This window comes from Patella vulgata, chromosome 4 (assembly GCF_932274485.2).
Source record: "Patella vulgata chromosome 4, xgPatVulg1.2, whole genome shotgun sequence".
NCBI classification, from domain to species: domain Eukaryota; kingdom Metazoa; phylum Mollusca; class Gastropoda; family Patellidae; genus Patella; species Patella vulgata.
The window spans coordinates 35,185,376-35,257,464 of NC_065882.2; the positions used below are offsets into that span (position 1 = coordinate 35,185,376).

The following is a 72,089-nucleotide window of genomic DNA, read 5'->3' on the forward strand; positions in this document are numbered from 1 at the left end:
TGAAGTTCAACTTTTAATTCAAAAGTACAGCCCTTTAGCTATTTCTTTACAGGAAACATTCTTGCGCAATTTTGACACTTTGTCTTTTAGATATTTTGTTAGTTACCATCAATACTCAGCGAATGATGGTAGAGCTCATGGGGGTGTTTCTATTATTCTTAATGGAGATATCCCTCAGAGTCAAGTCACCCTCAACTCGCCTTTACAGGCAGTTGCAGTTAGGGTTACTTTGCATATTCCTATAACGCTCTGCTCTGTATATCTTCCACCATGTTTACATCTTAATCCCGGAGATCTTGATGACCTTGCTGCACAACCTCCTCTCCCGTTTATAATTACGTGAGATTTCAATGGTCATCATTCACTCTGGGGTAGTCCATATGATAACAACAGAGGTAAACAAATAGCGGACTTCATTAACCTTAATAATTTGTGTTTATTAAATGATGACTCGTCTACTTATCTACACCTTGCCACAGCTTATCCCCCCCCCTTTGTTCCCACCATTTGCTCCCCGGTCCTGTTTCAGGATTTTACATGAAGTGTAAATGAAGATCTGTGTAGTAGTGACCACGTTCCTATCTTAATTGATCAGAATGGTCCCTCTCCGGTCGAAAGACCTCAGAGGTGGAAGTTGCATAAGACTGATTGGGCTCTTTTTGATTCTTTGTGTTTCTAGAAGATGCAGATGAGCCCATGGCCTTATTCACTTTAATTCTACAAGATGTAGCTGATCAGGCGATTCCAAAAACCACGACTAAACCAAAACGTTTTAATAAACCATGGTATAATGACGATTGCAAATCCGCTTTGAAAGAGAGTGATCGTGTTTTGAGAATATTGCGGTATACCAAATGGTCCGAGCGAAGGCTCGTAGAACCATATGTTAAGCAAATAAATCTTCATGGCAAGGTTACATCTCAGTTGCCGTACCACATATAAGTCGGTATGGGATAGTATTCGTAGGATTAAATGTAAAAGTAGTGCTTTATCAGTTAACCATCGTAGGATTAAATGTAAAAGTAGTGCTTTATCGCGAGACTGATCGTGTTTTGAGACGACTAAAGTATCACCCTTCCATGGAGAATATTGTGGCATACCAAATGCGAAGGCTCGTAGAACCATATGTTAAGCAAATAAATTTTCATGGCAAGGTCACATCTCAGTACCCGTACCACATACAAGTCGGTATGGCTAGAGACCCAGAACCAGTTTAGAATCATTTCGTACATCTCCAGTGGATAGTTTATAAGTTAAGTCGAGGCACACGAGCCCTCATTGCACAACCGACGTGATAAAAACTGGCCCTGCAGTATGCTACGAAAATCTTTACCAAATCATATTCCGCTCAACACCATATTTAGACCCTATCATGAGCATTTATATCTGCTCAAGACTAAAGTTGTTACACCTTTCGGTATTCGCATACAACCCTTTTTTCGGAGGCTGGTATCAGCCTTTTTTGTGTAAACAATATTTTTTTCAGAAATTTATGAAAAGGGATCAGGGAACAGGCAAAGCCTATATTACCCCTCTACTCATACAAGGAATATAAAACATATAATATACAGATCTTCTATATACATATTATAACATAATGGTGAAAATCATATAAATTAAATAACTCATATACATACTATTTAAAACAAATGAAAAAAAAGAGGAAGTGCTGTTTTATAACATGATAAAGGGGGTTCTATAAATAGAATCAGATATTGAAGCGTCTGGTAACATCGAAGTATTCATGAACTATTTTAAAGATGTTATTAGATGTAGTCTGATTTTCTATGCCAAAAAGATTTTGGCTGGATTAGATTCCTATATGCCGCTAACGGCCATTGATAATTAAATCAAAAAAAGTGGATAATCGAGACTGCTGTTTATATTAATGATTTTAGTAATGATGACCGAGACTATGCAAAAATTTCACCCGCTTCTTTCTCGGCTCATAGTGGATCAATTTGACTGAAATTTTCAGCAAATCACCTTTACACTATCTAGTTTTTAACTATTATAGCGAGAACTGCCATCTCTTTATCTTATCTCCCATAATGTATCTTTAAGTCAAAGAGATTAATTGCGTTATGTATAAAAGTATTGTGTTAAAACATTCATATCGATATTAAAATCACCTAAGATAAAACATTTATTGGTATCATCATACATTGATCAAGTAATTGATTCGGTAATCTTATTGTTAACATCAGTGGTAGAGTTAGGGGCTCTGTAAAAAGTTCCTATAAGTAATTTGGTATTATTTGAATTGATTTCTAGCCACATGCACTCTGTACTGTCGATTTCTAGATCTAATCTTCGTTTAAAACTTAAATTTCTTCGGATATAGACTAAAACTCCACCCCCCTGTCTGTCTGTCCTGTCTTTTGTGATGGGGTCGTGAAAAGACGGAATAATTAGCATATTAATATTTATCGTTTCGTCAAGCCATGTATCACTTAGCGATATTATATCAAAATTATTCGAGAGTTCTGCTATAATTATGTCAATTTTATTTCGAAGGCTTCTTACATTCAGATGCACGAGAGATAATGTATCAGATGGACCGGGATTTACTTCGATGTCACCAGAAAGGAATAATGCCAACTGTGAAATATTCGGTTGATTAACGATTTGTTTTTTATCGATGTTACAATTATTTTTTAAGTTCGGTGTGTATGTCAAGTACATTGGGTAATGTGATATAGAATAATTAGAGCATGTTATATAGCACAACAAAAGGTAAAAAAAATATTTACAAGTAAAGAGTAGAGCAACATTAAGACGGTCTATAGTACATAAAAAAATGAATATAATATGTACATTTCTTGTAGACATGAAACAATATGACTGCGGGTATGGTTTAAAACATCAAGATATCGGAGCAGATTATGTTTTAAAATTACATATAGTAGTTTATATTTATATCTACAAAATGTAGAAAGTAAAATTATCTAATTGAAAGGGGAGCTATTTCATGTAACAGATGCGAATAATAAAACATGGAAAAGGTTTGGAAGACTGGACAACAGGAGACATCTTTGCACTCACAACAGAAGGGTCTATCAATCGAGACTATCACGTGAAGCCGCGTGTAAACAGATCAAGTATGGATTCGTGACTACGCCGTTAGAATAGGTGAGTAAATAGCAGTTGTTTTTATTAAATGATTTCTGTACTTACATATAATTAGTATGGAAATTGCCAGGGCTATATGAACAAATATGGGTACATGTTATGTCACAGTAGTGCTTCGATAAGCCCCATTCAACATAATTTGTGATGGTTCTGGTTTACCATTATTACTATTATACTATTCAAAAAAAGTAGGGGATATTTGATTTTGGGGGCATAATACTAAAATATGCAAATGACTACGAAAAAAGTCACTATAGAACCTAACAGAAGAAACATTTCCAGTTACATGTGACGCCCAAACGCACCAATAGCTACCGCATGGAATGCAGGTGATGCTTGGGATCATCATGGGGGTCCAACCCAAGATTTGCACGACTCTGACTTTGAATGTTACAGTCATTGTGGTATTGAATTCCAGGGTGGAAACATCAGTTTAATTGTTTTAGTGACCAGAAAACAAATTTTGATATGCGTCGGCTTACCCAAAATGAAAGGTTACGTGCCCTTGGCATGCTACAGATCGGCACAACACAGGCGGTTGTGGCGCGGACGATGAATGTTTCTCAGTCTGTCATAAGCAGGCTATGGTCCAGGTACCGTGATACACAATCTGTACAGGACAGACCACGCTCAGGTCGACCAAGGGCGACAACTCAAGCCCAGGATCGATTTATCCGTACCTTGGTCTTGAGAAATCGTGTCATCACAGCAAATCAGATCAGCGCTCGTCTTCAAACAGACACTGGTGTGAGAGTGAGTGGCCAGACGATTCGGAATCGACTGCATAGGGGTCACCTTCGCGCCCGACATCCTCGCGTGATCCCTTGTTTGAGAGATCATCACATTCAGGCAAGACGTCTTTGGTGTAGGGATCGTCAACACTGGGATAATCGACGCTGGAGCAATGTGATGTTTTCAGATGAGTCAAGGTTCACTGTTGATTTTTTGGACAGACGTAGGAGGGTGTGGCGTCGTCGAAACGAGCGCTTCCAAGACGTTAACGTCATCAGACATGATCGATTTGGGGGTGGTTCTGTTATGGTGTGGGGAGGCATCACTGTTGCTGGAAGAACGGCTTTACATGTTGTTGCAGGGCGTGTTACAGGCCAGTACTACCGGGACAACATCTTGGCAGTTCATGTTGTGCCGTTCGCACGACGTCATGGCCGCCGTTTCATCTTCCAGGATGACAACGCAAGATGTCACAGGGCCAGGATCGTTACAGGTTACCTCCAACAACAGAACATCACCACATTACCTTGGCCAGCACTGAGTCCCGACCTCTCCCCCATCGAGCATGTCTGGGACATGCTTGGACAGAGGTAACGTCAACGTCAACAACGTCCTGCCAATGTCCAAGAACTTGCTGCTGCGTTGCAACAGGAATGGGACAATCTGGACCAAAATGACCATAGACGTCTCATTAGGAGTATGCCACGTCGGATCAATGCTTGTTTGGCAAACAGAGGAGGATTTACCCGTTACTGACTTGGTTGTGATGCTGTGGTAACTTTGCTGTTTGACCCCGGGTATCATTTTACCCTTATAATGGTCAGTCTTTGCCTTACTTAGTCTAACGATCATTTGGAATAAATCGATGAATGTGAACTTCATTTCATTTTGTCATTTGTTTCTTCGTCAGTTTCATTAGGTGACTTTAATAACACTTAAAAATCAAATATCCCCTACTTTTTTTGAATAGTATATAATAGTATTATAATATTAGTAGGGCTATTATTATTGTTTAGCTAAGGTCCAGGGAATACTTACTTCTTGTTCAAATGCACACTAGGTTCTGGCATTTCATTATTAATATTTTCATGTATATTATAGATCATTATTTTCAGATAGATGGTGTGTAAATATTATGAAGATGTTTTTTTAATTTAGATGTTAAAGGCTTACTAACAGTATAGGTACTACTACTAGACTTGCATTGGTAAGTACTGATTTTATAATATAATTATCCACATTTAGTAGTACCATTGCTCTGCTCCAGCTTGGAAAATGTATTTAATGCTTTATACCCTAATTAGAATAATGTTGGTAAGAGTTGTCTACAGTTAGTGCATGTTAATTTACACCTTTAGCCTCCAGCATATAAAAAAAAAAAAAAAAAAAACAAACAAAAAAACATTGAGTCCATTACAGGTGATGCTTTCATGAGCCTGAATTCCCTATAAGACTTGAGTTATACATAATTGGATGTAATACACATCATACATGCTTTGCATTTTCACTTTCTTAGAGGGTTAATAGATTTGATGGTTGTCATATTATATACTTTGGTTAGTGACATATTAATTTTGAGCTATTCTATCAGACAAGTACATGTATATTGGTTACATTCATATATTTATATATTACTTTATTGATAAGGCCCACATATATTCATTCGTCAAAGTATTGATTAAAATACATACTTATTGATACATTACTATGTAAGTTGATAAGGTACATACATATATGATATATTTAGTATACTAATGAAGTGCATACATATTTTTATATTGCTATATTTATAAAGTATATACATATTGATATGATTCTATAGCGATGAAGGTCATACATATTGAAGTATTATTATAATGATAAAGTACCAGTACATACATAATGGAAGTTACATACATATATGGAGTATGGAAATGTATGTATATACACAGTTCAGACATAAACTCAAGCGGGGTCACAAGCGAGTAACATGGTGTGTGGGGTCCCATAGCTAAGACAAATAATGATCACAGTAGGTTTTGGTTCTTGCTATTAATGTGAGGGAAGTAGATTCTTGAAAGATGCATTTTCGAACTTACTTGAACTATTAGGTCCTTGCCTGCTAAACCAGGCTATTGACAGAGAAGATTGGGAGTCTTACTATTAGTGTGAGGGATCTCTGCAGAAGAAATGAAAAATGAGGGATCTCTGCAGAAGAAATGAAAAAGGCAGTTTTCAGACTTTCTTGAACTATTAGAGACAATCACATATGCAATACATTTAATGCTGTTTGTGCTGTTTAAAGGTCTTCAGTGATTTGTAGAGACAAGTCTCTAATAGAGAGCCAGTTAACATTAGATCTTGTATAATTAGATATTTAGCCTTAGCAAGCTAACAGGTTAGAAACTATTTTACCAGTTTGAAGACCATGCTTATTTATCAAGATGTTATATGGTGGCATATAATTTATGATACTGGTTAATTTCCCCTTTTTCTTTGGGGAAAGAAAAACAGTCCCAAAAAATACAGTGTAACAACATACTGTCAGTGCAACTTTCAACTAAAATCAGTGATATATTTATCATGTCTGATCAGGGCAAAGTACAAACTTTTCACCCTGTTTGATTAAGAGGGCTGATCTCAATTTTTATTATTATCAGGTTGTTTTAACATTAACTTATGCATATATATCTGTACAGGTAATTTAAAAGGTAAAGCAGACTTATCTGATTTTTATACACATCATTTACAATCAATATCTTTATATTATACACAATATGAGAATATCTGATTCAGAAAATAGAGGCGTCATAGCATATGATATAAATGTTACATTAATACAATCAGAAACTACAACATAAGATAATTCATATTAGTATAGGATCTTAATAAGTTAATGACTGTTATTTCTGACTCATCGAAACTAATTTTGTTGTCCAGTCTCCGAAGACACAACAAGCTAGATTTTGCAATAATCGTTTAGTCATTTAGCAAAATACCTGTCTTGCTGGGCCTAAATTCATGGTATTGTTTATGGGCTACACGGTTATAATACTTGGTAATAGATTTTGCAGTACCTACTCATTCTAAATAGATATGCTTTAAATGCTACAGTGAGTTATTTACATCTTTGGTCATATTTTTTATTCATAATATTTATAATGTATTTTATTAAAGGATACAATGGTTACTGGTGAAAATAATTAGCTGGTAATGCCAAGTTCATACTCTCGAAGTTCACTTGCTGACGGTACATATCCAGGTAAGTCTATTAATCTTCTTAGGAGCATTATCTTGCCTTGGACTTCTTCATTAGCTGGGAATAGGCAGATGAAAAGCTTACCATCAATAGTCCAGCACCCCTTAATATGTTTATCTTTGAAGGAGTTCCTGGCTTGTTTAAACATATATGCTCTGTGTTTTCTTAGGTCTTCATTTATGTAAATGTTTCCTGGAGATTGGTTTACCACCTTTTTGTTTATCATAATTCTTTTTTTGGTTTTGTAGGAGCTTAGCCTTGCTATGATCTGGCGGGGGAAAATTGATGATTTGGGACCTACTCTGTGACAGTTTTCAATATTGACAGATGTTAATCTGGAATGACATTTTCCAAGACTTGCAAGGTTAGTTGTTCAATATTTTCACCCGGTTTTTCTATTATCCCTCCAATCCTTATGCAATTTCTTCTTCCATATCATCACATTTTTCTTTTATTTCATAATGGAGTTGGAGTGTTGTAGCTGCAAGGTCATCCTTTAGTTTGTTGATTTCATTTTTCAGGGGATCAACAATTGTTTTAAGTTGTTGGCACAGGATATCCTGTATAATAGCAGACAACATATTTTGAATTTGGGGAAGGGTAAAGGCCTGTGCAATTTTGTCTGATAACCCAGATATTGATTTTTCAAGACAATCGCTGATGATATTTTCATGGAAATTTTGAGTTGATTCCTTTGATTGAGTCATGTCAGTATTGAAGGGGTCTGGCGGCGGGGGAGTACAGGGGAGGGTATCTATACTCCCTTCGTTACTGTCTTCAGCTAATGGTTGTTTACTGAAGAATGAGGAAAGGTCAACTTGTTTTGTCTTTTTTAGTAATTCTCCCGTAGTTGTTTCATATGACATATATTCCTTTTGAAGGTCTGAAGGAGACTGACTATTCATTCTTTTGTTCCTGGCTTTCTGGACAACAGCTTGGGTGATGGTGGGTCTGTGTTAGTGTTGTGGTCGGCCATTGTTGTTGACAGTATTGTAAAGAGTGATTTTAAAAATGTTCTTTTGTTTCTTACCAGAATGAATGAAGAAATGAGTCTGCAGTATGAACAGTATCTCCACTGCTCTCGTTGTTGGCAGATTTCTGTTGTCGGGTGAAACTAGCCGTACAGCTCAAAATAAAATGACGTCACAGCAGTGATAATTGTATGTTTTGTTGTTTTTTCACACAGAGTCGACACCAGTTCGTTTATTACAATCCCAGAAAAACAAATTTCCTCGCTCGATCAACAAGTAAACCCACTCTTATCAACTGATATGTTTAATACTACAGGGGATTGTACATTTATGTAGATATACTTATTTTACTAAGAGCTCCGATAACTGTGTCTACCTGCCTGTCGCCATTTTGATGTTTCGGAGGCTGGTATCAGCCTTGACATTATTGCGAATATCCCTTTCTTTAGGACTCCACCGTGGGCTTTATCTCTCAATCTCTATTTAGAGAGATGAGATCTAAGTATGGTGATTATGCTCATATTTACACAGATGGTTCTAAGGATGGTGATCGGGTAACTTAGGCTACCGTGACGCCATCTGAGACCATTTCTGTGTGTCTTCCACCTGCTGCTTCAATATTTACAGCAGAGCTCCAGGTCATTCTCCAGGCCTTGGAGTTCATTCAATCATCGCATCTACTACAGTACATCATTTTTACCGATTCTCTGTCCTCGCTGCAAGCAATAAACAATAAACAGCCTGAACACCCATTAGTAGCAGATTTTTATTGTCTGCTACTATCTTACGAGTTAACAGCAAAGACATCGTCTTTTGCTGGCTCCCCAGTCACGTTGATCTAAGGGGGGATGATCATGCAGATTTTGCTGCCAAAGCTGCTTTATATCTCCCCCAATCACCCTTTTTAATACCATATAAGGATTTGAAGCTCCAACAAACAATTTCATATATGGCCGTTGGCAACGATCTCGGGATCTTGCAGGCACTAACAAACTTCATCATATTAAGCCTCTCTTGGGAGATTGGCCAAACTGCTAAAGAACCAACAGGAGAGATGAGGTTGTTTTGTGTCGCTCTCGTATAGGTCAAACATTTTTAACTCACATTTTCATCTTAAAGCGAGTGCAAGTTTCTTAAGGACATCAGATCGGAGCATTACCGTTGCCAATCGTTAAATCAATTATTTGCCCAACCGTGTCTATACTAGACTTTTTAAAGGAGACAAATGTTTATAATATTTTTAATTCTAAATATATATACTATTCAAAAAAAGTAGGGGATATTTGATTTTTAAGTGTTATTAAAGTCACCTAATGAAACTGACGAAGAAACAAATGACAAAATGAAATGAAGTTCACATTCATCGATTTATTCCAAATGATCGTTAGACTAAGTAAGGCACAGACTGACCATTATAAGGGTAAAATGATACCCGGGGTCAAACAGCAAAGTTACCACAGCATCACAACCAAGTCAGTAACGGGTAAATCCTCCTCTGTTTGCCAAACAAGCATTTATCCGACGTGGCATACTCCTAATGAGACCTCTAAGGTCATTTTGGTCCAGATTGTCCCATTCCTGTTGCAACGCAGCAGCAAGTTCTTGGACATTGGCAGGACGTTGTTGACGTTGACGTAACCTCTGTCCAAGCATGTCCCAGACATGCTCGATGGGGGAGAGGTCGGGACTCAGTGCCTCCCCACACCATAACAGAACCACCCCCAAATCGATCATGTCTGATGACGTTAACGTCTTGGAAGCGCTCGTTTCGACGACGCCACACCCTCCTACGTCTGTCCAAAAAATCAACAGTGAACCTTGACTCATCTGAAAACATCACATTGCTCCAGCGTCGATTATCCCAGTGTTGACGATCCCTACACCAACGACGTCTTGCCTGAATGTGATGATCTCTCAAACAAGGGATCACGCGAGGACGTCGAGCGCGAAGGTGACCCCTATGCAGTCGATTCCGAATCGTCTGGCCACTCACTCTCACACCAGTGTCTGTTTGAAGACGAGCGCTGATCTGATTTGCTGTGATGACACGATTTCTCAAGGCCAAGGTACGGATAAATCGATCCTGGGCTTGAGTTGTCGCCCTTGGTCGACCTGAGCGTGGTCTGTCCTGTACAGATTGTGTATCACGGTATCTGGACCATAGCCTGCTTATGACAGACTGAGAAACATTCATCGTCCGCGCCACAACCGCCTGTGTTGTGCCGATCTGTAGCATGCCAAGGGCACGTAACCTTTCATTTTGGGTAAGCCGACGCATATCAAAATTTGTTTTCTGGTCACTAAAACAATTAAACTGATGTTTCCACCCTGGAATTCAATGCCACAATGACTGTAACATTCAAAGTCAGAGTCGTGCAAATCTTGGGTTGGACCCCCATGATGATCCCAAGCATCAACTGCATTCCACGCGGTAGCTATTGGTGCGTTTGGGCGTCACATGTAACTGGAAATGTTTCTTCTGTTAGGTTCTATAGTGACTTTTTTCGTAGTCATTTGCATATTTTAGTATTATGCCCCCAAAATCAAATATCCCCTACTTTTTTTGAATAGTATATATATCATCTTATTTTTCATTTTTCAATATTAGTGTACATGAAGTTGTGATTTTTATTTTTATTTGTTTAATATACTGTGACATTTGCTTTTATTTGTGTACATGAATTCTTTGTATTTCTCCAAGCGTTTTAGATTAATATATTACAATTTATATCGATTTCTTGTAATTTTATGACTTAATAATTCTATATATATATTTGATTTTCGAAATCACGAGGCAAATTTAACTAAACACCAGCTGTGTAGCACGTGACTGTTCAACGCATTGAACCAAATATGTCGTCTGCTACAGGCCACTAAACAAAAACCATCGGTTGCATCAATAGCCAAGCGGTCAAACAACTGGACCTAAAATAGACATATTATTTATATTTTCATAGCAACAGACGTTCAAGCAATAATCACCAAGTGCCCACAAAAGATCAAAATATCCATTTCAAACAATAGAAATAAACACCCACGGACACAATAGAGCAAAGACACTTCACATAATAGAAAACAATTATCATAAAATGCCCTAAATAGAAACACAGACGAAAGAAATAAAGTAGCCTCACAACTACTGTTGTCTTTGTCAGGCCCTCCGTCCTGCATCACTGACAAGGGAAAAGAAAAACGATCAAAGTCGGGTGGGAATATTTAAAGTAATCATACATGTACCTATCTTAATACGAATTCTAGATATCATGTTACGTATCACTAAAGAACTGGGCCCTGTTTCACGAAATTTTAACTAAGATAAAATCCAAATTTTAGTAGATACTTCAATTTTGATTGGCTAAGCACTAAAATCAATCTAATATTATCCAATCAAATTACTAAAATTTGGATTTTATCTTAGTTAAAATTTCGTGAAACAGGCCCCAGGTTCATGTTTCTTTTCAATTATTTAAATAATTTTCTGGCATTTCGGCGCAGAACAGTAGGACGTTAAACCCCATTTCATTTCATTTCATTTCATTTACGTGCACGATAAAGTATACACAGGACATCGGTTTTTCGTCACATCCAAACGACTAGACAGCTGTCCTTGTCAGGCCCTCTTTCCTGCACCACTGACAAGGTGAAACCACGTGGAAAAACAACGATATACTTTCTCGGCCAATGCAAGGATCGAATACGCGACCTACAGGCCATCCTCGGTTACCCAGTGTACTCATTCCGTTCTACTCCACTATACCCTGGCTTAATCCATAGGGTTTTCACGATTTCAAATTATCTGCCCTGGCCTAGAATATAGCTACAGTCTTCGAACCAATCAGAAAACAGTTTACAAACCAATCGTTCCGCCTTCCTTTTATAAGGGTAGATAACCATATTCATGTCCATTTACTGAATGATTTATGTAAATAATGTATATATGTATAATTTATTTATATTTAATTATATTATCAAAATCTGTAGTATGTGTTGTTGATTTCAAAGAACATCTATATGTTTGACTTTTGTTATTATTATTACTATTCGTATTTTGTCTGAAATATGTCATTCTGTTATGTTTATTATTATTGAACTTTTACTTGGCAATTTGATTCACAAGAACTTGTCTACGATATCACGTGGACATAAATTTCCGGGAACGACCGAAGGATTCTAAATAAAACTAATGACCCTACATTATTATATGAACGTCTGGTCTTCATTAACATAACATATAATTGGTTGTTAATAATTACGCATTTAAAATAGGCCAACTCCTAACATTGTCAGATGAGAGTTACTTCCCTTTGCAAACTTCCTTTTCAAATAACAATTTATGGGATTGGTCGATAAAAATAGCACAATCATCAAGGGCGGATAACTTCAAAACGTGTCTCCCCCATAGATTAACCCAGGGTATAGTGTAGTAGAACGGAATGAGTACACTGGGTAACCGAGGATGCCTACAGGCTAGCGAGCCAGCGTCTTCCCTACTTGCCCTACTTTGAAAAAAGGATAAGAAGATTAATGTTGAATTGAAGGCGAGGGGGGCGGGGGGTCGAAGGCTCGGATTAGCCATACCGAGCGCATGATTTCACAGACGTCATGGTCATCCAGCTAATTCGCTCTTATGGCATGGTTAGTCGACTCATTGTATGCCAGCTTGATCTCTGTCCATTGACCTTGTAGATTGATCGCCCAAATTATTAATTTCCGTCCTAGTCCGGCGGACTTTTTTCTATATGCAAATTAGTTTCGTCGTAGATCCCATATAAGGTATATGTTCCAATATGCTAAGTTCTATTATGCATTTTGTCTATTATGCATAATGCAGAATGGAGAAGTGTAATGTGCAAAATAACTATTATACTGTATTCAGTATAATTGTGAAACATACGTATTTTGAACTGATAGCATATGTAATTTGTACAGTGAACAGTGAAATAATATTGGCAACATAAATACGAACACACCCTGACAAGGACAAAGTCCACACGTATTGAAAAGCTTTAATATACTACAGTCGTCACATATAATTAAAATGGATGCTGAAGATTCAAATAGTATATTAACGATTCAGATAGTATACTAAACTCTTTTATAGATGAAGAATCGCTAAATAAGATCGTAGATAAAGCTGTTAAATCGGCTGTCAAAGATATGAAGAATGGTCTTGTAAAACTGATCAGTGACCGTCTAAATTGTATCACCGATAGGGTAACTGAAGTTGAACTTACACAAAATAACGGGGGGTTGGATATCGGAATGGTTAGCACGTGCGCGCTGTATCATACAGTCTGTCATTGAGTCAACTGGCGTTGTTTCGATTCCCCGGTTGTACGGGGTCGCCTGTCAAACCTCGATTACCATATTTGGCTTTCTTAAACTTAAATCAACCTGGTACGACCCCCTTAAATATCACACAACAAATTATATCAGTATTCATATATGTATGCATTTTGTACATTGTTGAATACCAAATAGAAAACAAAATCGGTTAGGTAAATGTCTATTTTGTAAATGTTGTTATTACACTGACAAAATGCTTTCGAATCACAAATCTAGGTCTCACTTAACCAATAACATAAAAAATAATAACGTCCTCCATTACACTTATTACTAGAAACTTATAACGCTGGAGCCTATAAGAATCCTAATAACAACAATATACATTTTCTTTTAAATATTACTCATTAGTCATAATATCCATATAGTTTACACATGTTTTCCTATTTTTGCTGTTTACTTGGGTCATTTCTTTTTGTTGGCTTAATTTGTTTTTTAGTTTACTTTTGTTTTCCTTTATAAATCGACATGAACTACAGTATTGATTTATTTGTACATATTTATTGTTTAATATTTACGTTTACGTTAATTTCCTTTGTCCCCTCTTCGATATCCATTAAAGGTTATCAACATCTAACGCACTACACGTATTACATGACCATCCTGCTACCAATTCTCACCACTTTTCATAGTGCAGTCACTTAAATATTTTGTACAAAAATATGGTGTAAGTGGTAGAACTTATATTCTCGTAGTTGTCTACCTTAATTTTATTGAAAACCGCACCCCGCTTCATATACTTATTTCTTTCCAGCATTTATTACTGGTATGTGGAGATATTCATTCAAATCCAGGACCAAGAAAAAATATTTACTAAATTCATTTAATAACCAGAAGTCTTAAACACAAGTTAGATCAAATATCCTGTGAACCAAACGGACATGATATTCTAACTTTCTTAGAAACGTAGTTCGATGCTCCAACCTCACCCTCGGACGTTAGTATAAGTGGCTGTCATCCCCCTTTGTTTGTGAATAGGGAAGGTTGTAGAGGTGGGGATCTGGCAGTGTACGCCAAGGCCTCATAATTAACAAACTTGAAGCTGTGTGGATCGAATTCATACTCAACAGTAATACGTTTCTTGTGGGTATATTCTATCGCCCTCCTGCACCAAAGACTGGGTATTAGAATCTAATTGGAGATAGTTGTATCTCTGTCTCCGACCTTAATACTAGGTGAATTTAATCAAGATTTCCTTCCATCATCAAAGATAAGTAAGGTACATGGAATAATACATAGATCCCACTCGCATTCAGCCAAATTCTTCATCATTAATTGACCTGGCTATTGTTAGTTACCCTGACGACATAAAAGAAGTTCATGTTTTGGAATCTGGTATCAGCCACCACTGCCCTATAGTTTTCCAGTTATATGTCAGTAAACCTCATTCAAACTGTTTTCTGAGATATGAAGAAATAAATGCCGTGGACTTCAACAATTTCATTGTGTCCTAGGTCTGGAATTCTTTATTCGAGACTGAATCATGTCTCCACAAGCAAACGGAAAAAGTGACTGAGGTTATCTTATCTGGAGTTCATCAATTTGTGCCAAACATAGTCGTAACAGTAAGACAAAACGATCCCAAATGGATGAATGGAAATATTCGTCGACTTATTCGTTGTCGTAACAGGGTCCATAAAAAAACTTAAATATCAAATCTTCCATACGATGGGCTTGATTTTTGAAAAAAAAGAAACCACGTGAAATACGAAAATCTAAAAGTCAGTATTACTCAAAGCTTGATGATAAGATAAACGAAAATAAATTTGGTGATTCCAATTGGTGGTCTTCGGTAAAAAAAAAAATATTTCTTTCAAGAGAGGTAACTCATCCACGGAAATTCCTCAATTAAATTCGAATGATACGATATATTTTGAAAATGCAGAGAAAACGAATGGTCTAAATGATTATTTCATCTCGCTGTGTACTGACACGTTTAGCCCACTCCTTGCCAAATTTATCTGGAAGGAAATTTGCAATTTGCTGATATCGAAGGGAAGGTACATGTCTTTCAATTAATAGTAAAAAATCAATTGGGCCGGGCAACATTAACAATTTTATTCTGTAATATATAGCCCTTTCTTTGAAATATCCTCTTCATCGACTGTTTCAAACACTGTTTGATGCATCTATATATCCGGATTGCTGGAAAAGAGACAGTATTGCCCCCATCTACAAAGATAGCTTGCCAGGCAACGAAACATACGCCCACAACAGCTAAGTCGTCCGAGGAGTCAAAATAATGCATTTGATATTCAGATAAGTTGATATACAATAATTATTAGAATTGGCCAAACCATGGCAACCTAACAACAACACACACAGATGTTTATAGGTGCTTTTATGTAATATTCTTTAAAATATGTGAAACTATCTACTAAAAGTCGGTAACCATATAATGTATACTTCTGTGAATACCTAGTAAATATATAACGAAGATCGGGAAAGGCCAAACCATGGCAACCTAATAACAACACACACAGATGTGTATAGGTGCTTTTATGTAATATCTACTATCTACTAAAAGTCGGTAACCATATAATATATACTTCTGTGAATACCTAGTAAATATATAACGAAGATCGGTAAAGGCGTTAGCTTGTACGTGAGTTATGTTTTATAAATTAAAGATGTTGACCTATTTATAGACTGACAAGCATAGTATATTGTTATAGTATCGTGTGACTGTATAACTAGCCTGGGAGTTAAAGTGACACACGCGTTTAAAATAAAAACCTTAAGAGAACTCATACTACTACAAAAATAATGTCTTCTGGCACTAGGGGATCGTCTAAGAAAGTATATACTGATCAAAGACGACAAAGCCTAACTACTGGAGAAATGACAGATATGAATAATAAACTCACAATAATGAAAAATAATATGTTAACAAAGGATGATATCAAAACAATAGTCAGTGATATTACTAGTTCTGTCTTGCTAAGCTTCAAACAAGAATTTAATGCAATTCACGAAAAGCTTGATACTACACTAAAAGAAAATGAACTTCTAAGGAAGGAAAATGATAAACCAAGGGCTGACTTTAACGAATTGAAGGAAACGAGCGAAACTGAGCGACAGAGAATAAATGAGGCCATAAGAATGGCGAATTATAACGAACAATATTCTCGCAAAAACAATATCCGAGTATCAGGCATACATTTTCCTGACAGTGACGAATCTATGAAAGAAACATTCACGAATTTTGTTCACAAATATATTGGAGTTTCGGTACCACCCACAGACATAACGGCCATTCACCCCCTCCCTTCCAGAAGTTTTGATAAACCTGGTCTGATATTAGTTAAAATGTCAAATTCGGAATCAAAACGAAACTTAATGATGCACAAGAAAACGGTAGCTGAAAAAAACGTGAAATTTACTGACGATATTACTAAATCCAATCTGAGTTTGATGAATAGGGCTAATAACAGGGACTGTGTAGAAAGATCGTGGTATTACAATGGTCAGGTTTATGCGAAATCTAAAGGAAGGGTAAAAATTAAGATAACTTATTCGAAAATTTTCGAGTCAGCTCATGTCGGCCCCTTTTGATCAAAGAAAGCAGTCTATGGATCTTTAAAGCATGATATAAAAGTTATTGTTTACAGATGCATGCACGGACCCAAATCGGTTATCTGTAGACACTAATAACCAGGCAAATACATTGTTACGCTACGCTACGGACTGGAAATTAGGACTAAAATACAATTTATAAATACCAGTCACAGAATTAGTGATAATCACTCAACGAATATATTTAATTAAATGGGGGTTTTCCTATCGAGAAAGTCCGCGGGGGTGGAGGCGGTGAAGGAGTGACACCACAGACGCACCCCTTCACTACTCTTATTTGAATGAGCGAATATACAATAACGTTGGGAACCTGTTTTGAAGTTTATCTTTAAAAAATTATAATTACTATAAATAACTACGAACTATTATATTTATATCATTTATATATTTATATCATGCAATATTACATATCATTATCACTAGATAATGACTTAAAATAGGTATGCGCAATGGTATAATCAATACAAAATATAGATTGTTTTACTTATACTTATAGCGTAGAACACCTTGTGCACATCTCTCCAATTTAACAACCTAGGAGAATGAAGCCAATGCGAATTATAACAAACCAGTTTCAACAAGCACCATATAATATGCATACGTTAATATACAACCACTTAAACATCATTATTAAATGTATAACCATAAAAAACATCAATATTACCTTAAATAACATCTCGAAGATAATTTAAAAAATACAATATTGTCCGTTAAAATGGCAGGAATAAGGGCACTCTCACTAAATGTCAGGGGACTTCGTAATAAACACAAGAGAGAAAAAGTATACCTATGGCTAAGAGAGCAAAGGGGTCAAATAATATTCTTACAAGAAACTCACAGTACAAGGGAAGATGAAGACTTTTGGCAGGGAGAATGGGGTGGGACAATTTACTACTCTTATGGTTCAACAAATTCAGCTGGAACCTCAATATTATTGAATTATATTTTAAACCAAAAGTCATTAAAAGTATATCAAATGAAAATGGATATACTATAAGTTGATGAAAAAATTACAGTTCTTGTAAATACATACAGTCCAACATCAGACAGTGATCAAAATATTTATTTTAATAAATTACGAAATTACACTAACAAAAACTCTTGCTAACCAAGAATATGATATAATATTTGTGGGGGGAGACTTCAATAATGTGTTAGATACAAACTTAGACAGAAGTGGGGGTAATTACAGAGTAAAATCCAAGGGATTAGCAGCTTTAAAGGAATTTATTAATGAATATGAATTGGTAGATATATTCAGAATACGAAAACCAAAACTGCGGCAATTTACATGGCGACAAAACCAACCACTTATACAGAGTACAAGTGATTTTTGGTTGACATCGGATAGTACTCAAAATTATGTAACATCTTGCTTTATTATACGTAATACAGTCAGCGATCACTCCGCAATCTTTCTTGAATGCGTTATCGTGAATGAAAAAAGAGGTCCAGGTTTATGGATTTATAATAATGACTTAAACAATGATAATAATTACTATAACTTATTGAATAAGTCGATAAAAGAATGGTGTAGTTCATATCATGATCAAGATGATAAGGGAGGGTTATGGGATTTTCTCAAATTTAAAATTAAAAATGAAACAATATTGTACTGCAAACGTAAGCAAACTATCAAACGAAAATTATTGTAATTGTAATTGTTTATTACCAAATACATAGTATATAGGTTTTACAAAACAATAGTTCACATTAAAGTAGTGATGGCAGAGGCGTGCAATTATGTAGGACATCTCTATAACCGAGATTTCAGCGCAAAATGTACAAATTTTCCTAAATTATTTAACAATATACAATTATCATTATTCAGCAGTTCTATAAATTTAAACATTGATGGTTTTTCCAATAGTATGTGTCTATATACTTTTCTCTTAAAGTTGTGTGGGATTTACAGACTAGGACAAAATGATATTCATCTTCTATTTCTAAATCATTACAGAATGTACAAAGTCTATCATTTCTCTCTATATTGTAATATCTCCCTGTCTCAATTTTTAGGCAATGTGAGCTTACTCTAAGTTTACAAATATCATTCTTATAATGTATAGGATGTTTTAAATAAAACTGTAATTTAAAATCTACATTCAAACTTCTATAAAGAAGACATTTTGAAGACGTTTCAAAGTATTCTGACAAAGACTGAATATAAACATCTTTAATTCTCTGATAAAATTCGCTCAAAAATATCTTATCGTCAAATACAGATTGTGTTTCCGATATGTAACCAAAGCCATAAGTTTCTAAACAACTCTTAACAAAATTTATCCAAGGGCTATAACTCTTACTGAACGTATGTAATGCTAGCATATCCTTGTAGCAAGAATGGAGAACAACGTTGTTGGTATTCAGTAACTTAAGCCAATATTTAATAATTCTATATTTTCTTATTAAAGATAGAGGTAATCTACCTAGTTCATAATAAATGAGTGCATTAGTTGTAGACAGTTTTACCCCAAGTATTCTTTTACAATATTTAGTATGGACTTTTTCAATATCATTTCCAGGGTGGTATCCCCATGTTTCACAGCCATAGTTTAATATGGAACCAATATATGTATCAAATAATGAAAGGCTTGTTTTTATATTGTAACTGTTTTCTTTTATTACTTTGTGCAATCTGAAACATGCTTTATTACCCTGAGATGCTATTGTTTGTTAAGTAAGATTTGGTTTACAATTATAATTAAAGTTAACACCTAGGTAATTAAAGTTTTTAACAATTTCAATATTACAATCTTTAAATGTCCATGAATGTGTTTTAAAATTCGTCCCCTTCCTAAATACAACAATTTTTGTCTTCATCTCATTAACTTTAAGATGATTTGACTCACAATAAAATTCTACCACATCTAACATACTCCGTAAATTCTCGGGCGTTTCACTTAAAAGGACAGTATCATCTGCATACATTATTAAGTACAAGTTTATATCATTTAATGTTAGTGACTGACAGCCATTTTCCAGTAATTCGTTTTCAATATCATTTACATAAAATGAGTAAAGAATTGGAGACAGAGACTCTCCTTGCATTAAACCTGTATGACAATTAAAATATTCTGATATTTCACCTTTAAACTTTACATTAGATATTAACTTTGAGTACATGGATTTCAGGATTTTGAGAAAATTGCCAGTAAACACCCAATTCTATCAGTTTTTGCCAGAGTCTTACTGGAACGATCCGGTCGAATGCCGAAGAGTAGTCTAGGAAACAAGCATATAGGCATTTATTTTTCGCTAAGTACTTATGTATAACATTTTGTAGAACGAATATTGCATCAACAGTCCCATGTCCTGATTTAAATCCGAAAAATGACTCTGATAAGATTTTCACATCTTCATTCAACTTGCATATCCGATGATTGAGGACTGATGTGAAAAGTTTACCCAAATGACTAATCAAGGTAATGCCACGATAGTTGCCAGTAACATGTGGGTCGCCTTTCTTAAAGATTGGAATTATATTACCAGTAGCCCATGAAATAGGAAAATCACCACTAGAATAAACATAGTTGAATAGGTCACATAACCATGGGACAAAATATGGACGAAATTCCTTAAAATATTCATTGATTATTTCATCTTCACCACAACTCTTGTTCCGTTTAGAATTTTTAATTACATCATCAACCTCCTTTTCACTGATCTTCCTTTCTAACAAATCGATGTCACAATTTGGTACTTCAAACGAGTCATTTACGTCATTGGCTTCACCCAGTAATCCTTTAAACGATTTCTGAAAATTATCACTGGTTAGTTTGGTGGGTGGATTTAGTTTGTGTTTCCTTTAACTTTTTGTAGAAATATTTAGGATTTTTGCGTCGAAGTAATTCTAGCATATCCCCCTCATGGTTCACATAGTCCCTTTTCAGTGGTCTCTCTAAACACTTGTAATCGTTTTTTATTTTACTTAAAGTTATTCTATTTGCTCGACTTCTATTATTATTAAAATTAAACAGTGATTTTTTTATAAATTCTATAAAGTTTATGACATTCTTCGTTAAACCATGGTTTGTGGTTTTTTGTTTTCCTTTTTGGCGAACAGGATTCACACTTATTATAAAACACATTTCCTTTAACACTATACGTTCTAAATATTTTATTAATATAAGACACAAATTCATCAACCACTTCCGAAGAAGAAATACCGTTAGTTATAGATGTGTATAAGTGTTCTCGTATTGTATCGATGCTGTTCAATAGGTCATAGTGTATTGTCTGTTTACTGTCAACATTCCAGCTAACGGTTTTGGTCACGTGAGCACGTGCACAATCACAGTTTGCCCCAAATACCTTTCTCGAGTCACATGATATACCTGAAAACAAGGGGGCGTGGTCTGAGAATTCGTTGAAGTTACCAATGACGAAGTCACTAAATATATTAACACATTCATGGTCATGAATAAGATAGTCGATCACACTTGTTCCTAATTTGTTATGGACTGTGATCTTACCGCTATTAGGTGTCTTACCATTTTGTACAGATAGTCCACAAGTTCTGCAGAGTTTTAATAGGCGATTCCCAAAGAAGTTAGTCTTAGTAGTGTCTTCAGATCTTCTGTATGTTGTATATTGTTCATCTTCTTCATACTGTATAAATTCTTCTAGATTATCTAATACACATTTATCTAATTTATCATCTATGATTCTTTCCAATTGATTTCCAATCCTGCTATTAAAATCACCTAAGAGAGCTACACTACCCTTTGTACTAAATTCAACAATATCATATTCTAACTGTTCATATAGATTCACATTAACATAATGTTTATAATAGTTTGCTCTTTCTGGGGGGATGTAAACAAAACATATAAACAGATCATAATCAACATTCAGTAAACATCCATCAAATTTTACCCATAACAATGTATCATATTCAATTTTTACAATTGTGACATACCTTTTAACAGAATTCTTTATAAATAGAACATTATCCCCACCTTTACATTTCTTTCTATTAATAATTACGGTCTCATAATCATTTAATTGTACTTCTGCATTACCTCCCACCCAGCATTCACAGAGGTAAACAATGTCACAGTTATCAAAAACTTTCACAAATTCACTGCTCTTGAGTTTTTTCACCAGTCCTCTTTGACAATTCCATGAACAAAAAGACACATATCCAAATTTTCCACCCCCCTGTTTGTCCTATTGCTTATATAATTCATCATTTATAAATAATTTATTATAAAACAGTTTCACTTTCACATTAGGGTCAGCCCTCTTTTTTTCTTTCATTACTTTCAACAATTTTCTTCTTTCTTCTTCGATCTCTGGTGGAAACTGTTCGTAGACAAAAAAAATCCAACCCCTTTAATGTTTTAGTGCTATACCTCACTTCATCTTTGTCTCTGGCTCTGTTAAACTGTACACATACTTTCCTTGGCTTCTTCTTTGGATCACCAAATCTGTTCACTTTATCTATCAAAAAACTATCAACCTTCTCTCTGGGAATCTTCATTACATCTTTCATAAACCCTCTAACTTTATCTTCCAAATCTCTCTGATTTTCTCGCCTGTTTCTATCCTCTACTTCTTCATTGATATTAGTAAATATGAGATTATTTGACATTGATCTAGCTTTTAGTCCAACTATTTCTGATTTCATCTCCTCATTTTTCTCCTCCATTGTTTTGACTCTCACGCCAAATTCATCTTGATCTCATTCAATCTTATAGTTTCATTTCGTGTCTTTAAAATTTCATTTCTTAAATAAGTGACTGCCTCTTGCACGGCTCTGATCTCGGGTTGAATTTGGGTCCTAAATATTTCAAATTGTTGATTGATTTCTTGCTGTCGCATAGTCAAATTTCGCATATTTACTAAAAGTTCATTCGCCCAAAATGGAACCTGCTGATTGTAATTTGTGTCATTATCTATAACCGGACTCGTGATGGTTGTTAAATGGTGATTTGGTGTTGATGTGTAGGGCGAACAGTGTTGTTGTGTCAACAAAAATGGCTGTCCAATATACCCTGTAGTGGATTGCTGTTCATTGAATGTCATATTTCCATTTTCTGCCTGATCGTCCATGATCTGAGGAAAATACCCGGCCGGACGCCAGTCCTGGGGTTATAACACACCTAAATTATAGGAAATAGATCCCCCTTGGACCCTCTAACCAGAATACCAGTTAATTTTCTTCAGACAATATTGTTCGTCACACATCAATCCGCCATCTTGACCTATGTCACCCAGTAATTGAAGATAATTTAGCCCACATATTTGAACACAGGGTTAGTGATTATGAATGTCAAAATGCTCTCAAATAATTCAAAAATAACAAAACACCAGGTAACGACGGACTTACTGTTGAATTTTACAGAAAACACTGGCAACTTGTAAGGATCCATGTACTTAATTCATTCAATCGTGCCTTCGAAAATGGAACCTTATCTAATTCTCAGAGACAATCGGTAATAAAACTAATTCCAAAATCCGGAAAAGATACAACTCAACTAACTAACTGGAGACCAATTAGCTTAATTAACGTAGATGTGAAGATCTTAAGCAAATCCTTATCCATCAGACTAAAACCGTTTCTAACCGACCTTATTCATCCAAACCAAACAGGCTTTGTGCCTGGTAGACACATACAGAAAAATACCAGGATAATAAGTGACTGTTTTACTCTAGCATCTCAGAAAAAAATCACTGGCATATTATTAGCGTTAGACTTCCAGAAAGCCTACGACAGTGTTGATCATAATTATCTGTTTTCCGTGCTGAGATATTTTGACTTTCAAAAAAACTTTGTGAGGTGGATCAAGACCCTATATCATAATATTACCTGCACCGTTATGAACAATGGTTTCTCAACGAAACACTTCCTAGTAAGTAAAGGAGTCCGACAGGGGGGTCCATGCAGGTCAAACCTTTTTAACCTCGTTCTAGAAACATTATGTCAGAACATTAGAAACTGTAAATACGTTGAAGGCATAGAATTTGGACAAAAATCATTAAAACTGGTCGCTTTTGCCGATGACATCACTTGTTTACTGAAAAATTTCAAATCAGCAAGACATCTTTTCGAAATTTTAAAGAAATTTAGTAAAGTATCCGGTCTTGAAATCAATGCAACCAAAACCGAGATATCAGACCTAAAAAGTAAAACTGAAAATATACAATCCATTGCTAATGAATTAGGAATAATTTTACAGAAAGAAAAATTAAGATTTTGGGAATCTATTTCACAAATGATAAGTGCTTAAGCAATAAATATAACTATGAAGGAAGGATTTCGGATATCAAAACAATACTTAACAGGTGGAAAAAAAGAAACCTAACATTAATAGGAAAAATCCAGATTATAAAGAGAGAGAGAGAGAGAGAGAGAAATGGGGTTTAACGTCCACTCGACACAACTAGGTCATTTCGGAACTAACATATGGTTTAATTTTATTTCAACAATTCGCTTGCGCATAGGGGTCTTTAGCAGTGGGAGGAAATCGGAGGACCCTACTCCTTGTCACGTACAACCGGGGATTCGAAACCACGCCAGTCGACTCAATGACAGACTTTATGATACAGCGCGCGCACGCTAACCATTCAGCCATCCAACCCCCCCCCCCCCCAGATTATAAAAACATTCTGTATCTCTAAAATACTATACCCAACATTAACGATAACTATTCCAGATTATATCATTTCAGATTTTAATACGATTATATATAATTACCTGTGGTCAGGCCCAGATAAAATAAAACGAAACGTTATTTCCCAACCATTTGAAAAGGGGGGGGGGGGGTAAATATGATAAACTTTAATGAATTGTTGAAATGCCAAAGTGTCTTTTGGATAAAGAAAATATACTCCGAACAAGAACAACCATGGAAAACTATTTACGAATATATCCTGCAAAATCAGAATGGATATTTAATACCGTTATCTAATTTCAATATTAGGAACATTGTCTCGACGTCCTTTTATACAAACTTATTTCAAAACTGGTATAACATATACACATGCTATATTGATAGATTGGTTCCCTTCAAAAATCAATTGATTTGGAATAATCATAATTTAAGAAATACTATTAAGTCTTCAATCAAGAATAGTTTAATTAACGATAACATTTTATTTGTTGGGGATATGGCAGACATCAGTCTTTCCAAATATGACAATGATCTTATCAAGTTAATGGAGATCAATCAAACTTTGGTTAACATTAAAAAGGTAAAGGAAACAATATCGGAAACGGAATATATATAGTTGGAATACTAAAATTTGTGAAAATAGATTAAAAGCAAATTTGGATAACTTTTTAGAAATATTATATAAAAAAAACATACCAAATATAACCTCAAAAGACATTTTTAAAAAAACTTATACAAAAGAACTACACAAAACCGCCAGCTATTGTCAAATGGGAAAAAAAATATAGTATTACCTTAGAAGAAGACGAAGTTAAACACATTTGTTCACAAATACGAAGAATAACTAAAGATTCAAAAATGGTAACATTTCATTTTAGATATATTCAACATATAATCTACCTAAACAATCGCTTATATAAAAGAATTAAATATTGTTAATTTACTTATATTGTTATCAAAATACTATATTTATTCATCTAAGATCAAAGAAAATATTCCGAATGCCAGAAGTTATACTTCATACATCGAAACGAAAACTAAGATAATATACAACACAGAAGACGGACACAACATCTTGAAAATTAAACTTGAAGTTAGTTAATATACAGAATTAATAATATTTGTTTATATAACGTACATTTCTTTATGCACCCTAAAGTAATATTTATTTCTCATACTAGATTTAAGTTATCAATAGATCAAGTTTGATTTATATTTATGAATTATGTATGTATGTATTCTGTATATGTATGTTCTATCGTTTTTTATTGGTGAATAAACTGGATTAAAAAAACAAAAAAAACTAACTTCTTCAGGGATGAAGACCAGTAGTCGTTGGATAAAACGATGTTTTTTTGATATTGCATTCAATTAGTTATTGTATATCACGTTATAATGTGGACGTTTAAAAAAGAATAATAGAAGATCATTTTCAGTAATTTAACGATTCTGGATACACACCCCAAACCACCGATAGGACTCTGAGAAACAGAAGTTTAAGAAATATAACCATCGAATTCGTATCATCTGGATGTCATAAATGATAGTCCACTAATGCGACTATCCAGTGACACTTTGGTTAATTTGATCCGGTGACAGCTTTCTGTTTTTTTCTTCTTTTATTGGACTGCTTTCGGTATACGGATCATTGTCGGGATAGTTTTAACAACCAGTTTGGGCACTTGAATGGTAGCAGGGCTCTATAATGATATATTACATTATCTGATCAGTTGAAACCCCCTCAGAAATCCTATGTTCAAAATAGGCCTGCAGCCAAAATTTCTAGCATGAAGTTCCGCTACAAGGTCCTCCCTACTAAACAAACTATACATTTTTGGAAAGTTTATAAAACCGGGAACACAAATCCAAAGGTTTGCAATAATTCGATTTAGGGCCAGATGAAAATTGTGATAATTGTCAAGTAAATGCTATGTTTATACTAACAATTGTGAAGTTGGCATAAAATAAATATTGGCGAAAACACCCGATGTTTTCATCTATGCAAAGAATATGCTATTGGTTAAATTTTGCTTTAAAGAAGACTGCAGAAAACATAATGGACCAGGGAACATACGGAATTTTGGAAATCCATTTGGACTAAGACTAGTAATTATTTCCCCTTATTTCATGATGGACGAATGTAGTGCGAGTTATAAATAGACAATTTTTCCCTTAATTTTTTTCTCCCCTCTTCCTGCATTTTTGGGTTGACTTTTTGGTCTAGAATTGGAGAAAAGGGATCAAATTTGCAATTTCATAGCAGTTTTGGGTAATACTGATGATATTACAGCGGAGGGATAGGGGGTGTAAAGTGTCTTTCTGCAGAGCAATCATTGTGTCGGAAGTGAGATTTCCACCCCTGTCAACTTCAAATCTGTGTAGCAAAAAATCTAAATGGTCAACCCCCTACAAAATTATGATGAGGAGATTGCCAAATGTTGTCCCCATTGTGCCTATAAAGATTGGAACCAACGGAATGTTGAGCAAAAAGCTACAGCCTGTGATGTTACAGTCATTTAACATTGAAGTCAATGGGCAAATAATTGCTAGTCTGAGTCCTGATGAAATAATGAAGCATGGCCGACTCGGAATGTTGATATTTTTTCAACGGCTTGTTTCCTGAAGTTTTGAATGGAAAGTGTCAGAAATGGTAAGAATACTGCTTTTTTATTGCCCAGCAGTAAGTTTTTTGACTATTTGGTATCAAAATAGCCATGATTGGGGGTATCCGTTGGTTGAGTGTGAATTTTGGGTTGTAAATGTGTAACATTTTGTTCACAATGATATCAAAACATGGTTAGGTCTAAATATTAAGGCCAACTCAACTGCAGATTTGGTCTAAAGTCACGAGATGTAAACAAGACTGACCCTAACCCTAACCCAAGACCCAGTCCTTACCCTAACCCTAACCCACAATCTTGTCAAAAAGCATGTAGCCTAGGCCTAAGCCAAGACCTAGTCCTGACCCTAGCCCAAACCCACAATTGTGTCAAAAAATCATGTGCCCTAACCCTAATTACATGTTGTGACCTTGAACCAAGTCTGCAGCTGGCCTTAACATTTAGACCTAACATGTTTTTGACATCATACAATGAAATGTTAACATGTACACTCCAAAATTCACACCTGTGTGACTTTTGATCAAACATGCAGTTGGCCTTAATATTTAGACCGAACCTTAAAACATGGCATCTACCTTTGAGATTGGCTTAGACTTATGTGACACTCAAGGTTTACTTTTTTACTGACTGTTAACTGGTTTCTTTTTGGAGGGCCAGTGACGGGCTGTTCGCTAGAAATAAAGAGGTTTATTTCTATTTCCAGTTGAAACCATATTTTTTTCTTATTTTCTCACTGTTTTTTATTGCATATTTATCCCCAGCCTCCTATCATTTCAGGTGCCCAGGTAATGTTTCATAGAGTGGAATGATTGACCTCAACACAAGTATTAAAAAAAAAAGAAGCAAAACAGGTGAGATAAATGTGCATTTCATACACTTTAAGAAGTACATCCAACCTGATCCCCGCTTCTGCTCACTAATAGTAATGGGCTGGAAATTTGGTACTGCACAGGCCTGTCTTCTCCCCTTGACATTTAACTGAATGACAGAATTCCACATTTTGACCATTTTCTGGATGTCAATGACCATTTCCCTGGATAGTATTCGCCCCAGAATTCTCATTCTCATCTAAATTTAACATTTCAGGTCTACATCTCAAAACCTGATCTCTTCCTGAACTGGCTTTAGGAGAACGATGATGCATATCAATTTCATCCCTGATCTCTATGACACCTGTGGTGGAAGTGGAGGGCAAATCGTAATCAGTTTGGGTTCCAGCCCCGAGGACCTTTGTAAACTTTGCTTTTTGGTGATGACTTAATTTCCGAGCTTGAAAAGGACGCTTGTGTGTTTATCATGGCCTCTCATATTGGAAGATAACATTAATGGCTTGTGTGTTGATCGACGGTTGTGCATATCTCTTGGTCAGGAAAGTTGTAGGCACCATCGCCATTGTAAATCATTTGACAGGCCCGAGTGAACGGGGCGACCTATGATTGGTCAGCAATGTATCAGATTCCATACCGGGGGGTGGGGATGAAAAAACTGTTGTAGTGTTACATAATCAGATTATTTCAACTTACTTATCCTGTGGAAATACAGCTATATAGGAGATATTTTGAAATTCATAGGCACTGCATGTTTCAACATTTTAGATTTGACCACAATTTGGCACTTGAAACTATGTTAACAGAGAAAAACTGTGTGGTTTTCGATGAAAGTGTTAAAAGTCTAATATTGCATCATGATTACTGTTTTAAAGTATTTTCGTGTTTGATTTATATTGAATTCATCTCATCTTTTTGAAGAATGCATTTATGTTCAAAAATAAAAATGTTCTGTGGAATTCAAAATTGATGTGCTTTTAAATTATCAGATTCCAAACTGGGGGTGGGGATGAAAAAGCTGTTGTAGTGTTACATAATCAGATTATTTCAACTTACTTATCCTATGGAAATACAGCTATATAGGAGATATTTTAAAATTGATAGGCACTGCATGTTTCAACATTTTAGATTTGACCACAATTTGGCACTTGAAACTACGTTAACAGAGAAAAACTGTGTGGTTTTCGATGAAAGTGTTAAAAAGTCTAATATTGCATCATGATTACTGTTTTAAAGTATTTTCGTGTTAGATTTATATTGAATTTATCTCATCTTTTTACAGAATGCATTTATGTTCAAAAATAAAAATATTCTGTTTAATTCAAAATTCATGTGCTTTTAAATTTCTGTCTGAAATTCCGCAGTTTTCTGATGTATTATAGTGTTTGCAGAATGCCGCACAGCTCATCTGAAAATGCATAGATTTTCATATTCTTTGGCCAGGGAATTGCATATATGTTTGTTTATTAGATAACAACAGATTTGTTTAAACTGCAGAAACATGTGAGGTATATAGGACTAAGACTAGTAATTATTTCCCCTTATTTCATGATGGACGAATGTAGTGCGAGTTATAAATAGACAATTTTTCCCTTAATTTTTTTCTCCCCTCTTCCTGCATTTTTGGGTTGACTTTTTGGTCTAGAATTGGAGAAAAGGGATCAAATTTGCAATTTCATAGCAGTTTTGGGTAATACTGATGATATTACAGCGGAGGGATAGGGGGTGTAAAGTGTCTTCCTGCAGAGCAATCATTGTGTCGGAAGTGAGATTTCCACCCCTGTCAACTTCAAATCTGTGTAGCAAAAAATCTAAATGGTCAACCCCCTACAAAATTATGATGAGGAGATTGCCAAATGTTGTCCCCATTGTGCCTATAAAGATTGGAACCAACGGAATGTTGAGCAAAAAGCTACAGCCTGTGATGTTACAGTCATTTAACATTGAAGTCAATGGGCAAATAATTGCTAGTCTGAGTCCATTTACGGTAAAGGGAGTTATCTCCCTTTACGGAAAATAATACTGTAATGGGAGTGACAACCTTGTAATCAATAGAAAATAAATCAAATGGAGTTTAATGTTTTACTGTTCTGCACCAACTCGTATAATGAAGATAAGCATATGCCATATGCTTTAGTCCGGTAGTGGTGGGGGGATGTACGTGTACAGCTAGCATTGCATGCAAGTGTCATCGGTGTGCAAGAGAACCGTGGTGACTGAGTAAGAGGCTGGCTCACTTACCGTCGGTTCAAGGTTTGATCCTGGTCTGGCGTGGTTTCTTCTTGTCTGTGGCTCACTAATCAGGAGGTCCGGAGTTTGATCCCCGTGTTGACCTAGACAGTTCCCAGCGTCGTTTCCTATTGTCTGTGTTGCAGGAAGGGGGGGGGGGGGTGATGGGCAGCGTCTAGTTGTTCAAAATAAAGAGTAGATCGTAACGTTGCTGTTTGGACCAAATTCCCCTTATAGTGAGAAAATTAAATATTTATAGATGCTTTGTTTCAATTCAAATATTTGTTTGTAATTTGGCCCCTCCCAGATTCGGTGAACTGTCCATTTTTCGGGCAATGTATTTCAGTTTTTCGGGCACAAACATCAGAGAATGGGGAATGCGACCATATATCATGGAAATATAATTGTATAATTGTGTAATAAATTGAAAATAAACAACCATCCCAGCTTTGTGGAAAATTCATTTTAGTTAAACATACATTATGCAAGAGCTAAATCTGTCTATTGCAGGTCTTTCCTTAGGCCTGAAATGTTATCTAAATTAGTTCTCGGTTCATAGTGGATCAATTTAAATGAAATTTTCAGCAAATTGCCTTTACGTTATCTAGTTTTTAACTATTATAGTGAGAACTGCCAACTCGTTATCGAATATCCCATAATGTAATTGGAGATGGATAATAATATACAAGGATCGCTAGAATTTGACAGGTTTAGGAAGTTACAACGACTGATATTTACCAAATGTACACGTTTAAAACAAACATCTCTGATGTTCTTCGTTTCTATGCATTCAAACATAAAATGAAATAAATCTTCATTACATTGATGGCATAATGGACATAATGGAAAAAGTAGTTTGATTTCGTCTGTGCAAATTCAAACATGTTGGTAATAGATTTGGCCTAAATTTTGTTATATTTCTTCTGTGTTTTAATTGAATGTTCGACAATACATAAGATTCCTGAACTAGATTTATTTTGAATTTGCAATAATCTGTTAAACTTTCGCTTTCTGATAATTTAGCTGACCACTCTTGTAAGTTTATATCTAATAATCGTAACTTCATTTGACTTATAAACATGTTACAATTGCCGATCATTTCAGTTTCAAAAACATAACCAAATCCTAAGGAATATAACATAATTCTGACCTTTGTCACCCAACTAACCCTGCCGGTTTTGTCTAATTGTTTTAACATAATAAATACTTGTTTAGGATAACGATCTATGGGCATACGCAATAGTTTACACAAATATTTAATACAACACGAAGTATAATGTATGCTTAAACTGTGTCTTCCACATTCCCCAAGCGTTCCAGCATTTGATGAACACTTATGAATTCCTAAAATGAACTTGCAAAAGTTGTTATGCCCTTTTTAAATTTCGTGCCGATATTGAAAACCCCACAACTCGGCTCCATAGTTGAGGACATGTTTTATAACATGATCAAAAATCTTAAAACACAGGTTGATATATAAATATTCCGTCTTTCTAATTAAACTTCTTACAGATATCAAAGCCTTCTCCGCTTTAATTGATAAGTTAATAATATTTGTATTACAGTTCAACCTGGAGGAAAATATTAGGCCCAGATAATCATAATAAGTTACAGTTTCAATTTGTTGATTATTAAAGAACCATTTCTCATTTTGCTTTATTACACCACCGTTTCTAAAGATAGGTTGCCAGGCAAGGAAACATACGCCCACAGCAACTAAATCGTCCGGGCAGTCAACAAGTATTGTCGCATATTTTTACTTTTTTTGGTAATGAAACATTTATAATACACTAAAATCTGATTAAGAGTAACAACTCATGAAGTAATTATCAATCTGAAGTCAATCGGATGATAACTTTAGCCTATAGAGCGTCAAAGTGATCAAATGCCATAACTATGGCAGTAATTATCGGAAAATCAATAGAATTCTTTGTCTCATGACCTCAAACACTGTGTATAAATTTAAAGTCAATAGGATATAAACTTTAGCCTCTAGAGCATCCACAAGAACTCTGACAGTAATTATCGGAAATCGCTAAAAATAAATCAACAAGCTTTTCGTCTCATGATCTTAAACACTGTGTATATATTTAAAGTCAATCGGATATTAACATTGACCTCTAGAGCGCCCACAAGATTTTTTGAAGTGATCAAGGGCCATAACTCTGGCCGTAATTATCGGAAATCGCTGAAAATCAATAGGCCTTAAACACTGTGTATAAATTTAAAGTCAATCGGATATTAACTTTAGCCTCTAGAGCGTCCACAAGCAATTGTGGACGCCGGACCGTCGGACGGACGGATGGCGACGACAATATACGACCACATTTCAATGTGGGCGTACAAAAACAATTATTTGGGGTTTATCTGGATTTACTTTAAGATTAAACTTTGAACAAAATTTTTCTAACAAATTAATTTTATATTGTAAATCTCGACTGAATCAGGGAACAATGACATGTCGTCAGCATATAATAACGAAGCAAGTAATAACAAAAAAACAATGGGCTTAAAATACATCCTTGCCTTACACCGGAATCACAATTAAACGATCGTGTTACATAAGAATCAAGTTTCACACAGGAGGTAACAGATTTATACATAGAAGTTAATGTAGCATACATTTTCCCATGGAGACCTTTATTTATTAATACAGATATACACATATCAGATAATTCTGCTTAAACAATGGGCTATACTATATACCGGAAAACACCGGAAACACCCGGAAAACACCATGTTATACTGAATACCGGAAAACACCGGAAAACACACTAAATACCGGAAACCACACTAAATACCGGAAACCACCCTAAATAGGTAACCCGGAGAAGGGCTATACTATAAACCGGAAACTAACCCTAACCCTAACCCAGGCACACAGAGGACCAGGCTCCCGGTTACCTATTTAGGGTGCCAGTCTCTGGGTTACCTATTTAGTGTGTTTTCCGGTATTTAGTGTGTTTTCCGGTATTTAGTGTGTTTTCCGGTATTTAGTGTTTTTCCGGTGTTTTCCGGTATTCAGTATAAAATGGTGTTTTCCGGTTGTTTTCCGGTGTTTTCCGGTTGTTTTCCGCTATATAGTATTGCCGTTAAACAATCATATGCCGTACTGAAATCAATGTACAATACAAAAAGCCTCCCTTTGGCTTTGGATAGATATTTTTATACTAGACCCTGAAGAGTAAACGCATGATCAATTGTAGACCGACCCTTGCGATATCCAGCCTGGGCTTCATCAAATTTACCCTGTTTTTCTGACCGACTTTTAAGCCTCGAGTTTAGTACTGAAGCATATAGTTTACCAACGACAATACTTTATACCGGAAAACAACCGGAAAACACCATGTTATACTGAATACCGGAAAACACCGGAAAAACACTAAATACCGGAAAACACACTAAATACCGGAAAACACCCTAATTAGGTAACCCAGAGATTGGTCCTCTGTTTGCGGGGAGTTAGGGTTAGGGTTAGGTTTTTCCGGTGTTTTCCAGGGGACCAGACTCCGAGTTACCTATTTAGGGTGTTTTCCGGTATTTAGCGTGTTTTTCCGTATTTAGTGTTTTTTCCGGTGTTTTCCGGTATTCAGTATAACATGGTGTTTTCCGGTAGTTTTCCGGTGTTTTCCGGTATATAGTATAGCCCTTTACCAATGCTATCTAACAACGAAATTCCTATGTAATTATTCGGTTCAAACTTAGAACCTTTTTTGTGCAATGGAGTTATCAGTGCTTTGGATCATGAAGTCGGAAAATACCCAGAGTCAAAAATATTATTAAATAAAGTAAGAATTGGTATGAACTGTTCGGAACAAGCTTTTATTAAATCGATAACCAACCCATCAGTACCGGGGGAGGTGCCCGATCTGGCCCCTTCAAGACATTTACTAACTTCATGTTCCCAAATTACACAATTTAATAATAAGTCGCTAACACATGTTTGATCATTACAAATATTCTCAAATGATTCCACGACTTGGGAAGCTTCATGTGAAAAAGAATCATCAACTACATCGACTAATAGGTTAAGTAAATTTTGGAAATAGTTAGCCCATTGTACCGGGGAAATACCACGATTGATGATATCCCTTGGTTTCCACCTTTTAAGTGTTTTCCAATATTTATTTGGATCAGATAAATTCTAAAGAAGTTGATCATTGCGAACTTTTTTCAAATGAAGCTTTCTTACATTTATAAACATTTTTTTAATTTATATTTCTGGTCTTTATAATCAGAAAGGTGCTGTGAATTATTTGTTGTTCTAAACAAGTTTAATGCAGTTTACTTTTTCGGTTTTTAAATTTAAACATTGGTGATCAAACCATGGGGGTTGGTACTTGTCGGAATGTCTCGTCTTACCAGGCGGTTTAACAATACAACCTTGGGCACAGGAGTAAATAAAGGATTCAAAAAGCGTTATCGCATTTTCAGCACTGCTTTGCGATAGAATAGGGAACTTTAACTTGAGACTGTCAATATTCCTGGTAATATTATCTTTATAAGTCGCAGCTTGTTTATCGTTCCAGCTTAGTTTGGAATAAGGGGGAGTACCATCATCGAAACAACATTTAGAATTGTTTTGGGCTATATAGTATGGTAATCAACAAATGAGGGGGTACAGTCTACACGGAAGGATCGAATCAGGTTATAAATATCAGTCGACACCAAGACATAGTCCACCACGGAAGCACCATTGTATTTAACGCAAATAAATTCACCAGCTGGGTCATCTGCACTTCTCCCATTAACAATGTGTAGATTAAATGTAGAACATAACCTTATATTCGGTTTCTTCTAGACCTGGAATATAGGTCGTGGAATCATCTAATATACAGTCACTAAGTCTAGCATTTCCAGTTCTCGAATTAAAATCACCAGATAGTAGAACATCACAATTGGGTAATCAGCATGTATTTGTACAAATTTCTGTTCTAAGCCACCAATACCATCTTCATTTACATGAACAGGCAAGTTTTCTGGGGCTATGTAATACCAATCCAAAAATGAAAGGATTGCCAGTTATATTTCCATTAAATCTGAAGAAGATTGGTTCATTAAATGGTCGTAAATTCGTGAAATACCAGTACCGCAAAATGTTGCTTATCAACAAGGACAATAACACCACCACGATGCTTGCCGTCACTACGAATATAATTAGGTTTCTAATAGACAAATAATATTGAATTTGCAAAGATACTTTATGAAATCTGGATATATTAGCTTACTTTTCAGGCCGTAAGTAACATAATTGATACTGCTTGAGTGTTTATCGATGTTGTAGCACAAATATTTGGAGATTTTCTTCGGAACTATTTAGGAAACATTTTTACACCCATTTTAAAAAGTCGTTATTTGGTCACGCGCTTGCGTTCATTTTTCAAAATATTTTCAATAGATTATAGACGGTCTCTTGCTTACCTGCAAATTTAAAATGTTTGAGTCTCGAGTTACTGGTAAATGAATTATGAAAGAAAATGTTATTCGGATATCGACAACAAAAAATACTTTTATCGTTTGAAGATTTTTAAAAGAACAGGAAATTAGTATTATTGCGGTATTTCGAGACGAGTGTCAACGGATTGAAATAATTCCGCCCTGCTATCCGAGACTAAAAGAGGAGTAACTCTTGGCAACAAAAATGACTTCGCTTCGGGAGTTTCATGTAAGTTTCCAGCCTTTATTATTTTATTTTGCAGACTGTTATCACAATGTTGTAGCTAGTCCTTCTTTACACAATTGCAGTTCATACTTACATCCTCTAAAATACCATATAAACCATGACAATGATGTCTAGTCTAAGATGCCAGTGGTTGCTATGTAGCTGTTGTCAACAAATGACAATTTTGGCATAAATGATAATGATTAGGCCTATATTTCACGTGTTATATTCGACTCCCTCATTGTATTTTCAAGCGATTCCTTGTGACTAATGACTTATTATTAGGTTGATCATGCTAGTCAGATTTTGAAAGCATGATTTTTAAAAAAAATCCACCTGATTAATAAAAATTGGTGAGTGAAGCTAGCCTATCAAAAAAGAAAACGTAGGCCTACTGACACTGTGACTGCCTACTTACGAATATATTTGGATACCTGAAAACGGTTTTAATTAATTTATGACTGATTTTCTACTGTTTTATGTATTTCAGAAATGTGATTTCATAAAAGATGATGTTTGAAAATGGTGTGATAGTCATGTGTGCAGAATTCCTTAAAGATATTTGCCAATGAAGATTTGAGTTGAGGAAGATCATTGAGCACAAAAATGAAAAAAAGTACACTATTATATTAATACGCAGTAATTCGCCTTGATAATTTAGAGGGGGTTTATTGTCCATTCGACCACACTTTTCGACCAATCAGAATCCAAGAAATTTCTAATTTGTGCTACAATTGAAAATACATCTTTGTTAATAACAAGTTTGTCGGCTTATTGGCTTCCTTAGCTTCTATTAAATGAGGTATCAAAGCTTTTCTTATTTCACGAACACGTTTTGAGAAGTCTTCGGAAACTTTAATTTGCGAATCTTCAAATTGTTTTCTAGCTGACTGTAGGATTAAATCTCTGTCTCTCAGCTTGTTAACACCACTAGTATCGGTCGTACTCTTTCTTTGTTTCGTTTGCAAGTCTGAATATACCCTCGATATTAATCTCTGAATCAGCGCTCAAATCTGGTAGATCGGAGAAAACAACATCTTTGATTAACTGCTCACATCCACCCGGAGTTTCAATCTCACGTTCTTTTTCTTGTATCCCCCCCCCCCCCTGGGGTGTAGGGGGTGATAAGAATATACCCTTCGTATGTCCTGCGTGTCGTAAAAGTCGACTAAAAGGATCCCTGTAATGGGGCAACGTGTTTGCCGTGCGTTGCGACATGTGTCGGTGGAGAGTGGGATCCTGGTAATTGAGTGGGGTTTTGGCTTGCGAGCCCTTTCTCTGCAACACATTGCTTCGGCCCACAATTCACCTAGACGGGAGGTCAGAGTTGTCCACTCTGATCAATCGGCTTTGGTCGTGTTTAGCTGACGAGCAGGCCCATCTTTTCCACTATTCTGTAATATATTTGTTGCAGATCTACCTTTGTGTCCTACGTGCCTACTTTAAAGCAGCGGCTTGGGTCAACTAGGTAGAGTAAAAATATTTAATCTTTACTTTGTCTAGGTATATCCCTGTCTGTTCTCGTAGGGCGCATGCGCTGGATATCCGCGCAGTAGCCTGTATGGATATTGTAACCCTTGTAACCCTTTGGTGGTTGGAGAGCAAGCAGGGATGAATCTTTTAAATTACTCAAATGGCTTCTCAAACCAAGAAGACTCGTGCTACCAAACGTATGTCGACCGAGGATTAAGAACCATTACCAATAAAAACTTCCCCAACCTGGCCTAGATATACTAACGATATCAATCTTAGTAAAACATCTCCTGTTTTGATTGCTAAAGGTCTTGCTGGCTTGGCTGGTGAGCCCAAAGGCGTCAAGAAAATGAGAAATGGTACTTTGTTAGTGGAATGTACTAAATAATCACATGCTACTTCATTATTAAAATCAAAGCCTTTAGCCAACATTCCTATCAAAGTTGTACCCCATAACTTTCTAAATTCATCAAGCGGTGTTATTCGGTCTCAGGATTTAGAAGACAGCTGTGAGGAAGAGATGCTTGAAAATCTCGCCTCACAAGGTGTTACATACGTCAAACGTATTTCCATCAGACGTAATGGTAACATTATCCCAACCAACACCTATATCCTGACCTTTGATAAACCAGATCTTCCTAGGATGATTAAAGCTGGTTTTCTTGCCATTCCAGTTACCCCTTACATCCGAAATCCATTGCGTTGTTTTCATTGTCAACGCTTTGGACATAGTAAAAACGTGTGTAAGGGGAAAGCGATGTGTGCTAGATGTGGACAAGATGGTCACGAAAGTACATCTTGTCAACTCGACCACCATTGCATTATCTGCAAAAGGCCTCATTTTGCTTATCTAGAGAGTGCCCAATATGGAAGAAAGAAAAACAAGTTCAGCAGGTGAAAACAGAAAAAAACATACCATATCCTGAAGCAAGGAAGCTGGTAGAGGCTGCAAACCCAACATTTGCAATGTATTTTGCAAATGCAGTCAAGCCCAAGACCACTTCCATTGCTTATCAAACACCTACTGAATTTCCAGCTGCGACGGAATCCTCGTCACCACCGAAACCCACCATTCCTCCAAAGCCCGTAAAAGTTTCTCTCAACACCAAGACTGTTAAGTCTGGGGAGTCTGAGATGGAGGAGATTGTGCCCCCACTCCTCAACCAATTGGTAAAAATCCACCTAAAATAGATAACAGCAAGGAACGTTCTGGTAAAGGCGTTCTTAGTTGGTGAAAATAATGTATAGAAGGTTTATATACAAAAACAAGTAACAACTAATTAAAATCTTAATCAATAGGGAAACCATTTAATATATTAAATCGATAGGGAAACCATTTAATATATTAAATCGATAGGGAAACCATTAGTATATTAAGTCAATCTTCTATATAGGAATAAGAGCTTATGAAACCATATACACAAAAAATATATAACAACTAATTATCGCCAATAAACCCTCTGGGAAACCACTAATCGTAGTGAAGTTACAGGTCAAAGGAAAACTTATAATAACATACAAAAATAAATTACATCTGATTAGCCAATAATGGTTAGGGGAGACTTTATCATAACCTTAGTATAGTAACAGATCAGAAAGAAACTTATCAAAACATATAGAAGGTAATTATATAATAGCACACAATCATAAGGGGAACCACATATAAAATTGTTTCGTAGATGAGAAAAAACAAAAGATAGGAAAACATTTATTATATTCACTTATTATAAATTAATTAGTAACATCATAGACACATAGGGCATACTCAGGTACTATTGTGATTCAGAGTTTATACTGCTGTTATTATAATTAGTATAATTCAATTTCCTGCGATTATTGCATCATAAGCACGTGGTAGATAGATGCCTCCGTCTTTATTTAATGCTGTTTGTGGCGTTTTATATTCATGGCTTTCAAAATCTTCATTTTCTTTGTGTGGTTTTGGTTGATTGCTAATTTCTTTGTCTTTTCCCATAGTATCTTGTGTTTTGGGATTTTGATGGATGTGGTCTGCTACAGCTATTTGTTTACAAGAAACCTTTTTAAAGAATTCAAATGTCTTAACACTCAGACATTTTGTTGCCTATCATTATTTTGCTAATAATGATGGTAGAGCACACGGTGGTGTTTCCATTTTCCTTAATGGAAATACATGTATTCCGCAGAGTAAAGTCACCCTCAACTCGCCTTTTCAGCAAGTTGCAGTTAGGGTGACTCTACATATTCTTATCACACTCTGTTCAGTATATTTACCACCTAGCTTGCATCTGAACCCCAGAGATCTTGATGACCTTGTTGCACAACTTCCCCTCCCGTTTATAATTACGGGAGACTTCAATGGTCATCATTCACTCTGGGGTAGTCCAGATGATAATAACAGAGGTAAAAAAATAGCGGACTTCATTAACATTAATAATTTGTGTTTATTAAAAAATGACTCGCCTACTTATCTACATCCTGCCACAGCTTCTTTTTCTTCTCTCGATCTCACCATTTGCTCTCCGGTCCTGTTTCAGGATTTTACTTTGAGAGTAAATGATGATTTGTGTGGCAGTGACCACTTTCCAATCTTGATAGGTAATAATGGACCCTTTCCGGTTGAAAGACCCCAGAGGTGGAAGTTGCACATAAGACTGATTGGGCTCTTTTTTAATCTTTGTGTGTCTTCTCTTTTGATGCAAAATAGTTAGAGGATGTAGATGAGCCCATGGCCTTATTCACTTCAATTTTTCAAGATGTAGCTGAGCAGGCGATTCCAAAGACCACGACTGAGCCCAAACGTTTCAATAAACCATGGTTTAATAACGATTGCAAATCCGCTCTTAAAGAGCGTGATCGTATTTTAAGACGCCTTGAGAACCACCCTTCCATGGAGAATATTGCAGCATATCAAATGGTCCTGGAGAAGGCTCGTAGAACCATACGCCAAGCAAAGAAGTCTTCATGGCAAGGTTATGTCTCAAGGATTAATTCCAGTACCACTTCCATTATCAGTTAACCATCTAAATGTTGATAATACTACCCTAACAACATTTCCTGATATTGCTAATTCTCTGGCCAGTACTTTCTCATTCAATTCATCATCCAATTTCTCCTCGGATGCCTTTCGGGGCATTAAACATCAACAGGAGAAAGGACAACTTAACTTCAAGTCCCGTAATGATGAATGTTATAATGACAAGTTTTCTATTGCTAAACTCCGTGATTCTCTTAAACGAGCTCGGGATACTGCAACAGGTCCAGATGAAATTCACTACCAGATTTTAAAACATTTACCTTTTTCTACACTCTTTATATTATTAGATCTTTACAACCGGATTTGGGTTGATGGGAATTTCACTCCTTCGTGGCATGAAGCCAGCATAATTCCCACCCCTAAACCGGGTAAAGATCCTACGAATCCTACCAATTATCGTCCGATGGCTTTAACTAGCTGTATTTGCAAAACCATAGAGAGATTGATCAATCGAAGGCTTGTTTGGTTACTTGAGTCCAACAACCTCATTTACTAACCTCCAATGTGGATTTCGGTACCAAATGAGCACTCTTGATCATCTCGTTCGATTTGAAACGTTCGTCAGGGACGCTTTCATCCAGAAACAACATTTAGTTGCTATATTTTTTGATCTGGAGAAAGCTTATGATACCACGCGGAAATATGGTATCATGCGCGACCTGCATAACCTCGGTCTGCGAGGTCGCTCACCTATCTTCATTAAAAACTTTTTAGAAGATAGGTCGTTTAAGGTACGCTTGGGTTCAATATTCTCTGATCCATTTCCCTAGGAAATGGGAGTTCCTCAGGGAAGTATTTGATCTCCCACATTATTTGCTATTAAAATTAATACAGTTCCCGTGTAGCTTAAACGTGGGGTCGACGGCTTCGGCTACTGTCACGCCATCTGAGACCATTTCTGTTCCGTCTTCCTCCTGCTGCTTCCATATTTACTGCTGAACACCGGGCCATCTTTCAGGCTTTGGAATATATCAAATCCTCTTCATCCTTAAAACACATTATATTTACTGATTCTTTGTCCTCTTTACAGGCAATAAAAAATAAGCAGCTTGTACACCCTTTAGTAGCAGACATTTAACGTCTGCTACTACCACACGAGTTTAACGTCAAGGACACCGTCCTTTGCTGACTCCCCAGTCATGTTGATATCAAAGGGAATGATCAAGCAGACTTAGCTGCCAAGTCTGCTTTAGATCTTCCCATATCACAATTTCGTTTACCTTTCACCGATTTTAAATCGTCCATTAAATTACTTATATATGACCGCTGGCAACGGTCTTGGGGTCTTGCAGACACAAACAAACTTCATCACATTAAGCCTCTCTTAGGAGACTGGCCAAACTCCTATAGAACCAACAGGAGGGATGAGGTTGTTTTGTGTCGCTCTCGCATTGGTCATACCTTTTTAACTCATATTTTTATTTTGAAGCGAGAGCCTCAACCAGAATGTGTCCACTGTCGTCATGTTCCTTTGACAGTAAAACACATCTTGATTGAGTGCGAGCATTTCAAGTATATTAGATCTAAATACTACCGTCGCCAGTCAGTACGTCAGCTATTTGCTCAACCGGATCTATATGATAAAGTGCTAACATTTTTAAAAGAGAAAAACTTTTATTCTCAATTTTTATTGTATATATTTAATCATGTATATCGTTTTAAATATTTATACACAGTAGAATCAGCATTAAGCAGCCACCCAAGGGAATTTTCACGACTGACCGCTTAACGGGAGTGGCCTCTTAATAAAATCTCGGTGCTTTTTGTGCTGACATAAATTAAATAGTACGCTTGGATGCATTGGAAGCGAACATCAATACTTGCATCGGTAAATTTGACCGTCGCTGAATCTTACGCCGAACGAAAATTCTTTACTCAAGTCTCGCACATAACTTGTCATTTTGTACCAACCTTCGATACTACTGTCTACCATTGTGATGCATTCGATAATATTTATCCATTTTTGTGAAGAAAATCGATGAAATAATTTTATTTTATCAAAAAAGCACATGAACAAAAAAACATCGCTGATTTTATCACCTATTTACAGGGGGTGTAACTCGGTATGTAATATTATAGAAGGCGCTAAAACGTCTGTTTAACAACAAAGTGGTACTTTTATTTTATTCAATCAGTATCAAATAATGTGTCGTTGCGCGTGAAAACAATGATCAGATTAGTCGTTTAATAAAACAAAAGATTAATTAACAGATTAATCCCGGGTGTCCAGTACAGATTCTACTGTATGTAAAAGATTTGTTATATTTATTTTTAATTAATATATTTTTTGTGATATTTGTTTTTATTTACATATATAAATTCATTTATGTGATATCTTTTTAATTTGTCTCGTTAGATTCACCATATGTTTGGCGCATTATAGCCCGGTTGGAGCTGACGTGCCATTAAACAACATTTCATTTCATTTTCTTTTCATGTGTAAGTGTAGTAAATGTGAAAATGAAACAAAGAGACACCGAATTTGATATTTATACATGTAGTGACAGCGATGACGATAACGAATAACTTTGATGACATTTAAAGTGAAGAGTAACTGCGTAATTCTGATTTTCAATGATATTTTTACTTCAGTAAATAATTAGTTTTTGTCTTATATCTATATTTGTTAGCAAATTACCCAATTATAGATATGGTTTCAGTTTAAATGTTTGTAATTTGGCCTTAGATAACTGAACTGGAAGTTTACAGCCACCTGTAGTAAAAATAATGTAGGGTCTAATTGAAAGTGTATGTGGGTTTATATTTTAGTGGAAAAAATCTTGTGGTTTCAATGCGATTTACAAAACTACGGACATATTCTGGTCTCCATTACTTCATAACCATATTACTCAACCAATGTCAAACATATCTCGCCAATATTTAATTTTATGTCAACTTTACAATTGTTAGTATAAATCTAGCATTTACTTCACAATTATCACAATTTTCATCTGGCCCTAAATCGAGTTATTGCAAACATTTTGCATGGAACTCTCTGGATTTGTGTTCCTGATGTTAAGATTTCCAAAAATGTATAAATTTTATACTGATCGGATGATCACCTTTGTCATTCAAACGTTCACAAGGTTCACACAGTAAAACGAAGGTCATAACTCTAGAAATTATTGACGGAAACTGCTGAAATTCAATAGACCTTTGTTTCACAAATTTAAATGATGCATATAAATTTCATACATATCGGATGATAAATTTCATTAATCGAGCATTAACAAGGTTGAACAAAGTGAAGGGCCATAACTCTAGAAGTAATAAACGGACATTGCTGAAAGGGCCATAATTCTATACGTAATAAACGGAAATTGCTGAAATTCAATAGGATTGTTTTTTTTACTAACTTAAATGGCACATATAAATTTCATACAGATCGGCAGATCACTTTAGTGGTTAGAGCGTTCACAAAGTGCAACAAAGTGAACAGGGCCATAACTCTAGAAGTAATAAACGGAAATTGCTGAAATTCAAAAGGATTCTTCTCTTTACTATTTTAAATGACACAGGTAAATTTCATACAGATCGGCAGATAACTTTTGATGTTAGAGCTTTCCCAAGGTGCAACAAAGTGAAACAAGGGCCAGAACTCTAGAAGTAATATACGGAAATTGTTGACATTCAATAGGCTTCTTCGTTTCACTAATTTAAATAATACATATAAATTTCACAAAGATTGGGTGATAACTTTTGGCGTTAGAGCGTTCACGGGGTTCAATAAAGTGACACAATGGACATAAACGTAATAAACGGGAATTGCTGAAATTCAATAGGCTTCTTTGTTTCACGAATGTAAATAATGCATATACATTTCAGAAAGATCGGGTGATAACTTTTGGCGTTAGAGCGGTCACAAGGTTCAATAAAGTGAAACAAGGGTCATAACTATAGCCGTAATAAACGGAAATTGATGAAATTCAATAGGAGTCTTCGTTGCACTAATTTAAATAATTAATATAAATTTCACAAAGATCGGATGATAACTTTTGGCGTTAGAGCGTTCACAAGGTTCAATAATGTAAACCACATATATCAATTTTAAAACAATCTGATAATAACTTTTGGGGTTACAATGTTCACAAGAAATTGTGGACGACGGACGGACAAGGGCGACGACAATATACGTCCACATTTCCATGTGGGCGTATAAAAAAGGTGATTGTTCCAACTACAGACCTATCTCATTGCTAAACTCTCTGGGTAAGTCTTTGAATCACTTCTACCGAAACATATCCATAATTTTGTTTTAAAAGAAGGAATTATTACCCCCTTTTAATCAGGTTTTCATCTGCAAGTCTCTTGATAAAGGATTAGAAGTGAAAGCAATTTTTTTCGATATTAGTAAAGCCTTCGATAGAAATGAAATGAAATGGAGCTTTCTGGCACGTCAGCTCCAGTCGGGCTATATGGTGCCAAACACATGGTGAACCTACGATAGAGTATGGCACCAAGGCTTACTACATAAAATCTCATCAATAGGTATTAGAGGGAAAACTTACAAAATTATTGTTAGTTACTTACAAAATCGCTCTCAGAAAATCGTTCATTATCAAAAGCTGCTACTTCTTGAGTTCCCCAAGGCTCTTTTTAGGCCCTCTTCTTTTCCTTGTTTATATAAACGATATTGTGGATGATATCAGTTCCAAAATACGCATCCTCGCTAACGATACCTCTCTTTTCCTCGTAATCGATAATCCTCTTCTTACTCAGCAAATGCTCAATGATGATATAAAACGAATATGTAATTGGTCAATCAAATGGAAAGTAGATTTCAACCCTTCGAAAACTAAAAGCCTGACCCTTTCAAGGACGCTGTCTGCATCAACATTCAATCTTTCATATAACAACTATGATATTATAACATATGATTCTTGCCATAAACATCTGGGTGTTTTCTTCAATAACCGAGCTACTGGGAATACACATATCTACTATTTAACAAGCAAAATTAGTACCATGGTAAACTGTTTTAGGTTTCTCAAATACAGATTAAAACGTAAAACTCTCGAGATACTATATAAATGTTATATTCTTCCAATATTTGACTATGCGGATATCGTCTGGTACAAATGAAAAGTCTGAACAATTCGAAAAACTCCATCTTGATGCGATGCGAACATTCATCAGCTTACCAAGAGGCACTTCTCACCAGGTATTACTTAAAGCATCTGGCTTCACCTCTCTTTCTTCCAGGCGTCTTCAACATAAATTCGTAATTTTTTATAAGATAATGAATAATCTTGTTTCGATATTCCTCTCAAATCTCGTACCACCTCAAATTTCATCACATCAACCATATCAATTAAGAAACTGACAATATTAAAAAAATCAATTGCAGAACCTCAAACTATCAAAACTCTTTTTTTTCCGTCAGTAATCAAAGATTGGAATAATCTTGCTAGCGACATACGAGCTATGACAATTTAAATCAAAGCTTAGGCAAAATAATTCTGTACAGCCAGCACACGAACTCTATTTTATAGGCGATAGACAAAATCAAATTCTTCACAGTAAATTAAGAAATCCTAAAAGTGACCTAAAACTTCACAAAATACTAATGCATATATCAGATGACCGTATTTGCTAGAGTGGTTCAGGGGCTCATACATTTGTTCTATTAGAAACTGACCCACTTATCTGTCTGGTTGCATCTTCGAGAAATTTTCTGAAGTGGGCAAAGTTTAGTCCCGCGCACGCGGATCTGGAGGTCGCAGCAAATATACGTCACTCGAGGTATTATACAAACATGTATTGGCATATAAAGCCGAGTAAAAAATACACTCATTACGTGCTTCGACTTTCGTGTTTATTTAATCGCGAACGTGAGCAAAAATTGTTTTCCGACTGCGATAAAGAAATGTTCGTTTCAGGGCCGTGTGTAACATTTTAAACGCGACCAAGGGACATAACTCTTATTCTCACTAAGAGTTAACTGCCTTGATTATGGAAGCCGGGTAGATTTTGAGGCATTTATAACATATTTCCAAATGGTTATATCCCCAAAAATCAAATGTGGTCAGACTTCCAGTGTTGATGAATGTAGTCCGGTCGCCAAACCCTTGAGCGTTTTGAGAAATTCAAGATGGCGTCCAAGACGGCCGCCACATCAAATAATCCCCTATAGCTCCCATAGTATTTATTCTAGGATGATAATTTTGGTGTCTAACCGTATGTTTTTGGGGTCAAGGAAAACACTGAAATCATGTATTATGTTTTGGGTTGATTAGATGATATTAAAATCAAACATGCCAGACAAAATGCCCTTTTAACTAGTTAGCGGCGGTCGGGGACGATTATTTCACCGAACCAAACTATATCTAGAGACAAACTATATATTTCTAGACGTAGGAGCGTATGAGTGATAGGATAACACCACATACATCCCTATCAGGGCCTTCAGGGCCACATGGGTCGGTCCTGAAAAGGGAGGCACAAGCTGATTGTTGAAAATTTAAAAAAACAAATTCTACCCGCAAAACAGGAACATAACTTCCACAAAACTAGATAATATCCAGTTTAATACTTTAGTCGTGTTTCTGACTGCAACCTGTGACAGCACAAGCGCAAAATAGTGTATATTCTAAGCCCTCCCTAGTGCAGCTACAAGCACACGTACTACATGAGCTGCCACTATTGCATCCACATCTGATGAGCCACATTGTAGACTCCGGACCAAGTTTACCGGTTGTGATGTTTTCAATTTAGTGTCCTTATCCAAGCAATACAGTTCCGGATCAAGTTCCGGCGGATTCCGATCTTCCTGTGAACGCCACTCAATAGCTTAGCGACGTCATATTTTTATGTTCACTGCAAATGCAACATTCGTTGGAGCTAGACTACATGGTTTAGGTGGGGATAATGTCAATACATTTCCAGTTTTGGATGCCTAATACCTTCCAACGTGTTAAGTCATCGATTTGCAAGAGCTCGGTCCAAAACGTAAAGTGGAATCGCCAATCCAGGAAAGAACAACCGTTGACATTGGTCAAACTACGGAGAAACACGTGTCAATTATCATTGAAATCCTGCCAGCTCATTCTATTACTGGATGTGACACGGTTACATGCGGCCACGTCGTGGGGAAATCAACAGTTTTGAAAGTGGTTAGAGCTTGATTGTATTCTCTCTCACCCCACTCGTCGGAGTAATAGACACTCCAATAGATTCATTGCTCGCACAGTTACAAAGGCCACTGTATTTATGACAGCTTGTTATGGACAGGGTTCTAAAAATCTATGTCTGAAACACGCTGGAGGGTGTGGACATCTAAAACTGGAAATGTATCGTCATTATTCTCCAGCCAAACCATGTAATCTTGCTCAACGAATGATACATTTGCAGAGAACGTAAAAAGAGCTCATCAAGCTATTGTGTGGCGTTCACTGGAAGATCGGAATCCACCGGAACTTGATCTGGAACAATATTGCTGGGAGAAAGATACCAAATTGAAAACATTACAACCGGTAAACTTGCTCCAGAGTTTGCCATTTGGCCCGTCAGATGTGGGTGCAATAGTGACAGCTCATGTAGTACGTGTGCTTGTAGCTGAACTAGGGATGGCTTAGAATATACAATATTTTGCGCTTGTGCTGTCACAGGTTGCAGCCAGAAACACGACTAAAGTATTAAACTGGATATTACCTAGTTTTGTGGAAGTTATGTTCCTGTTTTGCTGGTAGAATTTGTTTTTTTAAATGTTCAACAATCAGCTTGCGTCTCCATTTTCAGGACTGACCCACGTGGCCCCAGAGCCACTGATAGGCCTGTATTTGGTGTTATCTTATCACTGATACGCTCCTATGTCCAGAAATATAGAGTTTGTCTCTAGATTTAGTTTGGTTCAGTGAAATAATCGCCCGCAACCGCCGCTTACGAGTTAAAGGGACTTATTGTCTGGCATGTTTGATTTTACTATGATCTAATCACCCCACAACATAATAAATGATTCCAGTGTATTCCTTGATCCCAGAAACATAGGGTTAGACACCAAAATTATCATCCCAGAATAAATACTATGGGAGCTATAGAGGATTATTTGATGTGGCGACCGTCTTGGACGCCATCTTGAATTTCTCAAAACGCTCAAGGGTGACCGAGGTTCACCCGGCAGATTCTGAAAGAGAACATCCTAGGCTACTAAAATCAATCATAAAAAAAAATTTGTATACAATTTCCAGTTTCAGCCATAGGTCGGCCGGACTAATGAAGTTTTTATGGTAAGTCTTATCATATAATCTTCTATATATATATTTGTGACTGTCGTTTGTCTGTCTGTCTGTCTGTCTGTTCGGGGTTGTCGGCTACAGTAGGTCTGCCCCGAGTCTGAAATTTGGGGTATAGGGGTAGCTCGGACCGGGGAGTAACATAGGCCAGGTGGCGTTAGTCTACCACTTCCGGTTTCGGAGTTATGACCCCCGAGCGAAGCCGGGTATCTGTCTGTTCGGGGTTGGCGGCTACACTAGGTCTGCCCCGAGTCTGAAATTTGGGGTATAGGGGTAGCTCGGACCGGGGAGTAACATAGACCAGGTGGCGTTAGTCTACCACTTCCGGTTTCGGAGTTATGACCCCCGAGCGAAGCCGGTCTGTTCGGGGTTGGCGGCTACACTATGTCTGCCTCGAGTCTGAAATTTGGGGTATAGGGGTAGCTCGGACCGGGGAGTAACATAGGCCAGGTGGAGTTAGTCTACCACTTCCGGTTTCGGAGTTACGACCCCCGAGCGAAGACGGGTATCCTGCTAGTGTTAAAATAATCCCGAAATAGTGTCTGTTTGTTGTAAAATATTTTGAGAATGAACCACTCTGTCTTTGTCACTGTGGAGATGAAATTGTTTTATTCAAGATCAAATGCCTTACGGCATATAGATACAAAAATGGACATTACATTGACGGCACAATCATACAAAGTCATTGAGAACAACAATAATTAAATAATCAACTACCGAACCGTAATTAAACTTTCTCTTAAACACATAGCCTGTTTTAAAAAAAATACACCTTTTAAAACACCTTTACATTGTTTGATACGAACAACTGTGTGAGTTAAAATACCAAAGGTCTTACAAAATAATACTGTTTAAGATATTGTTCTCATCGATTTATAAACAGGACACCTCAGGACAAAATGGAATTCATCTTCAGTGTCGTGACTGTCACAAACTAGACATATACGTTCATCTGCTGGTATTTTACAGTATCGTCCACTCTCAACATTTAGAAGGTGAGAAGACGTGCGAAATTTAAATAATACTTGTTTACTTTGATTTGACAAAGGTTTCCTTAGATAATATTGTAAACCAAACGTTGAAACAATGTTACGGTACAGTTCACATTTCCTACTTACATTAATTGTGGATTGCAGCTGCTGTATATAATGATCAGTTAGATTTCTATTAATAATAGCAAGTAAATATTTTTCATTATACTGGTGGTAATCTGTAAAAATGTAACTTACACCCAATACATTTAACTCATTATAAATACAACTTAACCAGTTCTGACTATCGTGTTTTTTTACTTTCATTATGGATATCTAACAAAGTTTGTAAACAGTTCATCAAAATACAGTTTTCACTATTCAAAATATGTAACCAATCTTCCGTTTTGTAAAAAGGTCGAGCCTCCATAGTTCATGGTACAACATACAGTTAGAAGATGATCTTTGTGTACCGACTATATTTTTTAGGTACTTTAGATGAACTTTTTCTATCTCAGGTGCTTTGTGAAATCACCATGTTTCGGAGGAGTAACAAAGAATTGGTGTCACATAGCAATCAAAGAGAGATAAGTTATTTTGGATATTCTGTAATTTATAGCATGGATTCTTACAGAGAGCAAAATACGACCTTGATTTGCTAGAATATTTTGAGTCTTTGCAAATTTCCCGTTATAGTTAAAACATAAGCCTAGATAAGTGAATGAATCGACAGTCTCAACAGCCTGACCACCATCAGTCCAGGATTCATACTCAAACAAGTCTTTGCAGTTCCTGAAAACTAATTCTTTGGTTTTATCTGTATTTACCAAGAGATCATAGTCCGAACAATAATTATACATTGTAAATCCTCAGCGGATTCAGATATAAAACTGTGTCATCTGCATAAAGTATTAGAAATAAATTTAACAATTTTAAATCAACGCTCTGGGAATTTGAATTAATTAAATAGTTTTCCAAATCATTGACAAACAGTGCGAATAACATTGGAGACAGAGCTTCGCTCTGCATTAAACCTACTTTAACTGGAAATGATTCACTCGTACAGTTATGCAACCTGACACATGACGAAATATCACTGTACATAGATTTGATAACCTCCAATAATTTTCCTCGAAGACCTGATTTCACTAATTTATTCCAGAGATTGTGATAGGTTATACTATCGAAGGCTCGACGGTAGTCACCAAATCCACAGAAGAGCCGCTTTCGCGACTTTAAGGATTTATAGATAAGTGTGTTAAGGGCGAAGATTGCATCTGTTGTTCCAAATCCAGGTTTAGACCCAAACTGGGCATCTGTTACGACATTATTTTCTCTACTCCAGGTTAGCAAACAGTTATTGACGATTGACGTAAAAAAATTTGATAGATGACTTAGGAGGGTTATCCTTCGATAATTATTGACGATCATTTTTCTTGAAAAGGGGGGTTATTATTCCCTTTGACCAGGATGAAGGGAAATAACCCGAACCTAGGACGCAGTTAAATAACTTCTGTAAGATAGGTGCGATGGCATCCTTTAAGTTCAGGAAATATTCATTCAGTAGGGTATCCTCTCCAGCGGATTTGTCGGTCTTTAAGGACTTAATTGCGTCTGTGATTTCCTGCAGAGTAAATTCGTCATCGAGTTCCGTGTACACGCATTCTATGTGTATTTCATTATCATCAGGCAACTGACCTGGGTGGTTTGCTAATTTGCTAAAATGGTTATAGAAATCATCGACATTCAGAAGTCCGACAGCATTTTGTTTTGGTTTCGTAAATTTTCTATAGAATTCTTTTGGATTAGATTTTCTTAGCTCACAGATATCTGATCCTTCTTTTAAAAGGTATCGTCGTTTCACCTTTGTCATGTAAGATTTATAGTCGAGTTTTGTATTCGACAGTTCTTGTCTTTGTTGCTTTGATCTAAAATTTTTAAATACATTAAGAGCATTTTTATATTTTGTATATAGTTCAGAACAGTGGTTGTCAAACCACGGTTGATTTGGTTGATTAGTTGATCTAAGTTGTATATGACAGTCACATTGACATAGATGGTACCTTCGTGTTACAGTACAATGACTGTCGAAAATCGATTTAAGTGAGCCAGTAAGAATTTGGACAAAGTTATCAATTGAAGATTTTGAATGGTCAATATGATTCAAAGACTCACTTAAAATTTCTAACGTAGATGAAATTTCATCTTAAGTAAGATTCACCCCATCCTCTGGCCACCTATAATCAGTTTTCTTACAGAATATGTCTTTTTGTAAACAACACTGACACTTTTCGGGTCTAACAATGCACTGGAGATCTAAATAAATTGGAGCATGGTCAGAATACTCATTAAAATTTCCTACTCAAAAATCGCTAATAACAGGACGGGTATTCTTATTGCATAACACATAGTCAATAACACTGGATCCTGGGGTACTTTGAAATGTCAATTTGCCCATTGGGTCACCTTGGCATTTTCCATTAAGAATACGAAATCCACTAGCCTTACAAAGATTGATTAATTGTCGTCCGTTTTTATTAACAAAATTGTCCTCGGATTGTCGTTGATTCTCATACATGTCAGACTCATATGTTATAAAAGGATCAAGTTTATTTTGTAAGTCATTTGATAGTTTTTCAAAATTTACATTATCAGGTTCTGTAGAAGAAGTACGATTGTTTAAGTCGCCGATAATTATATATGGGCCCCTTACGGAGTAACTAGCTAACTGATTTTCCAAGCATTGAAATACGTCTACACTATATGTTTTGTAGTAAACACTGTTTTCGGGGGGTATATAAGCGCATCCTAGGAAAAGATCGGCATTTCTATCATAGAATAAGGTTTTATCAAACTTGATCCAGATAATACTGTCATGCGTAACATTAAGAAATGATATAAACTTCTTTAACCACGATTTATATACTCAGCCAAATTAAAAACTTGACACTGATGAATTTCAACAAAAAAAATTTCTGGTAAGTCAAATAAATTTTAAAGTGTTTCTAACGATAGTAAGTAGTAAGAAGCCTTTAATTTCATAAAATTGTAAAGTCACGTGGATCACGTGACTTTTGACTTTTGAGCATATAAAGATGAAAAACCTGAAAAACACGTGCAAACACAAACTCGTGAGGTCAATCGATGCAAGTTTGCTTAAACTGAACACGCACACGTAACTTGAACTGGAAAAACAAATTAAAATTGTTATTTTCATCTTTGTTAGAAAATACCGCGCCTTTCAAATGTAGAACGTCTACGTGCTATAGGTAGGCTCTATGCTGGTCAGTCTGTGGTCACTGTTGCAAGAGCCTTTAATTGTTCACGCCAGACAATAATTAAACATACATTTATGCAAGAGCAAAATCTGATTATTGTAAGTCTTAATTTAGGCTTCAAGCCCAAAATCAACTCTGTAGACCCACGGATGGCTCGGCTACAGCTCGGATTTAAATAGGATTTCACTTATTAATTAATTCAAATATGGCGCACCCTGATGGGAATACGTCAGTTAGATCGAGGCTAAATGATAGAGTGTACTTAGCGAGGCCGCTGTAGAGCGTTTCCGCATGTCATTGAAAACTTTACTTGATAATCGAGATATGTAGGTGGAGTTAACGCCTGTCAATCAAACGATCAGCCATTCACTACCATTTCTAGTCAAATATTACAACGATGATAACTATGTTCAGAATAAAGTGATTTGACTGAAATTTTCACTATATTCTTCTTTCATCATCTACTTTTGAACTGTTATAGCAAGAATGGCCAACTCTCTATAAAAATCTCCCATAATGTATCTTTAATCTTAGAATGAGAGTGCTTTAAACTGGAACTATTGCCGACCGCCCAAGGGCGGGAGCGCCACGTGTGACGTCACTCCAGGAAGATCAAGCAATACGATTACGTCATCTTAGAAACAGATTTGTCACTGCAACCTCCACAAGTAGAGAGATGTTTGGTGGAAGGGTAACTGCACAAACTGTTCGAAATCGCTTGCAGGCTGCTGGTCTTCGAGCTCGGAGGCATTATAATGGACCAATATTGACACCTCTTCATCGCCGTAACCGACTTGTGTTGGCCACACGACACATAAGATTTACTCTAAAGACAGTGGAAATCGGTTGTCTTTAGTGACGAATCTCGATTCACTTTGAGATTTGCCGATGGCAGGGCCCGAGTGTACCGCAGACGAGATGAACGTTACGCTCAAGTATGCGTCAGAGAAGTTGACCGATTTGGTGGCGGTAGCGTCATGGTTTGGGGTTCTTTTTGTGCACATGGACGTTCTCCTCTTGTTGTTGTCCAAGGGAACTTAAATGTTGTCCAGTACACGGATCAGATTTTGCAACCTGTTCTTCTTCCGTTTATGCAGAGACATGGGCCTGGACTAACGTTTCAACAAGACAATGCTCGACCCCATACAGCAATTGCTACCCAGAATTTTTAAAGAAATGCCGGTGTCCATGTCCTGGATTGGCCGTCGCTTAGCCCCGACCTTAATCCTATTGAACACATCTGGGAAGAACTGGGTTGACGTGTTCGTCAGCAAGTGAATCCACCACTGACGTTGCAGGACCTTCAACATACTCTTGTTGAGCAGTGGCGACGTCTTCCTCGGGTAGTGTTTACTAATGTTCTGAGATCCATGAGAAGACGTTGTGTGGCAGTACGAGACGTTAGAGGAGGCCACAACCGTTACTAAACACTTTATTCCGATTGTTCTCCAAGTCTGTGAATTTCATTTTGGGGGGTACTGTGACATCACGAACGTTATCAATGTCAAGGACTTTCGGCGAGACGTATTCTTGCTTTCTGTTGATGTCAAGGTCGTCTGTGCACAACATAACACTAAAATAGTTGCCTTAAACCAAATATTAAAAATCTAATCCCAAAAATCCCGAGTGTCAACTTTTTAATTTGGCTGAGTATATAAACATATGAGGTCCCCTTCCTTACATTTCGATCTCTTAACACGATAATGCCCATAACCGAGCGATTCAAAACTAGCATTTGTAAGATAGCATTCACTTAAAAAAATGAAATCACAGTTATCGAAATGATACCGAAAGGAGGCTTCGCTTATTTTGTTATTAATTCACCAATCTGGTTGAATTCAGTACCATTAATAAAAAGTTTATCTTTCACGAACTTTACTCTCTTTCCAGAACTCTTTGTTTTCTTGAATGCCGGCATAAGCTGCTTACGTTTATCTAATACAGCCTTAGGGAGAGAGAGAGAGAGAGAGAGAGAAATGGGGTTTAACGTCCACTCGACACAAACTAGGTCATTTCGGGACTAACATATGGTTTAATTTTATTTCAATAATTCGCTTGCGCGTAGGGGTCTTTAGCAGTGGGAGGAAACCGGGGGACCAGGAGAAAACCCACGAGGTTGGACAGGCGACCCTACTCCTTGTCACGTACAACCGGGGATTCGAAACCACGCCAGTTGACTCTATGACAGGCCTTATGATACAGCGCGCACGTGCTAACCATTCGGCCATTCATGGTAATATCGCGGTCTTTATACGACATGAGTTTGGCTACGATTTTACGATTATGTATTCTTAGGTACCGGAACGAAATAACTGCTCGAATTGTATTAGGTCAATCTGTTTTGCTGCAATGTTAAGTTTATCATGCATAAATTTACGTAATACAGCCTCAGTGTCCTCAAGTAGCAAGTGACCACTGTCATCATAACACCTTGTTTCATCAATATTGAAAAATAATAAGTTATTCTTCATAATTTCAATATTGGTTTAGGACAACTCTCTTCGAAGGCTATCATTTTCCTCTTCCAATCTTTGAATTGTCCAATGTTTTCAGTGAGATTTGTGATGTTTCCCACTTGATGTTTACACAAGGCTACCTCGTTTCTAACTTCATATAAACCATGTTCAAAATTTGTAAAACGGCGATCTAATTCACTTAGTTTACTATTGATGAAATCCAGGGAATCAAGCTTGGCTAACCTACTGTAGATATCAGAAATTAAGTCCGAAGTGGGTCCTGCAACTTGAATTTGGTTATGATTGATATGCGGAGGATTGTTGAATGGCTCAAAGTTTTATTCATTTAAAATGTCGCTAGTGAGTCTAATTTGTTCTCCTGTATTTTGTAAACTGGATTCTGCATTTCCACTGTTATTGACAGAGATAGAGTGGCCCATGCCATGGGGTGACCCGTGCACTCTACAGAAAGTTGGTCTCGACACGGCTAATGTGCACGCTTCAGTGGTTGTCTCGAACTATCAGCGGTGGAGTGTATGATAGCCATGGCACGTGCAATCCTCTACAAATCTATCAACTATTACAGCCGTAAAAAATCTATTGTTGACGATTTTGAATAGCAGTAAAATTTAGCTTCTTGGTTATTACAGCAGCTTTAGAAATTACGTTCGTTTTTTTTTAAAATTGCTTTATCATTAACTGTACCGTTAAGAGCGGCATATTTTGGTTTAGTACAAATAATATCTCTGAATCACTTTCGTTAGCAGGAACATGATACTAGAAGTAGTTCATTTTACTTTTACAAGCTTCTTAAAACAAGTGTTGAGCTGGCTAACGTGCGTGTTTCTAAATTCAATTTCTTGGTCCAGCTTTCTGTTATGTTTCGTAAAAAGCTAGTCTTGATTATCCCAACCTGTCAATCAGACGTAGAATGGTCGGTACACTGATTAAGCGAGACTAATTTCGAAACAAGGGCACGTAACCTATCTTTTACTCAAAAGTGTCTGGATGCTATGGACGAAACTTGGAACCAGTTTCAGTCTATTATTTATAGATGATTAAATCGTCATAGCTTATTAAGTACAACATGATCGTTTATTTAGTGACTATAATTGTGTGAAACAGATTTAAGGCTTGGTATATATATAAATATTGTGGTGTAATTGTCGAGATATTTGGAGATATTTATTTATGGTGGGTCACCCTACCCATGGCCTCAATTATTTGTACTATATAAACTAACCTTCACGTGACAGGATTCATTTAATTATTTATCAATAAAGCCATGAACAAAATTCTTCTTTACTCGTTGGACTTTTAAAAATAAGTAGTTACGAACTAGATTAAAATTTTGGCGAAAACTCAGCGATTTAATTTCTAAGTTAGTTGATTGTAACCAATGACGTATATATTGTAACGGTTCTTGGTTCAGAGTCAACTCATGTAGTTTCGACCCTTTTCTATCTTTTAAAATCACTCTCGCGGCAACGTACCGACACTGCAAGACTGTGAAAGTTACTTTTATTGAACCGTAAAACCCTATAGTTAGTTGCCGTGTTAGTGAGTTTAGAAGTCATATTGTTGCTAGCAATATATACGCAGAAAAAAATTGAGACTGGAAATTAATTGAACGAAATGTATTTTCTTTAGTCTCGATTAACCAGACATGTATGATTAAAATATAATTACGGTACTGTTCACAAGATTCGAATTCTAATCAATTTTAGGGCTCTGCGAATTTGGCCTCCGGTTTTGGTTCAAATTTAATAGGAGGATGTGGTGTAAAAAAGGGCTATGCCATTAATCGTGGTTAGTATGCTTATGCTTTCGCGCGTAAAAAGTGCATTTGCAATTTCTATCATGGTGGTTACAAAACGTTTCAGTTATTATAAATTCAGCAACAGCTCATTTTTCTAGAACCGAAATATAACTAAAAAGACGCGCATTGACTGTTTCATAATTATTAAAAATATGAAAACGCGACACGATGCGTAAATTGTGCGTCTTACTTTCAAGAACAATAGCTATAAAATAGAAATTTCCAGATTGATACATAATGCGACACAACCAACCATTAAGTGGTAATTCAAACGCAAAGGATATATTTACATGTAAACTTAAATTCCTGTTATATTTATCTAAAAGGTCCTTATTGTAGAACTTCCAACTTATTATGTAGCCATTTTCATGCAGGTTGTTTTTAATAACAGAATTTTCCTGTGATATAACAGATCAAAGAATTTTTCGAGACGCATTGTCAAGTATCGATTTCTGTTTTTAGACTATCTGGCGCCTCAAATAACTCAACCATATCAAAAAGCATGTAGTTCCACCTTGAAATGGGTTCAATTGATTTACAGTTTATTCTATAATTTGTAAGACAGTTTAGAGCGCAATATGTTAGGAGTCGCATTCTTGACTTCTAAGTAGATTCTTATACGGAATTCCGAGTGCAGTGATAGACATTTGGACCAATTCTGTCGAACCGATTTGAAAATGCTTCAGACTTTTTTCTTTGCGTGTGCCGTGTGCTCTGTTTCTGATGTGTATAATTTTTATATTTGTCTGTGATAATTATTTGAAACAAAATGGGGTTATCATAAAGGATATTTAACATCTACAGTATGAGTACGGCAAGCACTCTCCATATCTGCGTTTGTAAACCACGAAAATCCCCCGTATTAGAAAGTTTTAACTATTGCATCTAAACGTTAAAAAAAAATCAGCTGAAAAGGTAACTGATAAATACAGACAATCTCTCTCCCCCTCTCTCACTAAGAGTTGCGCACGCCTACAAATGTTAAATTCAAGCGTTAATTGTACGTACGTAAAAACACGAAGAATCCCGACTGCGGAAATTAAAAATTCGTTTTCAGAGCAAAATCTGAAACTTTGATGTGACCAAGAAACATAACTTTTTTTGATGAAAAAATCTACCGCTGTAAAGCCGCCACTTGGGCGATCGACTTTTCTACATATTAGAAAGGCCCATTCAAATGGTTAAATCACACAAAATCCAACTTTGCAATTGTTTAATTTTTCATGAATGATGATTTTAATGGTAAGTCTTATCATATTTGTTAAAATAAGCCCCAAATATAGCTGGTTTATTTGATTTTTGTTCTTTCATTGCCCTATATTTCTAAAAGCTAGAAAAGAAATAATTAATAAACTTCCGATGAAAAACAAAAACAGGCAATCTTTATTTTTTTGACAAAAAAGTAATACATATGATGAATACGCTAAAATGTTTAAAACTGTACATAAATACTTGCAAAACGTTTCTGTTCATAAATCGTGTATTTTATATGTGGTTCAGTTCCATTAAATTTAATATAATGAAGACGACAAATTAAAAAAACGTTTGTCGGTGTGGTATCGATAGCACACCCCCCCCCCCTTTTCTTTTTTTATTTATTTATTTATTTTTTTTTTTTTCTATTGTTTGTGCCTCTGAATTGATATTCGTACGTATCTGATCTAAAAATAATCTTACTTACTGAACAAAAGCAATCAAAGCATAACTTGACCATGTTGGAATAGAGCATGTAAATAAAAAAAAGCACAAAATAAGAAAACAAAAACAACTCGACATTAACAAATAAACAAAGGCGTAATTTTAATATGTCACCCATGAAACTGTCTCCTTAAAAATATTGTTTAAATAAAACACACACACACACACAGATGAATGCACAGACAGGGGTGACGGCAATATGCGTCCACATTGTGAATGTGGAGGTATAAAAACTATTGTTATTGATCAAACCACGTGGTCCTCTTCGTTGAATACAGCAAGCGTGGCCATTTATATATTGGACCAAGTCCCCACTATTCCAATATCAATTATTGATTGTACCATGTAATCTTATCTACAACGCTTGTACATACCGATCCGCATTGGTACCGTCTTCGGACACCTTCTAAGTGTACAAGAGTTGAAGCAGAGGACAAAAACTCGAACATTGTAACCCATCAAACAACTATCAAATGAAGTGACCGTAAGTGTCCACTGCGCTGTAATTCGTCGGTCTATAATGACATTGGCTTTATTCAGGATGTAAATGAAAAAAGTAATGATTAAATCAAATTATTACATGGGAAGTAATCCATAAATGAAAACAACCCATAAACATGAACATGGCTGTAATTTACATTTTACAGTATTGGGCAAAAAATACGATCCGCTATATAAGAAAAAACAATCGTGGTGTGTAGAAGAAAAGTAAATTCGTAAATTTATTTTCCAAAGACGCATCTGTTATGCATCATATCTAAATACAATCATATCCTTGAAAGAAATACTTCTCTAACATTACACGTAATAAATCACTTTCAATGGACCAATCAGTCAGTGGAATTTAGCATTCCCTTTAAGACAAACTTGGGTAGGTTTCTATATAACACTGTCATTTTTACATCACGAAGAATAACTATTAATGAAAGTTGATCACATTATCGACCAGTTTATCCGTCCACTCTACAGTTTATTGTTAACATTCTATTTGTCCATATATGAGCTGTTGTCGTTAAGACTAAAGAAATAAAGAAATATGTGACATCAATAGTGAAACCATGTACAAAAGAAAAATGTAATTATATACAATGGTTATCGATACTGAAAGAACTATGCGCTATTTTATACATGTATACATTGAGCATGCACATAGTAGATTGTTCTTATCACACCGTATTCATATATTTTCCCAATACCACTGTCTTGTACATGTATGTAGCATATACAATGAATTTTGGTACTGTATTGAAATTTTATAGCAGATTGATTCATATAATAAAACAAAGTAATGGTAGTTCTGCTCTGCAGCTGGTGGCTGTCTGTTCTAAATATGGATCAATGAAAATATTTCCACTTATCGATCTGTCAAACTGTGTACTGCTACAGTTTACATACTTATAATGGTACATGGGGGGTGTTAAATTTGGATAAATATCCAAGACAGAAATAAATAGTACTTTATATCCATAAGAAATGCTTTGCACATAAACGTGAGCAGTCTAAATTATAATTTTAAAGTCCATATATGTCGGTATTGATACTACATACTAGAACTTACCTAGAATCGTCTTATCAGCATCTCAGTACATCCTCACTTGGGTGTCAGGCCATGTATATTCATGTAAAATCCGTCACGTCCTCCCCCCCGCCAAATTAATAACAATTCAGAGAGATCATTCAGGTTATCTTAAAAGTTCAAATAATCCATATAAACGATGGTGAACACAACAAGACATAACAGAATCGGATTAGATAGGGGAAACAGGTATGCATAAATCACCTCGGCATGAAACCGAGGCTTGTTACAGCGCGTGCAGCTTTACACCAGCTGGTGTCTAAAATATTGGATGTAGGATTATTCTGACATTATGATCTCGTATGATTATGTAGAACCAACCGTGCAATAAATGTTTAAGTTCAATTACACAATGTCCTCTGTAATAAACAAAGCAGAGAGAGAGAGAAATGGGGTTTAACGTCCACTTGACACAGACTAGGTCATTTCGGGACTAACATATAGTTTTAATTTTATTTCAATAATTCGCTTTCGCGTAGGGGTCTTTAGCAGTGGGAGGAAACCGGAGGACAAGGAGAAAATCCACGAGGTTGGACAGGCAACTCTACTCCTTGTCACGTACAACCACGCCAGTTTTGAAACCACGTCAGTTGACTCAATGACAGACCTCGTGATATAGCGTAAACGTGCTAACCATTCGGCCATCCAACCCCCCTAAACAAAGCAGACACAAATGCTTAATATAGTTGAATTGTATGTAAGGTCCGCCATGGTTTGTAGCCTATTTTGAAATTATCTTTCGCAACATTGCTGTTGGATTTAGTTCACATTCATTACCAGAACTTTTCTATCGGCACTATATTTATGTTCACATTGCCAAATAAAGTCTGCCGGATCTTGGAACCGACGTCTGTTACACAGTTGTTCAAAACATACAACTTTCGAGGGATTTATTCAGCGGTTTTAATAGCTTATGTAAATAAAAACGAGAATTATATTTTAAACCGAGCCTTTATGACTTGGATGATTATGTAGAAGCAAATGCTTAATCATGGGATCTTAAAAATACGCCCAAAGTGATTGAATTATAGATGCAAGTTTTTGTAGGCTATCGCAAAATAATTTGTACTTTACTATGGACAGGTTGCTTATCTGAATTATACTATTCAAAAAAAGTAGGGGATATTTGATTTTGGGGGCATAATACTAAAATATGCAAATGACTACGAAAAAAGTCACTATAGAACCTAACAGAAGAAACATTTCCAGTTACATGTGACGCCCAAACGCACCAATAGCTACCGCATGGAATGCAGGTGATGCTTGGGATCATCATGGGGGTCCAACCCAAGATTTGCACGACTCTGACTTTGAATGTTACAGTCATTGTGGCATTGAATTCCAGGGTGGAAACATCAGTTTAATTGTTTTAGTGACCAGAAAACAAATTTTGATATGCGTCGGCTTACCCAAAATGAAAGGTTACGTGCCCTTGGCATGCTACAGATCGGCACAACACAGGCGGTTGTGGCGCGGACGATGAATGTTTCTCAGTCTGTCATAAGCAGGCTATGGTCCAGATACCGTGATACACAATCTGTACAGGACAGACCACGCTCAGGTCGACCAAGGGCGACAACTCAAGCCCAGGATCGATTTATCCGTACCTTGGCCTTGAGAAATCGTGTCATCACAGCAAATCAGATCAGCGCTCGTCTTCAAACAGACACTGGTGTGAGAGTGAGTGGCCAGACGATTCGGAATCGACTGCATAGGGGTCACCTTCGCGCCCGACGTCCTCGCGTGATCCCTTGTTTGAGAGATCATCACATTCAGGCAAGACGTCGTTGGTGTAGGGATCGTCAACACTGGGATAATCGACGCTGGAGCAATGTGATGTTTTCAGATGAGTCAAGGTTCACTGTTGATTTTTTGGACAGACGTAGGAGGGTGTGGCGTCGTCGAAACGAGCGCTTCCAAGACGTTAACGTCATCAGACATGATCGATTTGGGGTCGGTTCTGTTATGGTGTGGGGAGGCATCACTGTTGCTGGAAGAACGGCTTTACATGTTGTTGCAGGGCGTGTTACAGGCCAGTACTACCGGGACAACATCTTGGCCGCCGTTTCATCTTCCAGGATGACAACGCAAGATGTCACAGGGCCAGGATCGTTACAGGTTACATCCAACAACAGGACATCACCACATTACCTTGGCCAGCACTGAGTCCCGACCTCTCCCCCATCGAGCATGTCTGGGACATGCTTGGACAGAGGTTACGTCAACGTCAACAACGTCTTGCCAATGTCCAAGAACTTGCTGCTGCGTTGCAACAGGAATGGGACAATCTGGACCAAAATGACCTTAGACGTCTCATTAGGAGTATGCCACGTCGGATCAATGCTTGTTTGGCAAACAGAGGAGGATTTACCCGTTACTGACTTGGTTGTGATGCTGTGGTAACTTTGCTGTTTGACCCCGGGTATCATTTTACCCTTATAATGGTCAGTCTGTGCCTTACTTAGTCTAACGATCATTTGGAATAAATCGATGAATGTGAACTTCATTTCATTTTGTCATTTGTTTCTTCGTCAGTTTCATTAGGTGACTTTAATAACACTTAAAAATCAGATATCCCCTACTTTTTTTGAATAGTATATTATATCGGTATCGTATTTGTATTCACAGAGTCAAATAAAATTTGACGCATCTTGGAACCGACGTCTGTCACATAGGTGTCTAAAATGTTAAACTTTCTCAAGACTATTTTAACGATTGCAATAGATTAATTAACTTAACTGTAATTTAAACCGAATATTTCTGATTAAATTATTGTCAGCCACATGTGTTGCAGAACTATGTCTCCTCGTAAACAATGCCTGTGGTATGCATTTCATGGACCATAAAGCTTAATGTCAGCCGTTCTCAATTCAAATATCACACATAAAAAATTATCGGAATATGCTATGGAATGTCGGTTGCGAGAGAAATAAAATGACTACTGCACCGACTGGGCTAACCAAGACGGGAATATACCATGCAGTTTGCTACAGCGAGGTTACGGCCTACTCTTATACCGAATTCCAACTGCCAACGTCAATGTGTACACGGGACCCCGGTTTTTCCTCCCATGCGAGTGACCGTACGCTGTCTTTTGCCAGGCCCTCCATCCTGCACCACTGACAAGGGAGTGTTTGGGGGATGTGGGGGGGGGGGGGCACGCCGGAAATCCCGATGAACTTCCTTGGTCAACACATGGATCGAACATGGAACCTCCAGGTTTGGGGGGGGGGGGGGTGTTATATATTGATACATGTATAATTTAATCTAAAATATTGAAATTAAAAACAAGTTAGTGTGCAGATAAAGATTGATGTAAAATCAATTGCGTTACCCCACCCAACTGGTTAATGATGTTATCGCTTCCACCAAAGAGAACCAACACAAGCCTGGAACGTCAAAGACTGACTACTCTGGCATTTGAATAACTATTCCGTTTCACGACAAAACCTCACACCAGATTAGACGCAGCCCAAAGGATGTATATTTGAAATAACTTGCTCGTGCAACGAACAATGTGTAGGTGGAACGTTGCGTCCACTTGATGTTAAAGAGCACTAGCCTCTATCAATCCTTCAGCCGTAGCAGAGCATATTATTAATAACGGACATCATACAATTCTTTGCCACCGAACAGGAACCCTTGTGGGAAATTACCACCAGAAGAAAACCAGGAAACGTCTTGAGGCCATTAGTATAAAACGCAAAAAGCCCAAGTTAAACCGTGCCCCCCCCCCCCCACACACACACACACACATACTTATCCGTATTTGTAGTCTGATAAAAAGATTTATCTTTGATGATTTTCTGTTCATTGAATTACTATTTTTACAGTTTCCCTTGCATAAGCGATCGATAAACATCAGTCAGCTGGCCCTCCTGTTTTAACTTGTTTTCATTATGACAAGGACAGAAGATGACCCGCCTTCTCTTCTCGCGACAGCGATTTTAAGGTGACTTTTGATTTACAAGGACTTTTTTATTTTTGTGTTTTTACCGATTTTCAACCCTTTAAGTCCATACGCCTGTCTGTGCGCTCTCCGTTTTCTCGAAACAGAGAGACCCTGCTCGGGTGGGCTCGAAAGCTCCACTGATTTGCCCAAAAACCTCAGCTAATTTATACCAAACTTTGATATCTTAAGAAGTTAATTAAAACGTGCATGTACATATATTATTGATATTAACTATATAAAATAAAGAACTACACAATGAATATCATATTGGTGTTGGTAATACTGCGGTCAACAATCGGCCAACCTAATATAATCATATTGATTTTGGTGACACGGCGGGTTAGCGATCGGACAAGTATTGTTTAACTTGAACTCCCTCACCCTGTTACACATGTGATGGCAAGGATATAGATGTACATGAACCTTAAAACCACACGGATATTGAAAAAAGAAAAATGATTAGGGGAAATCATACATTAGACAAACTGTATATTTAACAGATATGAGCTTATAAACACAAGGTCTTGTAAATGAACATAAAACCACATTAGCAAAATGTTATGAAAACAAAGCATAATAGCACTAAGATAACACAGTATCGTGTATCATATCTGTATCATGTGCTTCATAAAGACTAGAGTATCATCGTCGAAACGTCGCTTAGTGTTAAACTCAGTAATTCTGTATCCATAAAATTGTACCTTGTGTCAATTTTTATACGCCCACATTTTCATCTGGACGTATATTGTCGTCGCCCATGTCCGTCCAGACGTCAGGACAACCGTCCGTCCGTCCGTCCACAATTGTTTTATGGACACTCTACAGGTCACAAATTTTATCCGATTTCAACGAAACTTGAAATATAGGTTTATCTCCCTAAGATCTTGGTTCCTTTTGATATTGGCATGTATCGCGCCGTAACTTCATGGATTATGGCCCCTGATTGTACGAAAAATCGCGTTTTTAGCTTGTGGACCCTATAGACGTCACAATTTGTATCTGATTTTGTTGAAATTTGAAATGTAGGTTTATAACCCAAAGACCTTTGTCCCTTTCGATATTCGCGCATATCGGACCGTAACTTCCTGAATTATGACCCCTGATTGTACGAAAAATCACGTTTTTTAGTTTGTAGACCATATGGAGGTCACAATTTTATTCCGATTTAAAAATCCGTTTTAAATATATCACTGATAGATACACATTAATGACGGTTGATTTCGAATTTCGTGAAAATCGCACTAAAACTGTCGGACCAAATGACCGCCCCTCGAACGCAGACAGTGTAAAAAAATATGGTATATCAAGGTTGTGGACCCTCTAGAGCTCACAATTTTGATCTGATTTTGATATTTCAACCAAACTTGAAATATAGGTTTATCTCCCCAAGATCTCGGTTCCTTTTGATATTGGCATGTATCGGGCGGTAACTTCATGGATTATAGCCCATGATTGTACGAAAAATCGCGTTTAGCTTGTGGACCCTATAGAGGTCACAATTTTTATCTGATTTTGTTGAAATTTGAAATGTAGGTTTATAACACAAAGATCTTGGTTCCTTTCGATATTTGCGCTTTACACACTGGACCCTTTGTTCTGACTCGGGTGTTCAAGTTACTGATCATCCTGTAATGTGTTGTTTTAGCACGTGCACAGGTGATCATTTGGGGAAAAGTAGTTGTTATATATAAATGTACACCCCAACATACTAACCCGATGATTGTCAAAACAGACCACGCATTTTCGTGCGTGCACTGTATTAGAAATAACAAGGAACACGTGTTAATTAAAAAGATAAATACATGTAGTTAAAACAATAAATAAATATTTTTTCACTCTAGATTGTGAAATAGTATCATTAGTTAGAAAACGCATCCAATATCCATTAGTTAGAAAACGCATCCAATAGTATAAGGAACAAATACACAAAACCTAGCGAACTGGGATAAATTTCTGTTTGGTCATGTTTTAGATAATTGTAATCTTGTAAAATACCTTTCCTACATCATCGCACATGCAATTTTTTTGCACATGGTTAGTTTGTTCTGTGGCTGACAATTCGTGAATGTAAAACGTATTCCAGTCAATGCAGCATACCCCATTCACACCAAATTGATATTACATTATTCATTGGCCTGTTTTGGATTTTAAAAATAGATTGCCAGGCAACGAAACATACGCCCACGGTAGCTAAGTCGCCCGGGCAGTCAATAAGGGGTGTCGCATATTTATTTCTTTTGTCGGTAAGGAGAGAGAAATGGGGTTTAACGTCCACTCGACACAAACTAGGTCATTTCGGGACTCACATGGTTCAATTTCATTTCAAAAATTTGCTTGCGCGTACGGGTCTTTAGCAGTGGGAGGAAACCGGAGGACCCGGAGAAAACCCACGAGGTTTGACAAGCTACCCTACTCCTTGTCACGTAAAACCGGGGAATCGAAACCACGCCAGTTGACTCAATGACAGACCTTATGATACAACGCGCACGCGCTAACCAGTCGGCCATCGAACCCCCCTTGTCGGTAAGGAAAACATTTACAACACACTAAAATATAATTACGAATAAAAAACCTATTAAGTAATTGTCAAACTTGTTTGGCCTCTAACGTTGAGTGCTAAAAACATTAAAGGAGCTAAATCACTAATATTTGGGACCTAGAAATTGACACAAATTGATCGCAACGCATATAATAATGTAATATGAATGTATTTAAACTGATCTACTTTCATTTGTTTCCGTTTTACTCTAATTTCAAATCAGTTATGTTCGGCGAAATACGCCAGAAGTCCCTAGCGTCTGGGTATTCCAGTCTACATTGATCATATTTATTGCTCATACTGTTCAGATAGGAATACGGCTTCACCGTTTGTCATGACTAATTGTGGAATATGTCTAGCCTCGAGTCCCTTGTTATAAATGGCGTTGAAAGGCATTATGGTACACGATTCGTGTACCAATGGTAAAATGTTTATTTTGTGTTTAATATTGAATATCAGAAGCCCATCTTTTCCGGGTAAGATCTCAACATAAATGTTGATTTAAATTGACAAATGATTCGTGTTTTCAATGTCGAAGACTTTGGATGATATTGTGTTAGAGACTTAGCTACTTTAAATATCAAGGGCCATAAATCTGGAAGTCATTATCGGAAATCATTGAAAATCAATAGGTTTCTTCGTCTCATGACCATAATTGTTTAGCCTCCAGAGCGTGGACACCGGACGGGAGTGACGACAATATACGACATGTTGGCGTATAAAAAGTGCCGAAAACCTGAAATCAGCAAATAGGCTTAAAATACATTTATCCATATACTAATCCACATTTCTTAAAATTGTATTTAAAAAACCTGACATTGGAATGATCTGATTTGTATTCATCGTAAATAAACAGGTATGGACATATTCAGGTTATTGACCCACTCCCCAATCTGCTGAGTAAACAACAATATATTATGACGTACAAAATAATGTATTGATACCTGTTATAGACGAATCGGTCAAATTATTTTGTGTGATAAAGAGTCTGTGATAAACTTGCGTCTCTCTCGTATCCGCCCATTTCATTGACTCATTCAACTGCTTGCACAAAGAATCCAGTGTGTAAGTCAGTTATCGACCTTCGACCATCGGGGTCAAGCTAGATGAACACCCGAGCTCGCGCAATTGAACAACCTTGCACGAGCTCGGGTGTGCATCTAACTTGAACCCCTCACTCTCAGTCGATAACCCTTACATATCGGATCGTAACTTCCTGAATTATGGCCCTTGACTACGAAAAATTACGCTTTTAGCTTGTGGTCCCTCTAGAGGTCACAATTATTATCCGATTTAAAAAAAATAACGTATGAATATATCGCCGTTACACCGTAATGAGTTCGAATTTCGTGAAAATCCGACCAAAACTGACGGACAAAATGGCCGCCCCTCGTATAACGCAAATGGTGTAAATATGTGGTATATCACGGCTGTAGACCCTCTAGAGACCACAATTTTTTTCACCCGATTTTGATGCAACCTTAAATTTATGCTTATATCACAAAGGTCTTGATTCCCTTCGATATTCGCGCAAATCGGATCGTAACTTCCTGAATTATGGCCATTGATCGTATGAAAAATTGCGTAAAAAACCAATGGAACAGAACGAGCTTGGATCAGTGCGTAGATGGCGTATAGTTGATAAAACATTCGTGGGCATACATAAAATGGTCCATCGTCAAAAATTACATTCGAGTTACACAAAGACTCAAGATTCTGTCGTTTTGGTAAATCCTAATATTTTCATCGTCACCATCATTGATAAATAAAAACTGCTCTCTGCTATCTGTTTGTTGGAAAAGGTCGGGCACAACAATGTCACGTCCCTGTTTAGGTAATTTAGGAAATTTCTTATTCCTGGCTCTATATAGGGTACTCTTCTTGGCGTAAAGGGTTGGCATGTTGGCGATGGTGGCTATATTATCTTCTGTCCATTCACCATTCCGTTTACCGTTTATTTCTTCTTGATAAAGTTGCGTAATCGGAGTTGTCGTAGACTGGACCTTTTCCTTTAAGGGCTGCATCATTTCTGTAATGTATAAAATAAGATTTATTTTTTAATAATAATGTATAAATAGTAGAATATAAAATTAGAAGCTTCCAACAGAAATTACAAGAAATTGAGAATTGAAATGCAATTTTAAAGATGCTTTTTATACGCCCACATTTTCATGTGGACGTATATTGTCGTCGCCCCTGTCCGTCCGTCCGTCCACAATTGTTGGTGAACAGTCTACAGGTCACAATTTTTATCCGATTTCAATGAAACTTGAAATATGGGTTCATCACCCTAAGATCTCGGTTCCTTTCGATATTGACATGTATCGGACCGTAACTTCATGGATTATGGCCCCTGATTGAACAACCTTGCACGAGCTCGGGTGTGCATCTAACTTGAACCCCTCACTCTCAGTCGATAACCCTTACATATCGGATCGTAACTTCCTGAATTATGGCCCTTGACTACGAAAAATTACGCTTTTAGCTTGTGGTCCCTCTAGAGGTCACAATTATTATCCGATTTAAAAAAAATAACGTATGAATATATCGCCGTTACACCGTAATGAGTTCGAATTTCGTGAAAATCCGACCAAAACTGACGGACAAAATGGCCGCCCCTCGTATAACGCAAATGGTGTAAATATGTGGTATATCACGGCTGTAGACCCTCTAGAGACCACAATTTTTTTCACCCGATTTTGATGCAACCTTAAATTTATGCTTATATCACAAAGGTCTTGATTCCCTTCGATATTCGCGCAAATCGGATCGTAACTTCCTGAATTATGGCCATTGATCGTATGAAAAATTGCGTAAAAAACCAATGGAACAGAACGAGCTTGGATCAGTGCGTAGATGGCGTATAGTTGATAAAACATTCGTGGGCATACATAAAATGGTCCATCGTCAAAAATTACATTCGAGTTACACAAAGACTCAAGATTCTGTCGTTTTGGTAAATCCTAATATTTTCATCGTCACCATCATTGATAAATAAAAACTGCTCTCTGCTATCTGTTTGTTGGAAAAGGTCGGGCACAACAATGTCACGTCCCTGTTTAGGTAATTTAGGAAATTTCTTATTCCTGGCTCTATATAGGGTACTCTTCTTGGCGTAAAGGGTTGGCATGTTGGCGATGGTGGCTATATTATCTTCTGTCCATTCACCATTCCGTTTACCGTTTATTTCTTCTTGATAAAGTTGCGTAATCGGAGTTGTCGTAGACTGGACCTTTTCCTTTAAGGGCTGCATCATTTCTGTAATGTATAAAATAAGATTTATTTTTTAATAATAATGTATAAATAGTAGAATATAAAATTAGAAGCTTCCAACAGAAATTACAAGAAATTGAGAATTGAAATGCAATTTTAAAGATGCTTTTTATACGCCCACATTTTCATGTGGACGTATATTGTCGTCGCCCCTGTCCGTCCGTCCGTCCACAATTGTTGGTGAACAGTCTACAGGTCACAATTTTTATCCGATTTCAATGAAACTTGAAATATGGGTTCATCACCCTAAGATCTCGGTTCCTTTCGATATTGACATGTATCGGACCGTAACTTCATGGATTATGGCCCCTGATTGTACGAAAAATCAAAATTTTTATCCGATTTGGTTTAAATTTGAAATGTATGCTTATAACCCAAAGATCTCGGTTCCTTTCGATATTCGCGCATATCAGAACGTAACTTCCTGAATTATGGCCCCTGATTGTACGAAAAATCGCGTTTTTAGCTTCTGGACCCTATAGAAGTCATAATTTTTGTGCGATTTAAAAAAACGTATTATTATATCACCGTTACACCCTAAGGGTGTAAGAGATGGACTTTCGTGAAAATCGGCCCAAAACTGACAAACAAAATATTGCGCATACTGTCCAGATAGGAATACGGCTTCACCGTTTGTCATGACTAATTGTGGAATATGTCTAGCCTCAAACGTCGAGTCCCTTGTTATAAATGGCGTTGAAAGGCATTATGGTACACGATTCGTGTACCAATGGTAAAATGTTTATTTTGTGTTAAATATTGAATATCAGAAGCCCATCTTTTCCGGGTAAGATCTCAACATAAATGTTGATTTAAATTGACAAATGATTCGTGTTTTCAATGTCGAAGACTTTGGATGATATTGTGTTAGAGACTTAGCTACTTTAAATATCAAGGGCCATAAATCTGGAAGTCATTATCGGAAATCATTGAAAATCAATAGGTTTCTTCGTCTCATGACCATAATTGTTTAGCCTCCAGAGCGTGGACACCGGACGGGAGCGACGACAATATACGACATGTTGGTGTATAAAAAGTGCCGAAAACCTGAAATCAGCAAATAGGCTTAAAATACATTTATCCATATACTAATCCACATTTCTTAAAATTGTATTTCAAAAACGTGACATTGGAATGATCTGATTTGTATTCATCGTAAATAAACAGGTATGCACATATTCAGGTTATTGACCAACTCCCCAATCTGCTGAGTAAACAACAATATATTATGACGTGCAAAATAATGTATTGATACCTGTTAGAGACGAATCGGTCAAATTATTTTGTGTGATAAAGAGTCTGTGATAAACTTGCGTCTCTCTCGTATCTGCCCATTTCATTGACTCATTCAACTGCTTGCACAAAGAATCCAGTGTGTAAGTCAGTTATCGACCTTCGACCATCGGGGTCAAGCTAGATGAACACCCGAGCTCGCGCAATTGAACAACCTTGCACGAGCTCGGGTGTGCATCTAACTTGAACCCCTCACTCTCAGTCGATAACCCTTACATATCGGATCGTAACTTCCTGAATTATGGCCCTTGACTACGAAAAATTGCGTTTTTAGCTTGTGGTCCCTCTAGAGGTCATAATTATTATCCGATTTAAAAAAAATAACGTATGAATATATCGCCGTTACACCGTAATGTGTTCGAATTTCGTGAAAATCGGACCAAAACTGACGGACAAAATGGCCGCCCCTCGTATAACGCAAATGGTGTAAATATGTGGTATATCAAGGTTGTAGACCCTCTAGAGACCACAATTTTTTTAACCCGATTTTGATGCAACCTTAAATTTATGCTTATATCACAAAGGTCTTGATTCCCTTCGATATTCGCGCAAATCGGATCGTAA

At 36.6% G+C, this 72,089-nt stretch overlaps 2 long non-coding RNA genes across 3 annotated transcripts; both read left to right on the forward strand.

The window, feature by feature from the left end:
* Nucleotides 1-2,996: 2,996 nt before the first annotated feature.
* Nucleotides 2,997-11,999, forward strand: LOC126817185 (uncharacterized). 2 transcript variants are annotated; one of them, XR_007678839.2, is made up of 5 exons: nucleotides 2,997-3,132; nucleotides 4,980-5,071; nucleotides 7,021-7,105; nucleotides 7,351-7,466; nucleotides 8,136-11,999. It is a non-coding gene; the product is annotated as an uncharacterized LOC126817185 (long non-coding RNA). The 2 variants fall into 2 exon arrangements; XR_007678840.2 differs by having other exon boundaries at nucleotides 3,052-3,132; nucleotides 5,023-5,071.
* A 14,729-nt stretch (nucleotides 12,000-26,728) lies between these two features.
* On the forward strand, nucleotides 26,729-29,357 carry LOC126817177 (uncharacterized). Its single transcript, XR_007678832.2, has 3 exons — nucleotides 26,729-27,261; nucleotides 28,010-28,083; nucleotides 28,319-29,357. It is a non-coding gene; the product is annotated as an uncharacterized LOC126817177 (long non-coding RNA).
* Nucleotides 29,358-72,089: the final 42,732 nt, after the last annotated feature.